Here is a 54,615-nt window from a genome sequence, read left to right as displayed (position 1 = left end):
ACAAACCCATCATTTTCATCATCACTATCAGGCTATAGAAAAAATAAAAAGGGAACCATGCTAAGAAAGGAATTAATTAAGTAAAATCTTCAAAAAGTGTGTGAGAAATAAATACAGACCTGAGCTCTGGGGCAGAAGTTTGATGTATCATTGGGGTTGTTATAATCATATTCTCCGATTCTTTCATCTTGGTCTGGACAAATATTTTCTTTCAAAATCCGCTTTAGCTGTAAACAATTTTAGTGGAATATTTCAGTGATCAAAGTAAGGGAAGCCAACAATCAAAACCAAGAACCCTCAGTCCAACTTTGAAAATGATGCCTGCATCAAACACTCCTGGGCCAAATATCACAAATAAATGGAGAATACAGAGCCCTTTACCAGAATTATTTTACACATTAATATTTTAGAGAGGTTTACTGTCCATCATTTAACCCCATTTCTAATGTATTCAGCAAATTCAGTCTATAGGGAAAGGATAAGTTAGCGGCACCTTCCTCATACTTCAAGTAACACAACTCTGACAAACCACCTGCCAAACTGGTGCACTAAGAGCTGTTCTACAGTGGTGAGGGGGCGGTAGGATTAATCTCTGTTAAAGGCATGCTTTATCTAAACTGCAAGCACTTGATGGAATAGTATAGTGGGAGCTTTACATGGGGGTGAATGCTATCTGAGACAGACATTCTCATTTAAGTCATTTTCCTCCATTTTGATTTTTGTTTGGTCACAATTCTCATCATCAAGATAGACAACTAGCCTCTTTCTGCCACCCATAGGCAAAGAGCATTCATTTTCTCAGTTTCCACTTCTATAAGGAAGCAGTTGGCTTCTCCAGAGTGAAATAGCTAATAATGGAAAATCATCACATGGAGAATTATGAAACTGAGCCCACCTCATAAAACTCTTGTGTTTTTGGACTCCTTTTAGGTGCCTTAACTTATGAATACTCAACACTGATATAGTGAAATGTGACAGAATGTTTTGATATTGTTCATGTTCCATTATTTTAATTTATTGGAAAAAGTACTTCATTTACCGTGACAGAAGGTTTAAGGAACAAATGGGTAATGTTGTCTGGATCATAATGGAAATCGGTAGGCAGTGTAGTCAGCTTTCTACTGCGTCGGTCTAATGCAGCTTTTGAGATTGTTGTGGCAGCCTAGAGGAAATATCACAACAGTAACAGTTCATACATCGAACCTCTTGTACTTCCAAAACGTCAAAAAAGTCACACCCGATATAAAGACACTCCCCCATGCAGGGATCGTCACCTCTTCTGAGAGACAAACCTCAACCCATACATGTTTATACAATGTGGTGATCTAGTGGGATGGAAGCACAAATGTAGACAGTCCCTCTTGGATGTACCACTGCCAATCCCTCTCACGTCCCTTCACTGAGCGTGGCCCATTTGTTCCACCGCACAATCCCTTTATGTTGTGCGCATGTCTACGCAACGATCTTAAAGGGACTGCTGCTTGTGCACGGCCTGTTAGCTTGTGCGCTGGGCATTCCAAATTGCTGTCTGGGAACTTGGAGGGAATATTAACTACATCTCACATACAGAGTACAAACCCACTGCTTATGTCACAAGACAGCATCTCTGTCACTTATTGCTTTAATTCCTCTCGAACTTGCTTCAATCATTTCTCCATTCCCCTTTTCAACTCCACCCACCAATTTATAGTCATAGAGCCATCACAGCACAGCAAGAGGTCATTCAGGCCAATATGTCCATGCCAGCTCTCTATTGAGCAATCCAATCAGCCCATTCCCCCACTCTATCTCCATAGCCCTGCTTGTCTGTTATTCTTCCCTACTTAGTCACAACTTTGGAATTTCTCAACTCCACCCTTCCCCTTAAACCTTTTGAAAATCAAGTTTAACTACTGTATTCGTGAATTATCTGGTCATCTTTCCATTTCAACCGTAGATGTTCCTTGTACTATGGGTCTTCGGCCTTTATCTGAGTCTGTTAATTTAAATAATAAAATATAACCCCTGTGATAGATGCTCCAATGTTGTTATACCAACCCTGGTTTCTCTGAACTGAGTCTCAAAATTGATATTCTCATCGAAGTTAATTTCAAATATTTTCTTGGCTTGTTTTTTCCTATTTTTATCAGTGATGGCCTCTGTTGAAGAGAAAAAAAATCAATTATCGAAGGTGCATTGAATCGCTAACATTCATTCAACAAGGCACAGATCCTATTTTTGTACCATTTCTGTCCCACTCACTGTCTTCAGTTACATTTTCTGCAGTTATGTGCTTCAACATACTCATATGGAATTCAGAGTATTTGGCTGACATATAATTATCAAGCTTTATTAAAATCAGTGGACATATAGCGCACCATCCAATTAAATTTTCCTTGTGAAAATTCAGGTCCCTCACCCATACAAACATACTAATTAGGAAGAGTACGCCATTTGGCCCCTCAAGTCTGCTCTGCTATTTGATAAGATTATGGCTGGCCTCACTGTGATACAATTGGAAAAAAATATAATCAACTTTTGGAGAACCAATTTCTAAGGATGATTTTATCACAGTGAAACAAACATGTTGACACTTCAGCACCTGTGGCCCAGGACTCACAGTCATCTATCTCTGCTGTTACTCTCACCTTTCTGCCGAGGTTTGAAACGCCAGTGATTAGGGCCTGCCCACATCTTCATTATTCTGGGGCTGAAGTAGGAATATTCCCCTGGCTGGTTTGAAAGTTGGACACAAAGGCTGTTGAAATCCACATCTGAGAGAGGAATCATTTCTTTACTATGAAAGAGATGAAAGATGTTAATCAAATACTTTCCAGTTTAGAAATGTTCAGGTGAACAGATTTTTAAGCTCAAGTGGTACTGTTCCAACTCAGGTGTCTAAATAATACTGACTGGCAATTTCAGTAACTCCCTTACTTTTACTTAAAATGCTGACTTAGTTTAAATGAAATAGGTTTTGACATGCACTCCTGGAGCACCAGTAATTGCTGTGACCAGTCAGTATTTTGGAGCTTGTGAAACACCCCTCTTACCAGCCTTGACCATTTGCCATCATCGATGATTCCTGCTGGTTATCAAAATCCTGGCCCATCAGGTCTCCAGCATCATCACAAAGATCACCATCAAAGTCGTCCACCACAGTGGCATTGCCTCCCAGCTGACTATCTGCAAATTCTGGTTCTGCATTCATATCGAATAAGTGGTTGCTTTTCTTGAATTTCTCCATCATTGAAGAAACAGCCTGAAGAGGAGAAATTGGATGATTGTGGCTGTGTGCTTAATCACAAGAATCTCGACAGGGCTCAAAATAGTGGATTATAAATCAACCTGAATGAGTTGGAGTTAGAATTATATTGGAAGGATTACCAACACATTTTAAACACACAAAAAGCAAAAGTCCCATTAAAATTAAAATTTAAAGTCTCTCAAAACAACACTAAATAGATGAGCACAGTCCATTCAGTGAAATACCTTCCACAAAGCAGAAATAAATTCTCCCTCCCAAACACTCATCAGTCTTGTGTTTATCTATATCGAGAATAACAGTAAGCCATAAACTACATGCAGTATTAAACATGAATAACCAGTGAGGCAATACACTCAGACACACACACACACACACACACACATATTCAGTTCAGCCATTTTTTTTAAGAAAACACTTATGATACCTGGACTGTTTATTCTACAAATAAACATGTAGAAGTATGAGGAGGCTTATCCTAGGAAGATATTATAAATGAGACAGACTGTTTGCTTTACCTGATTGTGGGCCTCACTGTCCCAATTTGTAAACTGAAAATCTTCAAATGAAGGACAGATTGTCTTGTCTTTCAGAGACTGCTGAAGGTCTGTCAGAAGTTAAATGGAAACAAAACTTAAATAGGAGGCAGTTTACAGACTAACACATGGAATAAAATATTGTTCCAAGGAAAAGTCTGGACACAATGGTGAAGCCAGCACCTAAAGTCAATTTGAAGGTTGGCATAATAGTGCAAGCATCACAACTTGGTCCTGATCTGATTATACAAACGACATAGTCCTAAATTTGTTCTAATTGGAATTGTTTACGTGCCACCTCTCAATTCATGACTTATAGTGTCTCCTGTAAAATTAGAAAAAAATCACCTGAACCAATGCTGTGGGAAATGGGTGATTGAAGCTAGAGAGAAAAAACCAAAATCAGCCAAGGTTCTCAGTGCAAATTATTCCAACTGCAACATTAGCATTGATGGTAATGAGGAGCAAGGCAACTGTTAATTTTCATACCCTCTTTGAATTAATAACCTGTTGACATTTCTTGTCTGGGATCACTTAGGGAGGATGGCCAATTGGAATGATTATCAGAACTCTACTTTCAAATATGGGCTCAAAAACTATATGCTGGAAAAACTCATCAGCAGAAAGAGATATACAATCACTGCCCGATAGGACAGCCACACCAGGGGACTGGAGCTTGCCAGCTGGTTCAATGTGCCACCACCACCTTCCAGGGTTGCCTAATCTGGCAACAAATTATGAACTGACACATTGCTGGACAGGAGCCATCCCCTCTCCCCAGATACTGTCCATCACATTGAGATCTGGCTGTTAAATGCACACTGAAGAAACAACTCTGGGCCAACTCAGTGTTTTAGCAGTCACCCAAACTGTCTCCTGCCAGTCACATTGACATTTACGATTCCAGTGATTTAAAAACCTTTACTGGAAAGATTCAGGAAGAACACAAACAAAAGAGGCTATATTACTTGTAACCAGTGTGTGATTACTGCCCAAGTGACTGGAAGCATGAAACCGCAAACAGTGGATTAGCATAGATTATCCTTCGCTACAAGAGGAGAAGCTGATAAAGTAGCAACCACCAGTGATACAAGACTTGTAGAAGTACTTCTGCAGTAACAGAAATTTTGCCATTTAACAGCTTAAAAAAAACTTGCCTTCAAAGTCAGATATCTCTACATGGCCAATGGGTGGCAATTCTGGTGCAGGACCAGTTTCAATGAGTTTGGCGTCTGAATCAAACAGCAGCTGAGCAGAGTGTCCATACGTCTGTAGATTAACCATGAAAACCCCAACTGTGCTGCATTCATCAAACAACGAGGCAGCCTTCTGGAACATTGGGTCAATCTACAAAATACAAGGTATCCTTTAAACTTTACTGGAATTATGTCCTGAACCAGTATTCTTTGTTTTGCTTCTTAAAACAAAGATATGTCAATATTCCATTCCTCATTTATATTTTAGTAAAATATTAGAAAATGTAAGTTGCTATCATTCTTCATTTCATCAGGTCATTAAGAATGGCGTTAAAATTGTTTACTTAGAATGAGATCTATATTCCATGGACTTTAACTACATAACTAAATGGTCAAACACAATGAAGATTCTAAAATTTATGAAAGGAAATGAGAACCTTCCCCAGTGTAAAAATAAGGAAGTAATGTTCCTGTGCCTGATTGATATTCAGATGATTTCTGCTAGAAGTTTCAATGTGTAGTGTCAAGAAGGACCGCCGGATTTAGCACAGCCATGATTCCATCTATGGTTGAGCAGCCTATCGACCGTTATTATCTAGAATAATTACCTGATTAATCACAGAGAGATTTTTGGCATCAATTGAATCATATGACCACTTTCAAAGGAAAAATAATCTCACCTCGCACTTCATGTCATTCGCTCCGTATGTGATGCTGCTCAAGTTCTGCTCAATGGTTTTGTACGAGTGCTTCCTCCTGTTTTGTTTCTGAGCACCTTTTGTGTTCTGACCTTCAGAAGACTCAGGATTTACCTCTATACACATAAAACAGTCACTGTATGTTAAAATACACAGGGGGATAGTAAAATTTATAAAAAGCAAACAAGAGCCTTTCCCAAATCATAATTAATATCACAATTCTAAATTTATATTTTTATACAAGGGGACAGGAGGAAAGAAATCTAATATTCCACATTAAGATAGGACTTTTCTCTCACCTTGCAATTGCTGCACTTGATGCAACTAGGTGTTGAGCAATAATAAAACTAAGCTTTCGTTTTAATTGAGGAGAAAAAAAGATGTATATTTGCAGTTGCTCACCAGCACCTGGCTCTTCAGTGTTCTTTCCCAGGCCCCCCAGGATCCTGAACACGTCTAAATGAACTGCATCCACTCTCACAGCATAGATCTTAGTACTAGCATCCAACGTGCCAGCTGCCATCTGAAATCAGTTATAAAGTCCCAGCTTAACAAATTGGTGCGATAATGCAAGTCAGTTCTGTGAGCTATTTGCAAAATAGATTAAACTGCTAGTACACTATTTTCTGTTCAGTCTGATCTCCTGTACCATTGGGAAGATGCAGCATAGACTGGGTGACGGCTTTCAGAGCACCTCTGTTTGGTCCACAAGCATGGCCGCCGAGCTTCATCGAAACATAGGAAATAGGAACCGAAACATTCGACGCCTTGTGCCTGGTCCGACATTCAACTAGATCATGGCTGATCTTCTGCCTCAACGCCATTTCCCCACACGATCCCCATATGCCTTGATATCTTTAATATCTAGAAATCTATTTCTTGAATATAGCCAAAAACAGCCTCCACAGCCCTCTGGAGTAGAGAATTCCAAAGATTCACCACCTTCTGAGTGAATAAATTCCTCCTCATCTCAGTCCTCAATGGCCTACCTCTTATTACCTCTTCATGTCACATGTCATTTTAATTCTCCATTCTTCTCCCACTCTGACCTTTCTGTCCATGCCATGCCAGCGTTCCAATGATGATCAATGCAAGCTCATCGAACAGTGCTTAGTCTTTCATCTAGGCCTTCTACAGCCCTCAAGACTCAACATTAAGTTCAACAGCTTTAGATCAGAACCTCTGCCTCCATCTTTTTCTATGTTTTTATTTTATTCATTCATGGGAGGTAGGTGTCACTGACAAGACCAGCATTTATTGCCCATCTCTAATTGCCCATGAGAAGGTGGTGGTGAGCTGCCTTCTTGAACCACTGCAGTCCACATGGTGTCAGTACACCCACAGTGCTGTTAGGGAGGGAGTCCCAAGATTTTGACCCAGGAACTGTGAAGGAGTGGCGATATATTTCCAAGCCAGGATGGAGAGTGGCTTGGAGGGGAGCTTGCAGTCCTTCCAGATGGTAGTGGGCGTGGGTTTGGAAAGTGCTGTCTAAAGAGGCTTGGTTTGTTCCTGCAGTTCATTTTGTAGATGGTACACACTGCTGCCAATTTGCATTGGTGGTGGAAGGAGTGAATACTTGTGGATGGAATGCCAATCAATGGGCTGCTTTGTCCTGGATGATGTCAAGTTTCTTGAATGCTGTTGGAGCTGCACTCATCTAGGCAAGTCGAGAGTATTCCATCACACTCCTGATGGACAGGCTTTGGGGAGTCAGGAGCTGAGTTACTCGCTGCAGGATTCCTAGCCTCTGACATGCTCTTGTGGCCACAGTATTTATATGTGTAGACCAATTCTGGTCGATGGTAAACCCCAGGGAATTCAGTGATGGCAGTATCATTGAATATCAAGGGGCAATGGTTAGATTCTGTCCTGTTGGAGGTGGTCATTGCCTGGCACTTGTGTGGTGCGAATGTTACTTGCCACTTGTTCGCCCAGGCCTAGATACATTTGGGCATGGACTGCTTCATCAACAAATATACCCACTTCTGACTTTATGATGAAAGGAAGATCACTGTTATAGCAGCTGAATATGGTTGGGCCTAGCACACGACCCTGATAATTTTTCTGTACGGCTCATTTCTTTCTTTATCCCTTGATGTTGCATTTAAATAGCTGTTATATAGCTATTGACACCTCACCTCGTCAACTATCTTTACTGTACCTATTACCATTGCCTTTGGCTTTTGCACCATTAAATATTGATTATTTAATGTCTCCTGCCCACCACCCTATCTCGGACCTTCCCTTTTATTCTTCCTGCCCCCTCCCCGGTCCTACTGACTTAAAAACTCTGATACTTCTATCCTCCATCTGTTCTGATAAAAGTTCATAGACCTCAAGTGCTAACTCTGTTTCTCTTCACAGATGCTGCTTGACCTGCTGAGTACTTCATCTAGCTCTTTCTTAACTGGAGTTCTTGTACTTTTGTGCTTCAAAAGTGGACCAGACGTGCAATGAACTTGATAGAGCTTAAGCAAATAACTTGCTCATTGTGTCTCAACTGAAACTGTGAAGCCAAGGTGCAGACTGAATCTGGCAGATAAAAATTCTTGCTTTAGGTCACAGGAGGCCCAAGTAGAGAGGTCACCAGAACAGAAAAGGCAGGGAAAATTAAAAATATATTATAACTCATACAAAACTTGCATGCTGTTGCAACGAAAGCCTTCTCCTTTCATTAGATTAAAACAGCAGATTCAAACTCTGCTCTCTGAAGCATTTGCAATAGCTAACATCACAGCACACAACTCAAGCGCTTACCCTTCAAATTGGTAACAGAAGCCGATTAATGAGATGCATTCCAAACTAGAGAACTAGAGTTAATAGAGATCATTCACAGTCAAAGTGAAGATGAAGTTGCAGAGGTCTAAAAGTATGTTCTGGCCCTCAAGCAATCACAGGAGAGATGTTATTAGAACAACTGAATAAAATCTGATGTATTGTATGCCTTTCTAACCTTGAAATTGGTGAGTTCAGATTCCTTCTCTTTAAGGAGGTCAGCCATGTAATCAATCAAGTGAAGACCAAATGCATTCTTTGTGGTGATTTTCTATGAGAGTCACAGAATAAATAATGCAATTAGACTGTATTGCTGCAAATTCAAGTCTGTTGCAGAATCCTTTTCATGTTCAATGTTGTCAGTCACTTCCTTAAGTGGCCTGGGTGCCTAATTTTTAAATAAAACTTCACTCCCACTGCCTTATACCTGTGCAGTGGCAGGACCCAGGAATGTAACAATCAAACTCCATTGAGATCTGAACTGGATCTCCATGCCATGGGCACTTCTTCAACCTCTCCAAATGATAGCTTGAGTTAACTTTCATTGGAGCCAGCTGCTGCTTGACTGACACAATAACTTTAATAGCGTTTTTCCAAACCCAGAGCAAGTTCTTCAACACCAAGGTAGTAGCTATCTTTCTGAATGACCAGTTTTGTCAGCATATTGGCCATAGTTTTGGAAAGAAGCAACACCTCATCTCAGAAATCAATTACAGTTTATTTGTCTCAAAATCCACAATTTACCACTGAGTTATCTTGAAAAGCTTAGGAAAGCTTCTATTAAAGAAAACACATTTTAACATTGCACATGTAAAAGTCCTTCCTGTGGAACAATAGACAAAAAAATCCAAAACTGTAACAAGAATTTTGTCACATCAGTGTTTGACAGGATGAATTACAGTGATTGCTGCTGTGTATGCAAAACAACCACAATGCTACACCAGCATTACTCTGCAAAAAAGGCTAGAAATAAACAGCAGGACTCCGGGTTTAAAACTGAAACCTTAATCTGTCTTCTTTCAGACGCCGACAGACCTGCTGGGTATTCCCAACATTTTCAGTTTCACAGAATCACAGTGCAGAAGAGGCCCTTCGGCCCATCGAGTCTGCACCAACACGTGAGAAACACCTGACCTACCTACCTAATCCCATTTACCAGCCTTGTTTATTTCATGTTTTTAAGATAAATGACTAGTTAAGCTGAAGGATGAATGTTGGGCAGGACAGATGGAGAGCGCTCGGTTTTTTGCATCACTTTTATCACCTGAATGAGTAAATGTCTTGAGCCTCACTTCTGAGAAAGCAGCAACACTTGATTAGAATTCCAATCAAGTGGCAGCCTAGATTATGCACAAAGGATGATCCTTTCAAAGTGATTCGACAAGCTCTCGGTTATTCTAGGTACAAGACCCAAACGTGTAATAAGCCCATTTTCTCTTCTAAATCGGAATCATTTTAACATTGCAAAGGAAAAACCAGTTCAATTCTGAAATGAGAACAAAGGTCAGCGCTACTTACATTTTCAGAGCATAGTTTGATGCAGGTAGAATAGTGTTCAGATATCTGATTATTTGATAGCTTGGCTTCAAAGGATTGTGGGGTCCCCCTGTAACAATGAGTGACAGTTAGAATGAGTTAGTTCAATGTACAGGAGCTGCTCATCCACAGCTCAGCTTTCAGCCAAACCTAGGCAGAAGAATCATGATTTTTTTTATTCATTCACGCGATGTGGGCTTCGCTGGCTGGGCCAGCATTTGATTGCCCATCCCAAGTTGCCCTTGAGAAGGCGGTGGTGATCTGCCTTCTTGAACCACTGCTGTCCATTGGTGAAGGTGACCCACAGTGCTTTGGGGGGGGGCAGTTCCAGGCTTTGACCCAGCAACAGTGAAGGAACGGAGATATATTTCCAAGCCAGGATGGTGAGTGACTTGAAAGGGAACTTTCAGGTGATGGTGTTCCCATCAATCTGCTGCACTTGTCGTTCCAGATGGTAGTGGCTGTGGGTTTGGAAGGTGCTGTCTAAGGAGACTTGGTGAATTCCTGCAGTGCATCTTGTAGATGGTACACACTGCTGCTCCTGTGCAGCATGGTGGAAGAAGTGAATGTTTGTGGATATGGTGTCAATCAAGCAGGCTGCTTTGTTCTGGACAGTGTTAAGCTTCTTGACTCTTGTGGGAGCTGCACTCATCCAGGCAAGTAGAGAGTATTCCATCACACTCCTGACTTGTACCTCGTAGACTGCAGACAAGCTTTGGGGAGTCAGGAGGTGAGTTACTCACTGCAGGATTCCTAGCCTCTGACCTGCTCTGGTATCCACAGTATTTCTATGGCTAGTCCAGTACTGTTTCTGATCAATGGTAACCCTCAGGATGTTGATATTGGCAGATTCAGCAATGGTAATGCCATTGAATGTCAAGGGGAGATGGTTGGAGTCTCTTGTTGGAGATGGTCATTGCCTGGCACTTGTGTGGCACAAATGTTACTTGCCACTTGTCAGCCCAAGCCTGGATATTGTCCAGGTCTTGCTGCATTTGGATATGGACTGCTTCAGCATCTTAGGAGTCAAAAATGGTGCTGAATATTGTGCAATCATCAGTGAACATCCCCACTTCTAATCTTACGATGGAAGGAAGGTCATAGATGAAGCAGCTGAAGATGGTTAGGCCGAGGACACTACCCTGAGAGAACTCCTGCAGTGATGACCTGTGCTGAGATGACTGATCTCCAACAACCACAACCAACTTCCTTTGTGCTAGGTGTGACTCCAACCAGTGGAGAGTTTCCCCCTGATTCCCATTGACTCCAGTTTTGCTAAGGATCCTTGACGTCAAATGCAGCTTTGATGTCAAGGGCAGTCAATCTCACTTCACCTCAGGAGTTCAGCTCTTTTGTCCACATTTGAACAAGGCTGTAATGAGGTCAGGAGCTGAGTGGCTCTGGCGGAACCCCAACTGGGCATCAGTGAGCAGGTTATTCCTGAGTAAGTGCCGCTTGATAGCACTGATAATGACCCCTTCCATTAATTACTCTACTGATGATGGGACTTTTTGTGTACAAGACATACCTAGGCAATTTTCCACATAGCTGGGTAGATGCCAATGTTGTAGCTGTACTGGAACAGCTTGGCTAGGGGCGTGGCAAGTTCTGGAGCATAATTCTTCAGTACTATTGCCGGAATATTGTCTGGACCCATAGCCTTTGCACTATCCAGTGCCTTCAACGGTTTCTTGATATCACGTGGAGTGAAATTAATTGGCTGAAGACTGGCATCAGTGATGCTGGGTACCTCTGGAGGCGGCCAAGATGGATGATCCACTTGGCACTTCTGGCCAAAGCTTGTAACAAATGCTTCAGCCTTATATTTTGCACTTACGTGCTGGCCCCCCACCCTGAGCTATTTGTGGAGCCTCCTCATCCAGTGAGTTGACTGGATGTGGCAGGACTGCAGAGCTTAGGTCTGATCCTTTGGTTGTGGAATCACTTAGCTCTGTCTATCACTTGCTTCTTTCACTGTTTGGCACGCAAGTAGTACTGTGTTGTAGTTTCACCAGGGTGACACCTCATTTTTAGCTATGCCCGGTGCTGCTCCTGCCATGCCCTCCTGCACTCTTCATTTAACCAGGGTTGATCCCCCGGTAGAGTGGAGGATATGCCGGGCCGTGAGGTTACAGACTGTTTTTGAGTACAATACTCCAGCAATGTCAGTTACCTATACTGTATAAACATGCTAAGGTAATTGGGAAGGACCCCAGAAGATTCCAGGGCTTAAGGAGGAGGAAAAAATAAATCAAAGTTATAGAGGAATGAGACCTACATGGCAGGAAGCAAAGGATTTCCACACCTGACTATCCAAGGGTCCTTCCTGAAAAGTGAACTTACATGCATGTTCAGTAAAGACAAAAATAAATTGGGCAATAAACCCTACCTTTGCACTGGGGATACCAGTGGGCTCTCTGTCCCACTTAACTGCAAGTCAGTCACCTTTGAGCGCCTCCTCTCCCTCCTTTCACGTTCATCGTCATTTGGCGCAACATCCATTTTTACAGAGGTCTTTAGGCTCTGAATTGCCTGTCGTCTTGTAGCCGGAGAAACAAAAACATGGTCAGCAGTGCCCACTCGGGACACTGATGTCGAAGTATCCATTTTGTCCTGTAAGAAACAAATACAAGATAAGAACATCAAGGCAAAGTAGTGTCAAAAACTGATGTAAAAATACAACATGCATGAAATACTCTCCACTGTCCCCTACACCTGCTTCCCTACTCAAGCAGGAAAGATCTGGCACTTCACTCCCAAAATCTCAGAGTATTTTCATAGATGTTTTAGTTGACAAAGGAAATTTATCATCAGTTCTAAGATAAAAGCAAAAAAATTGCGGATGCTGGAAATTGAAAACAAAAACAAAAATACCTGGAAAAATTCAGCAGCTCTGGCAGCATCTGTGGAAGGGAGCACAGTTAACGTTTCGAATCCGCATGACTCTTCAACATGTTGAAGAGTCATGCAGACTTGAAACGTTAACTGCTCCCTTTCACAAATGCTGCCAGACCTGCTGAGTTTTTCCAGGTATTTTTGTTTTTGTTATCATTAGTTCTATATGTATTGTACATTTGAATAAGATTTTCACAAACAAACCATGCCTGGTTATGGTCTGATTGTTGTTATGTTCAGTCTCCGTCCTTCAGCTTTTCAATTTTTCTTCCAAGTTCTTATCTTCCCATTACCCACTTCTATATTTTGGGTGTCTGGATGCTCTAAAATCAAGTTTCACTCTCTCCCATCATATGAATGCTTATTTAGCACATTGATGCCAAAACACAAAAGTTTTTGACATTCTTCCCACGGTAATACTTTTAATTTATCTATATTGCTTCTACACTTTCAGATATCTCTGTAAGTAGCAATGTATCATGAAGCTCAGACACCAACCAGTAATGCAATAAGACATGGGAACCGAAACAACTGAGATCCCTGTCAATTTAACTCAATTCTGCCTGGCCAATTCTCATTCATCTTTCATGGGCCTGGAGTTATGGGAACGGATTGTTGCAGCAGTGATCGAGAAATCACAGGTTGAAACAGGGAGGCATCTACAGTCGACACAAGGTACCTTAATTGTGGTTCAAAAGGTGAGACAGAAGATTTTGGCTGCAGGCTGGGTGCCTGGTCCACTCCAGCCTTGATTGACTGCTGACACGTGCCACCCGGTATTTGACAACAGGGTTGCCAACTGTGATTAAATGTATTCCTGGAGGTTTCATCACATGAACTTGCCCGCCCGCCGCCCGCCGCCGCCAAGCTCCAGCCATTAGTCGGCCAACGCATCCATCCTTGATCCACATTGCCTGCCTCCGCCAATTGGAAGGTTAAAAAGGACTCATAATCCAATTGGATCATCTTTGACTGTCAGCCAAACAGCCTTGGTTTTCCCATTTCAATATTTTTATCTCTGGCAAAGGGAAATGTTCGAAGAGAAAATTCAAAAATCTGTTTCTGTATCTCTCCGATTGTGTTTCTCTCCCGGGTTGCGCACACAAAAGTGACCTGGGGATTGATCTTCGATTCCTGAGGATCGCAGGGTCAATCCTGGAGGGTTGACAACCCTGCGACACACAAGGTCCTTTCAAATATTAAAAGGTGGTGTGTGTGTGTGTGTGTGTGTGAGAGAGAGAGTGAGTGACAGACAGAGACAGGCCTAGTTTTCTCCACCCGCCCGACTCCGACATGCGAACAAAAAAAAAGCCTCAGATCGCATGGGCCCCGCACTGACCTGGCACCCGAGGCGCTCTTGGGTAGATGGCCGGTGTCTCCGACGCCGTTTTACCCCCACCCGGCGGGGCTCGATCCCGAATTTTCCTCGGTTTTTCACTTTGCGGATATCCGTTACCTGAATCAAAATTCAAAATTTCGCGCGGCTCGACTATGCGCACGCGCGACTCTCGGGGGGGGGGGGGGGTGTCTGCGCACGCGCGGCTCTTTGTGTCTGCGCATCCGTGATTTTCCGAAGGCCGCGACGGTGTTTGCGCATGCGCAGCTCTGAAAGCGCCTGCAACCAGTGAGCGGACTGCACCCGACGGATGAGAGAAAAGTGTTTTACTGGGGTTAATTGGTGGTGAAATATGAAGGACTTTTTCCCCCCGTACCCCGCCGTCGTTCTTTTACAATGTTTGTCTGGTTAACATTAGAAACCCATTACCGAAAGATGGATAAGGAGGGCCATTGTGTTCATCCAAATCAACTCTCTCAGACCTTACATGCTTTCCTTTCATTACAACATCCAATTAAATAAACTGGGCCATCTGGGAATCCATTCCACTGTGTGAGAAAATTTTCCTGCCACTGGGCCTAAATTTCCTGACACCAATTTTAAAATGTGTCCCATAGTTCTACCCCACACAATTTAATCTATAGTAGTATTCAGGTTTAGTTATTATCCATTCCAGTTTTTAACCACTTCTCAGATGCCTCCTTTCAAAGCTGTGTCAAGAAGACAGTGGCTTCCAGAAGGCATTTAGTTGGTTCCACTCAACAGATAATGAGCAAATTCTTTGCGTGCATGGAATTGGAGGTAGCCTTTTAACTTTGCTTGGAAATCAGTTGGGAGGTAGGGGAGTGGAGATAAAGGATCTGACTAGTGGGATGTGACAATTGGTGTTTCACAGAGATCTGTTCTGGAGTATCAACTTTTCAACATATTTATTCATGAATGGGGTGAAGAGTTGTATATCAAAATTTACAGATAACACATTCCTCAGCTAATATCACCACCGTCAACATCCCTTTGTCCTTTTGTCTATGACATCTTTGGCAATCTCTTCTTTACCTCCACCTATCACTGGCCCTCTATCCAGCTCTCCCTGTCTCACTCCCCTCAACCAGCTTATATTTCACCTCATTTCTATATTTCTTAGTTCTGATTAAGAGTCACACGGACTCGAAACGTTAACTGTATTCCTCTCCGCAGATGCTATCAGACCTGCTGATCTTTTCCAGCTATTTTTGTTTTTGTTTCAAAGTTGACCTACTGTTTGTGCAGAAGTACAAAATATGGCACTCTAGCTCCTACCGGCAACGGTTGCAATGGTAGTCCGTGTGCCATTCATCTGGCTGGGAGGAATCGATTCTACTTCCCTGCTGCGGGGAGGTACTTCACCGTTTCCGAAGTTATGGAGGTGGTGGGTGGGCATCTCCTTATAGCAAATGTAATATGCAAAAACGCTCTGCTCTGGTTTGTTAACATGTACGCCCAAGCTCAAAACAGCAAGTGCCTGACCATCCTCCCACAGCTGCTAGCGCAGTCCTCGCTGGTCATTCTAGCCAGTGCATTATGGATATGGCTGGCTGATCTGATAGAGCTGTCAGCAAACTGGATGCTATGTCCACACTCCTGATGGAAATGATAAAAGATGCCAAGCTGCATACTGTTTCCATTAACCTGCAGATGGTGCAAATACACGTGACTGAGGCCACATGGTTCTACACGTTCCAGGATAGACTTCCTGTTTGTGTCCCCGCGTTCACGGTCAGATCTACTGACAACAAGCTGCTGCTCTTCTGACCGCTGCCTCCGACTGTCACCTTCAGGAAAACCAGGTGTTTGGCAGGGGCACATGGAAGCTGAATGTGAGTTTGCTGACCCCAGGAAGTAAGGAACTCAAAAAGGATTACAAAGGTTGGAGAACTGTGAAACCCTTTTTTTAGTTTCCAGTGCATCAGTGGGAGTATGCTTCTGGCCGGCAGCATAGTCATTATGTACAGGGAAAGGCATCATCACCATCATCTACGATCAGAAGGGGAGAGGAGGAGATCAGAAATTGGTGACCCATTTCACTGCTGAATGTAGAGTACAAAATTCTGTCCAAGGTCATTGCCAGTCTGTCCAAGTCTGCTCTGAAGTTGATGATCTATCCTGACCAGATTTGTGCTGTACCCAGGAGGAAGATCTCTGAGTGCCTTACACTACTCAGGGATATGATTGCCTATGTGCTGGACTTGGAGAGGGGAGTGCATGGTTTGAATACCTGCCTAATTAGTTTGGAACAGGAGAAGGCCTTTGACAAAATATTGCATACCTACATGACGGATATGGTCTCCAAAATGTGGTTTGGGGAGGGAATACATAAGAGGATACAACTACTCTACATAAACATAAGTAGCGCAGTTTCAATCAATGGCTGGGAATTTTAAAACTTTCCAATCAAATCTGGAGTCAGACAGGCCTGTCCTCCCTCCCTTATCTTGTTCTATGTTGTATTGAACCTTTCACCAAGTCCAGGAAGGATGGAGGTAAAGAGGGAGACCATGCTCGCCAGTGGGGTCACTCCAGTCAAAGCCTCTCTTTAGATAGATGACGTCACCGTTTTCTGCTCAGATCCACTACTAGTGTACCGATTGATGTACATCTGTGACCAGTTTGAACAGGCCTCAGGAGCAAAAGTAAACTGTGGCAAGAGTGAGGTTATATTCTTTTGGAACTGGACTGACCGATCATTTTCTCCTCTTTACCATCAGGTCAGATTATCTGAAGGTGCTTGGGATATGGTTCAGAGGGGCTTGAGTCATATATTGAAAACTGGAAGGAGCATGCATACAGATATGGTCAAACAAAAACTGGTCAAGAACCTGATCATTAGGTGCAAGGCGCTCTCAGTTACGCTGTGTGTGGCACAGGTCTGGCTGATTCCCCACTCCCGCGGTATGTTCCACTTTATCTGGAGGTCGAAAATGGACCATGTCTGCAGAGACACGATCAACAAACCTCTAAAGGGCAGTGGGGGCTGGGGGAGAAATGTACCAAATATCACCTCGTCCTGATGGCCACCTTTATACGCAGCTGCATCAAGCTGTGTGTAGGCACTTGGTACGTAAACACCAAGTGTCACCGCTTGCTGAGGTTTTACCTGTACCTGGTTTTGTGAAGGATGGGGCTAGTCTCCTTGTGCATGTGATGCAGGACTCTGCTGTATGGGCTGTTGCCAGGAACACACACCAAGGTAACCATCAACTGCAGTTTGAGGACCAGTGAAAGATGCTCTTTGAAATTTGCTGGTCTTCCAGTGCAAAGAGTCGCCCATTACCAAGTGTTGCAGACAGGCATCTTCCAAAGTCCAGGAATACCTGCTAAGAGACTCACTAAAGCTTGATGCAACCACCACAGAGATACAGTGGGGAAAGACCACCATATAAGGCCTTTCAGCCATTGTACACTGAGGAGCTGGAAACTGTATAACACTTTGGACTGTATGCCTTAAATTGAATGAATATTGTAAATATCAAGAGTATTGAAATTGTATTGAGGCACCTCATAGTGAAACATGCTGTATGGAGAAAAGTTAAATTCTAGTGCACTTCCTGCAATATTCAATTTGAAATGTTTTGTGAAGTACTTTTATAAATATTATGAATAAAGTATATTCTGGGGGAAAAAGAGGAACTAATAGAAGCAGAATACAAGAGAAGAAGCCGGTACACCTCAAACTGTGCCTCAGCTGCATTTGGAAGTAAAGACTTTGTGAACTCTGTCAACTGCCTGCTCATCAAATATAACCTTTGCAGAATAAATCTTCTATTTTTATTGTGAATAACTTTGATGTCTGTCAACTTTTGTCTGGTCCAAGAACATATATCCAAAACTGCCCCACTGCCTACCTCACAGAGACTCCATTACCACATCCAGAGTGATAAAAAGATAAATACGACACAAATGGAGCTCTCAGTGATTCAGTGGGCAATTGTACTGAGCCAGATTGACCAGGTAGGTTCTGGATTGCATTCTCCCATTAATAGTGAGTTACAGCAAACCTCTTCAAGTTAGAGTTAAAAATCAGGCAGCTGTTTCTGTTCCTGATCTCCATCCAATGGTTGTGAGGATCTGGTTCAGCTGCTCGAGCTGCATTGAGCCATTGTCCAGGCTTTCATGAAGACATCAACAACTAACGGGAACTATCTCCAGATATGAGTCACCATTTTCTGAAGAGGAGGGGTAAAGGGGAGTTAACTAGAGGAATATTTTATTGAAACAAGAGAAGCTAGCATATTAATTCTATATTGGTAGGAACTTCATAATCATCCCTTTCCAAACATCCACTAAGTGCAGAAGTTAGACGTGCATAAAGTCACCATCACACAGCACTAAGGATAGCTGTAAATTTCTTTGATTTGCTCTTTACTTGTAAATCTGCATTTAACAGGTTGCTATACTCAATTTGGCCAGGGGTTAGGAAAGAAGCAATCAGAAAGCACATTCCCACAGGACACTTGCCCATCTCCTTATGAACAGTTTGATGTTGACATGAGCAAAGGCCTAAAATCAAGTCACTTTTCAGATTCAAGAAGGGAGAAAAAGGCAATTTTTCAGTTGTCACACTCTGGAATGATCCTTGTATCTGTATAGTGCTTTATATGTAGAAAGTTGTCAAAGTGCTGAAAATAACTATTTTTGATGTGCAGCAGCTACTCTTTTTCACCAACCATTCTGCATTGACAATATCCGACAAGTTAATCTATGATTTTTTTTAATGACTTTTCCTGAAGGAGGAATGTTGGTCAGGACCCTGGAGAAGTCCTTACTCGACTTCGAGTAACATAATGGGAACTTAAACGTCCATCTGAATTACCAGAACAGGCAACTTGGTTAACATTGTATCCAACTGGTGCTTCGTACCACAGTGCAAAGTCAGTTTTGATACACTCCCATCAAAAAACTGCTCTTCATCATGTGATGAATATTCAGTCAGTGCCACTCTGACATTTCTACAACTATTCTTACAAATAGTTTATCTTTTCTGTTTCTTGTGCAGTAAGTTTGAATTGATATCGTCTTAACTATGGCTATTCCAAGTGAGCTGAAAACTAGAGATGAAAATATTCATAACTTCACAATAGAAAGTCTCATTATTTTTTCCTATTAGTGAATTTATATAGTTATTACTAAGTATTGTTCATGCTGGAAGTTGATCAGTTTCTACTTTGGTCATCTTTTATCAGCAACAGGTGCTACCAGCTTAGGTATAGCACAAGTTCATTGGAAAATGAAGCTTCATCCATGCTGGTCCAATAAGATCAAGCCCAAACTCAGAAAAGCACCTCTGTACTTGAAATGTAAATTTGACCATTTCATATAAGTAATAGCCTGTAAGAGTGAGATTGCTTGATTCAGTGCTGAATACAGACCGTTGTATGTTATGAAGCTACTACTGGGAAGAGCACTGTGGACTGTAGAGAGACTTTCATACATCAGTTTCAGTTCAGAGTTTCTGGAGGGAAAGGGTGCTAAAGCACTGAATCACCACATTCTCATTTTGTTTAATTTGAAATTATATTAAAAGCTACATAAAATTCCGTCCACCCCCTTGGATTTATTATGGAATGTCATCTGTCCTTAAAATAAATCCTTGGAGCTACAGGTTTATCATCCTGCCCCTGTTGCTGAAGTGTGGCAAGTGCTGCAGTGCACAAAATGCCAGTGTGGCCATCGTTTGCAGCAAGGAAGGACATGAAGAAAGCAGATTAAATAAGCTGCTTTAAAAAAATGATTGCTCATGCAAACACTGAAAGCGATATAATAACCGGTTTGAAAGATATTTATTTTTGTATACACGTAGGCTGAAACAAACACAGCCAAATATGACATCTCATGGAATGTGTTGCCACCTAAAATGGCATGAGCTGATTAGCTGCTAGCAGTGTTTCCTAATTTGTGTGACACTGCCAAAGTGTGACAAGATGGTCAGTAATTCCATACGTCGAATTTACATATACTCACACAGATGGAGTTCTTCAGGCATCAGTCACAGTATTTAAGATAATTTATGTTTTATAACAATGGAAATTTTATAAAATGGTTAGTTATTTCGTGCCATATTACATCCTCAGCACGATACAACCAAAGAATTACTTCGCTTGACCCTGTTATTTGGATAAATATGACACAATGTGTCCCACAAATGGTAAATGAGATGATAAACTTTGTTTTTGAATTGGACGGGTCATACCAAGCAATTCACAACATATTCTCTGCTGCAAAGATATAACTGTATCCCATTAAGATCAAGTCTAATTGCTGCTATGAAACTCTGGCTGAGTTTGTTCAGCTTAATTACTGTTCAGAATCCTCCATATTTTTGTCTTTTGGAGAGGAATTTGATATAATCCTTAAGATGTGTACTCAGCCCAGCCCACCATTCTTATTATGTTATTAGTGAATGCCCTGCAAAGCCGTCAACTAAATCAGAGAATGTGTTATTTTATACAGAGAGGGATAAAATACCATGTAAAACATAACGCATTATTCATAACATAACATTTGTCCCTTTTTTGTCACACATTTGATAACATTAACAGGATCTCCACAGACACTCAGGAGGCTCGACGGACTGGCAAAGGAGTTTAGCAGAAAAGACGGTTGATGAACAGCGGCAGCCGTTTTAGAAAATAATTCATGACTCACAACAAAGATATATCCTAGTGAGGAAGAAGGATTCTCAGAAGGGGATAAACCAATCATGGTTAACCAAGGAAGTTAGGAATAGTATCAGATTGAAAGAAAAAACATACAATGTGGCAAAGATTAGTGGTAAACCAGAGGATTGGGAAAGTTTTAAAAACCAACAAAAGATGACCAAAAAATAATAAAGAGCGAGAAGGCCTGTACAAAGCAGACAGGTTGCACCTGAACCAGAATGGGACCAACATCCTTGCTGGGAGGTTTGCTAGTGCTGTTGGGGAGGGTTTAAAATAATTTGGCAGGGGGATGGGATCCTGAGAGAAGGTTCAGCAGGGGGAGATGCACAGCCAAAATTATAAGAGAGAGCAAGTGAGCCTGGAAGACATAGAAATTATAGGGCAGTTAAGGGAGTTTGGCGAGGTTGGATGGTATTTATTTTAATGCAAGGAGTCTGACGAATAAGGCAGATGAGTTGAGGGCACAAATTAACTCATGGAAGTATGATGTCATTGCTGTCACCGAGACATGGTTGAGAGAGGGGCAGGATTGGCAGCTCAATATTCCAGGATATAGCGTCTTCAGGTGAGACAGGGAAAGAGGAGGGCATATCGCAATATTGATCAAGGAATCAATTACAGCAGGAAGGAGGTTTGACATCTTATAAGGCTCCTCAAATGAAGCCATATGGGTAGAATTTAAAAACAAAAAAGGAGTAATCGCATTGCTGGGAGTGTACTATCAGCCCCCAAGTCAGAGAGAAATAGAAGAGCAGATAGGTAGGCAAATTTCAGAGAAGTGTAAGAATAATAGGGTAGTAATAGTGGGGGATTTCAACTTCCCCAACATTAACTGGGTAAGTCATAGTGTGATAGGTTTAGAGGGAGCAGAATTCTTAAAATGCATCCAGGAGAGCCTTTTAAGCCAGTACGTAGAAGGCCCTACAAGAGAGGGGATGGTTCTGGTCTTAATTTTAGGGAATGAAGCCAGACCAGTGGCAGAGGTATCAGTGGGGGAGCATTTTGCACATAGTGATCATAATTCTGTTAGATTCAAGGTTGTTATGGAAAAGGACAAGGATGGGAAAGAAATCAGAGTTCTAAACTGGGGGAAGGCCGGTTTTAATAAGATCAGATTTGATTTGGTCAGAGTAGACTGGGAGCAGCTATTTTTAGGTAAATCTGCTTCAGAGTAGTGGGACTCATTCAAGGGGGAAATAGGGAGAGTACAGGACCAACATATTCCAGTAAAGATAAAGAGTGGGACCAAAAACTCCAGGTAACTCTGGATGGTGAGGGATATATAGGATTGGATAAAGAGAAAAAGGGAGGCTTATGGCAGATACCGAGGGCTCAAAACAGTGGAAGCCCTAAAGGAGTATAGAATGTGTAGGGGTGGAACTTAAAAAGGAAATTGGAGAGCAAAAAGGTGGCATGATAAAACATTGGCAGGTAAAATAAGGAAAATTCCAAAATTATTTTACAGGTACATTAAGAGTAAGAGGATAACGAGGGAAAGAGTAGGGCCCATTAAGGACCATAGTGATAATTTGTGTGTGGAGTCGGAAGATGTAGGTAGAGTTCTAAATGAATACTTTGTGTCGGTGTTCACAAGTGAGAGGGATGACATAGGTATGGAAATCGGGCAAAAGGACTGTGATATAATTAAAGAAATTAGCAAAGAAAGGGATGAAGTTCTAAGTAGTCTGGCAGGCTTAAAAGTAGATAAATCTCCAGGCCCAGATGAAATGTATCCCAGGCTGTTGAGTGAGGCAAGGGAGGAGATAGCAGGGGCGCTGGCAATAATTTTCAATACCTCTCTGGCCACAGGAGAGGTGCCAGAGGACTGGAGGATAGCTAATGTGGTACCATTATTCAAGAAGGGAGGAAGGGAGAAACCAGGGAACTACAGGCCAGTCAGTCTAACCTCAGTGGTGGGGAAACTATTGGAAGCAATTCTGAGGGACAGAATTAATCTACACTTGGAGAAGCCATGATTAATCAAGTCAGCATGGTTTTGTTAAGGGGAGGTCATGTCTGACCAATTTGATTGAACTTTTCAAAGAGGTGACCAAGTGTGTCGATGAGGGCAATGCATCTGACATAGTCTACTTCGACTTCAGCAAGGCTTTTGACAAGGTCCCGCATGGGAGACTGATAACGAAGGTAAGAGCCCATGGGATCCAAGGCAATTTGACAAATTGGATCTAGAATTGGCTGAGTGGCAGGGAGCAGAGAGTGATGGTCGAGGGGCGTTTTTGTGACTAGACGCCTGTGTCCAGTGGGGTTCCACAGGGATCGGTGTAGGGTCCCTTGCTGTTTGTAGTATATATCAATTCAGACTTGAATGTAAGAGGGTTGATCAGTAAGTTCGCGGATGACATGAAAATTGGTGGGGTGGTAAATAGCGAGGATAGCCTTAGATTACAGGAGGATATAGACGGGCTGGTCAGATGGGCTGATCAGTGGCAAATGGAATTTAATCCAGATAAGTGTGAGGTGATGCACTTGGACAGGACAAACAAGGCATGGGAATACACGATGAATGGTAGGACTCTGGGAAGTACCGAGGATCAGTGGGACCTTGGTATGCATGTCCACTGGTCCCTTAAGGTAGCAGGACAGATAGATAAAGTGGTTAAGGCGGCATATGGGATACTTGCCTTTATTAGTCGAGGCATAGAAAATAAGAGGGAGGTTATGCTGGAACTGTATAAAATGCTGGTTAGGCCACAGCTAGAGTATTGCATGCAGTTCTATAATCCACATTATAGAAAGGATATGATTGCACTAGAGAGAGTACAATTTACCAGGATGTTGCCTAGGTGGAAGAGTTTTAGTTATGAGAGATTGAATAGACTGGGGTTATTTTCCTTGGAGCACAGGAGATTGAGGGGGTACATGATTGAGGTATATAAAATTATGAAGGGCATAGTTAGGGTAGACAGGAAGGAACTTTCCCCCTTGGTAGAGGAATCAATAACCAAGGGGCATAGATTTAAGGTAGGAGGCAGGAGGTTTAGTGGGGATGTGAAGAAGAATTTTTTCACCCAGAGGGTGGTGAGAATCTGGAACTCACTGCCTTAAAGGGTGGTAGAGGCAGAAACCCTCATAACATTTAAGAAGTATTTGGATGTACATTTGCAATGCCATGGCATACAAAGCTATGGGCCTAGTGCTGGAAAATGGGATGAGAATAGTTAGGTTCTTGTTTGACTGGCACAGACTCGATGGGCCGAAGGGCCATTTTCTGTGCTGTAGACCTCTGTGACTCTAAGATAAACTTTGAGGGTAAACTAGCAAGTAATATAAAAACAGATAGTAAGAGCTTCTTTAAATATATAAAAAGGAAGCGAGAGGCGAAAGTGAACATAGGCCCCTTAGAGAACAAGGCTGGCGAAATAATAATGGGGAACTAGGAGATGGCAGAGGAGTTGAATAAACACTTTGCATCAGTCTTCACGGTGGAAGACACTAATAGCATTCCAAAAATACTAAATAATCAAGGGGCAAAAGGTGTTTGGGGGGGTGGGGCGGGGGGGGGGGGGGGGGGGGCGGTGGGTGGGTGCGGGCACGGGTGGAAATAAATACAATAACTATCACTTGAGAAAAAAGTACTCAGGAAACTAATGGGACAAAAGGCCAATAAGCTACCTGGACCTGATGGGTTGCATCCTCGGATATTAAAGGATGTAGCTACACAGATAGTGGATGCACTGGTAGTAATCCTTAATTCTGAAGAAGTCCCAGAGGATCGGAAAACTGCCAATGTAACACCATTATTCAAAAAGGGAGACAAAAAATTAGGTAACCATAGGCCAGTTAACTTAATATCCGTCATTGGGAACATATTAGAGTCTATTATAAAGGATGTAATAGCAGAGCATTTAGAAATGCATAAGATAATCAAGCAGAGTCAGCATGGCTTCATGAAGGGGAAATTATGCTTGACAAATTTATTAGAATTATTTGAGGTAACAAGCAGGATAGATAAAGGGAACCGTAGCTGTAATATATTTGGATTTCCATAAGGTACTGCACATAAGGCTATGGAATAAGATAAGAGCCCATGGTGTTAGGGGTAGTATATTAGCATGGTTAGAGGATTGGCTAACTGATAGAAGACGAAGAATTTGGATAAGGGGGGCACTTACAGGGTGACAACCTGTAACTAGTGCAGTGCCATATGGTTCATTGCTGGGGCCACATTTTTTTACAATCTACATTAATTGCTTAGATGAGGGAAGTCAATGTACTATTGCCACTTTTGCAGATGACACAAAAATAGGTGGGAAGGCAAGTGAAGAGGATGACAGAGTCTACAGAGGGATATAGACAGGTTAAGTGAGTGGGCAAAAACTTAGCAGATGGAATATAATGTGGGAAAATGTGAGGTTATGAATTTTGGCAGGAAGAATAGAGGAGCAGAATATTATTTACATGAAGACTGCAGAAAGCTACAGTGCAGAGGGATCTGTGTGTCCTTGTGCATGAATCCCAAAAAGATAACATATAAGTTCAGCAGGTAATAGAATGTTGGCCTTTATTTCAAAGGGAACGGAGCATAAAAATAGGGAAGTCTTGTTAAAACTATACAAGGCACTAGCTAGACAACACCTAGAATACTGTGAACAGTTTTGGTCCCCTGATCTAAGATACACTGGCATTGGAGGCAATCCAAAGAAGGTTCACTAGGTTGATCCCGGAGATGGAGGGATTTTCTTATGAGGAGAGGTTGAGTAGGTTGGGCCTGTACTCATTGGAGTTTAGAAGAATGAGAGACGACCTTATTGAAACATATAAGATTCTTAGGGGGCTTGACAGGGTAGCTGCTGAGAAGTTGCTTTCCCTTGTGGGAGAATCTAGGACCAGAGGGCATAATCTCAGAGTAAGGGATCACCCATTTAAAACACAGGTGAGGAGGAATTTCTTCTCTCAGAGGGTAGCAAATCTGTGAAATTCTTTACCACAGAGAGTTGTAGAGGCTGGGTTGTTAAATATATTCAAGACTGAGATAGACATTTTTTGATCAGCAAGGGAATCAAGGGTTATGGGGGAAAAAGCAGGAAAGTGGAGTTGAGAATCTGATCAGCCATGATCTCATTGAATGGCAGAGCAGAATCGATGGGCCAAATGGCCTACTTCTGCTCCTATGTCTCATGGTCTTAGGACATTTCAAACCAGCGTCCGGAACATTTGAATGTCAGTGGGCAATCATCTGGGGATCTTAACTATACAACAAAGCCAAGCTAACACTATGCACCAGAATAGGAATGTACGTGTTACCCAGCCTGCAGTACAGGGTGAGGCAACTCCTTCCATTTTGAGGTGGTTCAGTGAGTAGGTTGAGAAAACAAACTCACAAAGTTTAGCCAATTTTCAGAGAAAATTAGATAGTGAGGTAAAGATTGGAGTACATAGCTCTGATATTATGCTAGCTTTGGCAGGAACACAGCAGAACTAATGGCCTCCTCTGCTCAAACCTTTATGATTATATAAATTATTTGTTACATATCAAACACGATCAATTGCGCAATTCTATATGCCAACCATAACTGCAGTGAGGTTTCCTTAAAAGGTGCTGAAGAGGACCGGTTACTATTTCATATTCATCGCTCCCAAATTCATTGCTCCTGTCTTCTGCTTATGTACCTTGAACGTAGTTTGGAATACATCAATTCCCACAATATGCTAAGACTGAATTTGTGAACTCTGTTTGAAAATATATGTTTATTCATTGTAAAACAAGAATGTACAATAGAATAGAAAACACCCTATTATACATATTACACTCAAACACTGCATGTTTTAAAAATGACCATGGATGAATGCCCAAGGCCACTAACACAAAGTATCAAGTTGAAAAGAGTAACAAAAATGGTAATGAATTTATTTCCAAAATTGTTAAATTGTAAAAAGAATAGAAAAGTGAAAAGAAATCCAGTTTTTTAAGATTTTAGAAAATTCCGAGTTAGCCTGACAGATTGGGATGAATTTTCATTTCAATGTGGTGAGGAAACAAGGAATAGGGTGTTGTAGTTAGAACAAAAGCACATTCAGAAGGAGTGTCGACTGATTATGTAAACAAAATGGGGAGAAGAAAGATGACAGCAGGCTGGAGGTAAGAGGGATCAGTGGTGAACAGTACAACTTTTTAAAATTTGTTCAGGAATGAGAGGTTGGGAAATATAGAATATAGGAAATATGCCTGAAATATGGAGAATTGTTCTATCCCTGGGTGGTCTTAGGTTTCAAGTTTAGGCCTGCCCACCTCCATTCCTACAAATGAGTAGCAGTGCATCTCCAAGAGCTCAACTCACCAGCATCCAACAGGATGCACATCCACTGGATCCTCAAGAAGGGAAAAACATCCAGTTGAAGAGCACATTTTAAAATCCTCACTGTGTTCTTGCCCACATGTCACTGTTATTACAGATTGCACCCTATCCCTGTGATTTAGAAATACCAGCAGAAATGTAGAAATCCAGTGAGAAAAAAGTCAAGCTCTACAAATATCAGCAGCTTCCTTAAGTCTTCCCCATTGGGAATATAAAGATCAGTTTCTAGTTCAAATCTTTGCAGTGATGTTTCATGACTTGTGTATAAATTATGAGAATGACAACCCAGCATCCCAAAGGACTTGATCTATTTAATCGTGGGAGGATCAGCCTTTTTCTTAAAAACAGTACATTCCTGATGAACTCTTAATCACTGCATCAGTATCTCTGCATGGCAGTGAGTAAGTCTGGATTGTTATTTTTGCTCAGCTTGGTTTGGTTTAAATTTTGGCAATATCCACCTTTGCACCAAGGCACTGCAACAAAATAACTGGGACTGACTAGATTTACCCCTTGGCAAATTATTTAGGAATGACTGGACTGCTCACTGCCTGCTCATCCCATTTGGAACAATGAGGTCAGTTCAGGTGTCCACCATTACATTTTGAACCGGGAGGGTGACTCACAAGCGGACATCTGAGCAATTGTGGAAATCCTCAGTGTACAGCGACTTTTAACAGCTTTGCAACTTCAAGATGTTCAAATAGGTATTCTGAATGCATTGTGAGGGCAGAAGGTGAAAGTGAAGACTCAATCTATCAAGAAACACAAACCCATGTTTCCGTGAGGAAAATGTGTGACAATAAAATAGCATCAAAAATATGACCATGTATTAAAGAAGAGAAACAAATAGCATGTAAAAACACATCTAAAATGTACTATTAATGAAACTGTAAATATTACATATCTGTTAAATAATTCTGCTCCCAACCTAGGAGCAACTGCTCTGTTTTCAGTCAGCTGACTGTACTATCTTTAATGCATTCCATCATTAAAGGACCCATGTCTCTTAATATTTTCTGATATTCCATAAGTGCCTGACCGTAAGAGTCACGCTGTGTTACAAAGGACCGGAAGAGGTTTATGGGCTCTGCGTACAGAAGCATTTCTGGAATTCCCATTTGCTTTGGAAAAGTCTGATTTCCAATCATAAATCGGTAAAGCCGTTTCTCATCCAAGCATTTTCCAAGATACTTCAAAATGTCTCTGAGCCTATGTTCCAGGTGACACTCATGCCAGTTTGAATATGGCTGACTTAACAACAGATGCATAAGGACAGTCTTAAAAAAGTAGGACCCAAGAATGTTCCGCTGGTCTGGAGAGCTATGGAGCTTTTCAGTTAGAAAGGTCAATATTTGAAGGCACTTGAGGTGACAACTGTTTTTGGGAACGCTTTTTGCCATGATTTTCAGAAATCTGTACTCGCAGACAGCACAGGATATGTGCCAGTAGGTGGTGGACGGCACTGTATTCTTGGTGTAATCAGGAAAGCTGGATACGAGATAGACGTCTGAATCCTTCAGCCTCACAGCAGGGAAGGCTTTAATGTAGATGTTTCGTCCCGACTGATACTGGACTTTTAAACCACAGCAACCAGTAATATTGTGGAAGGAAAGATCAAAATCATACTTATGACAAACTTTGTTCCAGGATTTTGCTAGTGCAACCCGGAACCATTTCAGTACTTTCTTGTAGTCCAAATACCACTCAGAACACACGATGGAAGCCAGGCAATTGGCACGAACATCAGCTTCAAACCTTTTACTGTGAATAAGACAAAGAACATCTCCTTCAAGTTCAGTACTTTTACATAGGCAGCCCAAGTCAGCACTGCCTGGTGTTACCATAACAATCCGGCCGTAACTTTGCTTATCAGGTGGGAGATCACAACAGCAGATCTCTGGTTTAAAGGAATATCCATCTTGAAGAAAAATTGGAACCAAAATATCATACACTGAGGGCGTCTTACAGCCCCATTTCTCAAACTGACTACCAATGCCTACACAGTCTTCAAGGATCAGCTCAGAATCCCATTGGCAAATATTCCTACAGGCTTCCAAGAGGTTGTCCACAAAACTTTCTACAAATTCACACGTCTGCATTGGCTCTTGACTTACATTCTGAATACATGTATTATAAAATTGATCCAGTACAGATTTGTCAGGAATATTCAAAATGTTGCTATAAATTCTTTGAGGAAATTCGTTTTCCTTCTCCCCTTCCTCCTCTTCCTCACTGTGAGAGTCCTGTGGTGTATGTGGCCACGTGTCCTGTCTCCACAGTTCCAAGAACAGAATTGTGACCATCAGGAGAATATTCCAGGTGTTCCAATCTATCTGTGTTGAGTTTTCTGCTTTTGCAAATGTTTTGACTTTCATTTCCTGCTCAGGATTATTCTTCTCATCCACTTCTTTCTGGAGCCGTTCCATCTCCAGCTTATACTTGTCCTCCTGCTCCTTCATCCTTGACTGGACCTCTTCACTCTCAACTTCATCACTCAGGAGGCGGGGATGGTACAAACTTCCCGTGATCACCAGGAGGCACACGCTGAAAAGCCCTATTACTGCTGGCATCCTATAAACAATAAGCAGAGAACAGATGTTCAGAAGATGTGTAATTCACAGGGGGAACAGCATTAGTACATCTTTCCGAGTCTGAGCCCCTACTGAGAGACATTGCAAGTGTTTCAATAATTCATCCTCCTTCACTGTTTTGTCATACACACGGCTTCCTTTCCTGTCCTATACAGCCTCAAGCTGTCTCATAGGATTAGATGAGTGGGCAGCAATTATTGAACCCTGGGCATTGATGGCGTCACTTGCACCACAAGTTGAGGGCCTCGCCCACCAGCCATACATAGTTAGAAATAGTAGAACACAAATTAAAAAATGAATTGCTGAAAAATCATAGCTGGCACAAACAATTTCCTGATCTGCACTGGAATGGCAAATGTAGGAAAATCATTCCTAAGAGGTCAGGGACTGCAAAAGTATAACTATATCACAACACCAAGTATGCAAATACTCTCTCTTCTAGGAAACACAGGAAGAATCCCATTTGTACAGGTTTGGTTTATATTATAATATTTTGGCCAGTTTGCTCTGGACTGTGATTGAGGAATCTAATAATTGAAGTGCAGGGCACCTCTATTGTAAAGAGTAGAAAAGGTCACAACTCGCGATGAGGTAATGCCAAACTTACACTTAAAACACCTGTAATTTACATGAGGAAGGAAACACAGTAAGGAGCTCCACAATTGTTAATTCTTGAGAACAAATGAGTTAGAGTAGAAACACTACATGAATCTTGATTTTAAAACCCTGAGGATGTCGGGAGGAGGAAGCTAGTACAAGGCAGGATAGCTAGGAACAAGGCAGGAAAGGGAAGAGACCTGACCAGCGAACTATAAATAAAATATAAACAAGATAGACTGCAGTGGAGATGGGGAGGGAGGTAGGAAGGTGTTGTGGGTGGGGGGTGGGGGGTGTGTGTGTGTGTGGGGTGGTGGGGTGTGTGGTGGTACGGGACCAGACAAGAAGGATCATTAGTCAGACATATGAACTACGGTCCATCCAGCCTGTCCCAAACAACTGCAATGAGTTCTCATAATATATATGCTCCCCACCCAAAAGCCATATAAACTCTTGCCAAATGTAGAATAAAAACAAAAACTAAGGCTAATTATGGAGAATGTGCAAAATTCCTCCATTCATTTCTGACAACTCTCTGCCTATAGACAATCACAACTAATCTAGAAGAGCACTCTTACCCTGATTAATTTTACACAGGGCCTACCTTTTGTATGAGATGAACTCCGCCCTAGCCAGAAAGAGAATTAGCTCTCGCTGTTCTCTAGGAGAAGAGTTGCCTAAATGTCGATCAGAGTTCTGGCTTTATGTTACTTCATATTATAACTCCTTGTCCTCCCTAACTTATTTAGTTGAAATAAGCTGTGTATACAAACACAATGTATTCTCTTCATCATATTATAAACCTCGGTAAAAATCACCTCTTAGTACAGAGAATTGTGTTGATACATTTTGGTAGGGAGCGTGAGGGAGGCAATATATATAATTTTAAAAGGGATGCAGGAACAGTGTGACCTGAGGGTACCTGTACACAAATCTCTTAAAATGGCAGAACAAGTTGAAAAGCAAGGTTTAAAAGCGTGTGGGATCTTTGATTTCATTGACTTTATACTGGTTAGGCCTCAGCTGAAAGATTTTGCTCAGTTCTGGACACCAAACTTTAGGAAGGGTGTCAAGGGCTTGGAGAGGGTGCAGATGAGATTTTCCAGAATAGTACCAGGCATCGGAGACTTGTGTGCAGCCACAAGAGAAGCTGGAATTGTTCTCCTTGTAGCAGAGAAGATGAAGAAGTGATTCGATAAAGATGTTCAAGATCATAATTGGCTTTGATAGAGTAAATAACTTTTCAATAGCAAAAGGGTCAGTAACCAGCAGGTACAGATTCAAGGCGACTGGCAAAAGAATCAGAGGCAACCTGAGGAAACTTTTTTTTGCACCAGTAATGGTGATCATGAATGTACCACCTGGGAAATGGTGAGAGCAGATTCAATAGCAACTTTCAAAGGTGATAAATACTTGAAGGGGAAAACAGTTACATAACTATGGGGAAAAAGCAGGAGAGTGGGATTAATTGGACAGCTCTACTCAAGAGCTGCACAAGCATGATTGGCCAGATGGACCCCCTCTATGGCATATGTTAGTCAAATCTTCTGTAAAACACATGCTACCATCTCACTGTCACATCAGTGTTGGTCATGAACCTTTAGAGATCTATGCACTAGAACAGCCGCTCGACTTCTTCACCAGCTTCTGTACTTTTCCCTGAAGGGTATATATGCATGTTCATCGTTCACCCAGCCCACATGCAAAACTGTACCTTTCAAAGGTAAACATTATTTACCAATCACTCGCTCAATCTAGCACATCCAGATCTACCTTAGTAGGACTAACTCCTGCTCATACTTTACTATCAAATTTACAGATCGTCTCCTCAACACCTAGATCTGGATCATGAATAATGGTGAATTGCTGTCCCAACACAATTCCATGGAACAGCACCAAAGCCTGGACTCCAGGCAGATACAAATTCATGTACAACCAATTTCTTCCTATGACTTTCAGCCAGTTCTCAATCCAGTGCAGTAAATTGACACTCATCCCCAAGGCTTTCATCTTGTAATATGTCCTGTGTGTCAAAATGTTTTTGGAAATCTAGGCAGTTAATATCTGCTAGGCTTGCCTCATCTATTTCCTTGGTGATTTGTCAAAATATATAACTGACTTTATAAAATAGGACCTTCCATTTTTGAAGCTGTGTCAGGTGTCCCTAATGCTTCCCTCTCTATCCAAATAATCATATGTTGATTCTCTCCAGCATCTTCCCTATTGCTGACATAAAACTAGTGGGCCAATAGTTAGCTGGAACCAGCTTATTGTTTTAAATCTTGGGACTAAATGAATCTCCTTCCAGTCAAAGGAAACAGTCCCAGGCTCCGACCTATTGAACATCCTGGAAGAGGCTTCCAATCTTCCCAAGAAACCTCAGGTGGATATCATCTGGATGTGCTGCCCTATATATGTTCAGAGTTTCGAATTCTATCTAAAATAATATGTTCATCTATGTTAATATTACATTTTATTATTGAATGCTGTCAGTCAAGCTTTATCTTAAAGAGTGAAGACCAATGCAATTTCCTCATTTCGTATGTCCGCCATGCCCAACGAATCCTTACGAACCTGTCCTGAAATATTTTTCAATGGCCCCAAATAGTTTTCTGACTCTTGACGTAACTGACAAAAGCTTTTCCATTATTTTCACAATTGACTACCATCCTCTTTCCCATGAGCTGATCTAATAAAGGACTTAGTTTTCTCTAACTGTCCCCTAATCTGTTTTGTTTGGTTTGGTTTTCGGTGACTTTGATCCATATAAACTTTTATTTTACATTGTATTTGTCTGTGACCTGACCAGTCAGCCACCATGACTTGTCTTTAAAACCATACTTCCTTCTTTTGACTTTAGGCACATATTTGTCTGCCACATTTCCAAAACTTTGCTTTGAAAAACTTAACCATTTATATTCTATACCAGTTTCATCACCACTTAGACTTTCATGCCTTTGCGAGCAAAGTGAGAGAGATATTACCAGAAGTTAGGTATTCCCAAACACGGGAGCAGCATTCAACAGCACTTTTACATTTTAATGACAGCATCTCTGATCAGCTGTTTCTTTGTACTCAGCTGGACGTGAAGCCCATTACAAGACTCGTAGTCATTCTGCTGTCACAAAAAAGATGGTGTAAAATGTAGAATAAGCTCTTCCAAAGTCAGTATTCTAAAAAGAATGGACATGAATATTTTGTTTTAAGAAACTTTGGAGAAACAGCCACTGAGTAAGGGAGGCCTACTTAATCTAGTCTTGAAAATAGATATAAAAATTACAAAGAAGCATGGCATGAGGAGCAAGTAGCTCACTCCTCAAAAAGTTGAGGAAAAGTCAACTCCTGGAGAGACTGAAATGACATGAGTGGGAAATTCTGCCAACATCATAACCTTTTATGTTCCTTGATTATATTCTCAGCAAAACTAAATAAAAAAATGCATTGTCCTCCAGGGTAGGGAGAAAACACGACTATTGTCCAATAGAAATTCTTAACTAGTCTCAAGTGTGGGCTATAGCAACATCATTTTAGCCACATGCATTGCAATTTGAGAAAAAAATCCTGACTTATAATCAGGGATACAGGTACAGGCACATCAGTAACCTTGAAAGAAGCATTCACAAGCAAAAACTACTTGTGCTCTGCTTTGTCTCTGACCATTTTACTAATACAGATTAAAGTAGAAATGCTATACTAATAAGAATGGCGATTGCATGCCCTAGGATCGTGTCCATTATTCGTTTTTTAAAATAAAGTGTACTAATCAGAAATGATGAGTTACATCTGGATTCCCAGTTGAATGGACAACACTGGAATGAATACACCCTGGAATGAATACACAATGAAAAGTGCTGCTTCGTCTCCTAGACTATAAGGAAATTGGGGACGTATAAATCGCAGTTCAGGAGTTATGCTGAGGGTGGAAGGGGTGGAACCCCCCCCACCCACCACAACCAACCAACCAACTTACCCCCCCCGCCCCCAGGTTCCCTTTGGTGCAGTATTGGGTTGCGGGAGGGGAGGTCCAGCAGTTGTTCAATGGGTGTTGTGTCTGGAATGCGAGCACAGGATGCCTCTGGGGAAGAAAGTAAAAGTAAAGTTTCAGGCTTCCCTCTCTGCAAGGAAGAGCTGGGATAATTCTGGGAAAGGGGAACATCCTCAGTTTGGTCCGACGCAGTTGCATGGGGCTCTGTATTGAAGCTGAGGAAGCCGCACTCCTGGTGGAAGCCACCCCCTCAGCCCTTACCTGTTCACTTCTGGCCCCTTAGCCCTCTTCACATGGTGCTGGGGCCTCGCTGCACTGGCGGCGCTGCTTAGTTTAGGCTGCCATGTCTAGGAAGCGCCTCCTCTCCCTGTGCTCATACCGCTGAGGCAGGACAATACCTTCCCCTGTGACGCCACTCGCCAGGCCAGGTTGGCTCCCCAAGCAGCTCAGGGATGCCGGCTTAACCTCCCCCAGCACCAACAGCGAGGGCCAGGCAGCGCAGCTGGGGTCTCCCTCCTTACACCGGTAGTCCGCAGTGGAATGTGAGTGGCCGCCGTCTTCCGGGTTTCACATTTACCCCCCCACCCCCCCGGCTGGAAATCTCCCGCCCAGTCAGTAACATCATCATGGCTCAGACTGTGCTGTTGTTGGTGCTGCTCCTGTTCGGCTGCAGCTCTTTCCCCAGGCTTCACACTCTGAAAATCAACCAGAGACCCATTATCGGTGAGTCTTGCCCTGTCAGCGTCCCTCGACTTATATAATTTTTTTTTCGGCGGCGAACTTCCTCTTCTCTCCTTGTGATACAGATCTCTTTCACCCCCCCCCCCCCCGCAATTCTCAACCCAAGTGCCCTGAAAGAGGCAGTCAGCCGCATTTTCCCTCCTGAACATCTCGGCAGCCGGAGCAAACTCATTGCCGTGGACCATCTTAGCTGAATTTAATGTGTCAACAAGACAGCAAAAATCAGCTCTTTAGCTGCCCCTTCACTCAGGAGGAAGTATCGCTGAAAACATTAATGGTCCAATTAAACCAAAAGATGTTCTCAACAAAACGGCCCTTAATTCCCTTTTTCGTGTTTGTGATACAGTTAATCTGCTGTGCCCATCGGCGCAGAAGCCCTCAAATTTTGGTTGGCTGCTTAATGGGATAGAAAAATGAGAGTGACAGGGCAATGCAACAGATCGCCTTCCCAAACCGTCAAAGACACGGGCCATAGGACAACGAAGCATCCAGCCTTCACAACTCTAATTACTGATCTCAAAACAGTTGATGTGCTTTAGTCGGCCTCAGCACCCCTGGTTTCTTCATCCTCCTCCACTTCCTGTTTTTCATTGGTACTGTCCTTCCCTGATAGCACTGTGCATAAGGAATCTGAGCCAGAGTATTTCTGACAATGGTTTATCTTCCCACCCTTGTATTCTCAGCTCTGGAGTTCCCTGAGGGTCCATCCTTGGCCCCCTTCTCTTCATCTACGTACTGTGCTTTGGTGATCCTATCTGCAGACATAGGGTCAGCTTTCATACATGCAGAGTTGATACCTCTTCACCCATGTTGCTGTATTGTCAGACTGCGGTGAAGCCGTCGACTTTAACTTCAATTTGTTGTTGGATTTGTCAAGGACAAGTCGTGTTCAACACATTAAATGCCAGAGATGTAGGCTTTTTAACAAGTGTTAAGTAAGTTGGAAACAGGGAGCTTGTTAGGCTGGAGCCATGTTTTTCTAGATTTATAAAATGTATGATTTTAACATGGGCGTGAGCAACATAACATTAAAACTTGAAGATAAGAAACGTAGGGGTTGGGAAACTGAGGAGAAATCCAAAACCTAAGGAGGCATTGAACTGGAAAGTGCTGCCACCTTTTAATGACGTGCACACTGCTGCTCTATTTCAAATCTTGCATTTCCTTTCCCTATTCTTAGTTCATTAGTTAACAATTTTGAACACTGTGGTAGATCTGCTACCTATCTGCCCATCCTACCAGCCTTTCTATATCCTCCTGGAGTACTGTGCAGTTTTTCTCTCCACATTTAAGGAAGGATATACTTGCATTGGAGACGGTACACCAGCGGGTCACTGGGCTGAGAGATTTGTCCTATGATGAAAGGCTGAGTAAATTGGGCCGATATTCTCTGGAGTTTAGAAGACTGAGAGGTGATCTCATTGAAACAGACAAGATTCTGAAGGAGCTTGACAGGGTAGTTTGTTTCTGCTGGCTGGGAAATCTAAAACATGGGTGGCACAGGCTCGGGATAAGGTATCGATCATTTAGGACTGAGATGAGAAAGTTCTTCACTCAAGGAGGACTGAATCTTTGTAATTCTCGACTTCAGAGGTTTGTGCATTCTTCATTGCTGAATATATTTAGGCATGAGATAGACAGAGTTTTGATCACTCAGGTAATCAAGGAATAATGGGGAGCAGGCAGGAAAGTGGAGGTAAGGCAGAAGATCAGCTGTGAATGTATTAAACGACAGAGCAGGCTCGAGGACCCTGTTCTGTTGAAGGGTCAAGAGGACTCGAAACGTCAACTCTTTTCTTCTCCGCCGATGCTGCCAGACCTGCTGAGTTTTTCCAGGTAATTCTGTTTTTGTCGAGGACCCATATGGTCTACTCCAGCTCCTATTCCTTCTGATCTTATGCTCTCTGAATAATAATTTTTTTCAGTGTGGGGAATTTCTTTTACTCGAATCTATTTTGGGTAGGATGCTGCCTATACAACTGTAACATGAAGTATTTGAATCTTTGAGGTAAAAAGGGAAAATCTGAAAAATAAAATGAACAACCCTGCATCCCAGTGCACTGCTACGTTTATTCTCCCTTAAATGTGATCTATGTTTTGTCCCCCACAGGGATATTGGCCCAGGAAACATTTGATGCAGGTCTTCTTCGGTATGGGAAGACGTACATTGCTGCACCCTATGTCAAGTATCTGGAGTCGGCTGGCTGCAGAGTGGTACCAGTCAGGTATTCCTTCAATTCATTCATAGCTCTAGCGGCAGCTATAATAAGCAAACGGGATAGAATTGGTTGAGCCACAGACCAGTGACGCTCTGGTTGGCTCGGACTCACCCACAGGAACATATCAGTTTTCTTTGGCACACTATGGTCAATGTAATTTTCAATATGTGAGTGTGGTAGAACTGAAGATGACATTATTTTGCTTACATATACATCTTTTCTTAATCAATAGTAAGGCTACCACAGTGCCCTTAAACCAACTCGGTGGAAATCAGTCAGCATTCCTTGTGTTATAGCAATGACTACAGTTTAACAAGTATTTCATTAGTCGTGGAGCATTTTAGGGAGCCTTGAGATTGTGAATGGCAAGATGTAAGTGCAATTAATTAGCTTGCTTTCATTCTTTTCTCAAAAACCACGAGGACAATGTATTGAAGGCTGCCTAACATTTTTCTGAATTCATTCACAGGATGTGGGTATTGCAAGTGAGGCTAGTATTTGTTGACCATCCCAAATTGCCCTTGAGAAGATGCTTGAGAGCCACCTTTTTGAGTACAACAGAATGGCTTGTTAGGCTGTTTCAGAAGTAGTTAACAGTCAACCACGTTGTTGTAGCCCTGGAGTCACATATAGATCTTCCCTAAAGGACCATACGGGTTTTTAAGACAATCCTGTAGTTTCATGATCACTATTCCTGACACTGATTCTAGATTTATAAAGTTAATTGAATTTAAATTTCTCAGTTGCCATGGTGGAATTAGAACATGTGTCTCCAGGTCATTTGTTTGGCCTCTGGATTACTAATCCAGGAACTAGCACTGTTCTACTGTAACTCCATGTGTACCTGTGAAACTATATGCCAGCAAGAGCTCATGGCTTCATAAAGGAGATAAAGTTGTTGGAGGAAAAAGAAAAACAATCTAGTAATTGTAAAATTTTGGAGATTTTTACTACAGGAAGCCAAAGACATAGGCTGCTGTCGTTGTAATAAAGGAAAAGATGTGAAGTACATCAGATGTCTTTGCTGTGCCAGCTTTAAAAACTTTAATCTGAAATATATTTTCTTTTCTTTTGGACACAGGTTGAATCTGACAAATGACGAATATGAAAAGATTTTCTATTCAATCAATGGGTAAGTAAATAACAATTTAACCCCCTTGTAAGTGGTGAGGCTGTCAGACTCTAGCTGCCGGATTTCAAGTGCAGAGAGAACCTGCCGCTATGTGAATGAGTTAATACCTAAACCATCATCAAAGCCTATTGGAATCTTAGTCCACGTTTTGACATTAACAATTATTCCTGCTGTGTTGGTACAAGAATGTAGTCCATTAAAACCCTGAGCCTATTTTCTATGTTGTTCCCTCCATTGAATGGATACACATCATTGTAGTAAGATCATTGAATACACAGAACAGAAATTCTTTGCTGATCACCCTCAGCATTAGGGTGCTTCATGTGGCATCAGCGGCCAAGGTTAGAGAAAGAAAAATCAGCTCATGTTCCTACTCTTGATTGCTTACGGAACTTTGTTAGTCACAGAATGAGGGCATGATCCAGCTCCTACAAACAGAGATACTCTAATAGTCACTGTTAAGACTTAGAATTACAAAGAATATGCAGCACAGAAATAGGCCAATTGACCCAAGAAGCTGGTGCTGCTTCATGCAAATCTCCTTCCATTCCGAACATTGCACTTTAGCTATTCAGGATATCTTTCTCTTCCCTTTTCTCTCATGCACTCAACTAGTTCTTTTCTGAAAGGGTCAAAGATATAAGGCAGTGAACCACTGCATGTGGTAGCAAGTCCACATTCTAATGACTCTCTCTGTAAATATATTTCTCCTTATTTCCCCACTGGATTTATTAGCAACTGTTTTGTTTTTATGGCCCCTGGTTTTGGATTCTTCCAATATTGATTGTGGGATAAATATTGGGCAGGACACTTGGAGACACCTGCTTTTCTTCAAAGTAGAGCCTTGGGATCTTTTATGCGGAGAGATGGGACTTTGGTTTAATGTCTCATCAATGCATTACTCCCTCAGCTCTGCACTGGGGTGTCGGCCTGGAATATGTGCTCATGTCTCTGAAGTGGATCTTGAACCCACAAGCTTCTGACTCCAGAGACAAGAAGCATTCCATCAGACAAGCCACAGCTGGCACTTCATTATATGAATAATTTTGTGAATACATACAATTAATGTTATGACTCCTAATATTTTGAGGAGTAAGAACTGCCACCCTCTAACACATCAAAGAAATTATAACCCCTGTAAAGGGGCTATTGGGAGGAAGGAAAAAGGAAAATGCTGCACAACATGTTCCACCACCCATCTCCCTTTCCTTTCCCAGTATTATATTCCCTGGTGGATCATCTGATTTGAAGACATCAGCTTTTGCCAAGGCTGCAAAGAAATTTTATGAGCTTGCATTGAAGGTAGGTCTGAACAACATGTCCTTGTACTGAATTTCCCCTTCACCAAATAAACAAGACTTGTCTGCCACCCCAACCCTTCTGCATGTTAAATTATATCATGTTTCTCCCCTCTTCCCCCATACTCTTCCCCTGGATGTTGCTAATAAAGTCTAGCATGAGAAGCTTGTCACAGGAATTGATTTGGTTTGGTGTGGCAAGATGCAACAAGTCGCTTTATGTTAATCTGGCAATTTTCTTTCCTGGAACAGAAGTTGTTATCATTGCAGCCCGATGCTGTCATCAGAACAACAGCAACAACTTATACTTATATGGTGTTGTTAACATAATAAAAACATCTCAGGTGCTTCACAGGGGCATTATAGAACAAAGTAATGTCAGCAAGCCACATAAAGAAATATTAGGGCAGAGGTAGATTTTAAGGAGTTTCTTAAAGGAGGAAAGGGAGGTAGAAAGCTGAGAGATTCAGGGAGCCAATTCAGAGCTTGGGGCTGAAGCAGCGTGGCCACCAATGATGGAGCAGTTAAAACTGAGACGCTCAAGAGGCCAGAATTGGAACAGTGCAGATATCTCGGTTGGGGGGGGGGGTGGTGTGAAGTGTTGTGGTGCCTGTCACATTCTGGTTAGGGACCGTTAACATTTAAAAATAAATCCGAACATCTTGTTTTAACCAAAACTACGCCACAAGACCTCACTTTTTTGTAACAAAAACAAGCTTTCTTGAATATAAAAGAAGTAAACAAAACAAACACTATTAATTCAATGGTATGGTTTTCACTACTGATGTGTGCTTTCATCTTTAAGCCTTACTTCTTCTGGAGAATTTTCTTAGAAGACACATCAATCTTACAGTTATTTACTTCTGTACGGAACCTCCCCCACACCCTTCCCCCACCATAAGTCTTCTGGAGAATTCTCTTCAGCTCCAGCTATTCTCAGAGGTAAAACTTTCATTTACCATTTCTTGACTGCGGATGCCTCGGGCCTCTGTCCTGGTTACTTTTCAGTATTTCCAAGCTAACTCAGCTGATTATTTCGCAATAAGACACTGTGAGGCCCACTGCAGATTCTTCCACTAGCTTCAAACTAGGCACTCTTCCAGCTTCTGTTTCCTCAAAAGGTTCAAACTGAGGTTAAGCCTTAACTGCATTCCACACAGTTAATGATGACATTATTTCTTTTCTCTGCTTACATTGCAGGTTTATCTAACTGTCATTTACTTGGGCTAACTTCTCTCAGTGAGCTACAAACTGCATCAGGTCCAAGTTTCAACTAACTCTCTCAGCAACCACCCAGATAAACTGAAACCAAAGAAACTTCCTAAGCCTGCTTCAGGCTGTCCTCAAACCAACCTTTAAGTTAATTATCCTAATTTACAATTTATGCTTTGATTTGTTGAAGGAAATGGGTTTTACAACCTTTCAGGGTTTACTGAATGCTTTTAAATTAATTTAACTGCTAACTCCCTAAATTAAAACATCTCTCTTGCAAGCATTGTAAACATCATGTCTCCAGCTCTTTAGCTAAGTAAGCCCATCTGCTGTTTTATCTCTTCTGTTCTGACTTTATTAAACAAACATGGGTCACCTTTTGAACTGCCATTTCCTGAGATTTTCCTGGCAATCTCTAAAGCCGGAATTGTAATTACCTTGCCTTTCCATCTGTTAACATCTTAAGGCAACATGGCCCCAACCTTTTAAATGGAATAGGTTCCAAGCTTGCTTTAACTGCACTTATCCCATTTTTCACAGTTAAATTTTTTTTTAGGAATTAAAGTTTATATTCCAAAATGCAGATGATCTGAAATATGCAACAGGCTGGAGGAGATTACAAAGATAGGGAGGGGCGAGGCAGTTGGAATTTGGTAAAAAGGGATGAAAATTTTCAAATGGCTTTGTTTATCTGGGAGCCAGTATAACTAAGCGAGCACACGGACGATGGATGAACAGGACTTGGTGCAAGTTAGGACATGAGCAGTAGATGACCTCCAGTTTACAGAAGTTGAACATGGCAGGCCACAAGCAACGTGTTTGAATAGCCAAGTTTGGAGATAACAGGTGTGGATGATCATGTTTTTTATACTTTGTTTCATGCTGTTTCTATGTTATTACTGCAGGCATTTGATGCTGGTGATTATTTTCCAATATGGGGAACCTGTCTGGGACTTCAGTTACTGTCTGTGCTTACTGCTGGGAAGAACCTGCTCACAAATACTGACTCGGAAAACATTGCTCTCGCACTAAATCTGACTAATGGTAGGAGTACTTTGTGACAGAGTATTATGACTTGGGGATTACAACGTAAAGAGGATTTGGTAGTAATGTGTTGCATTACAAATTTAAGCAGGTTTATATCAGATGTACAACACTGGTACAGCACAGTTTTATGTCTTGTGTACATGCGAAGCAAGTTGTATGGTTAGAATAAGTCTGCATCAGCTTGGGTCAGTTGGTAAGACTCATAGGGCGGATGATTATCATTTGAGTGTATTATCTCAGTTGACTTGTGTTTATAATTAAGCGGAAGTGTTGTATTGTGAGAGGTGCCATCTTTCAGATGAGAGGTGAATGAGTCCTGCCCACCAGGATGTTAAATACACTATCTGTAGAACAAAAACATTCCCTCTTCAACTTGTGTCATGAAATAGCAAGTTATCTCATTCCTGTTGGTGGGTTATTGCTGGCGCTAAGTGGCAGCATTTAGCTGCATAACAATGGTCAATGAATTCTGAAAATGATTTCACGATGCGATGTGCTTTGAGATATTTCTATGTGATAAGGTATCACATAAGTACAAACACTGTCATAGTAATAAAAACAAAAGTACCTGAAAAAACTCAGCAGGTCTAACAGCATCTGCGGAGAGGGATACAGTTGATGTTTTGAGTCCGTATGACCCTTCATCAGAACTAAGACATATAGAAATAAGATGAAATATAAGCTAGTCGAAGGGGGTGGGACAGGAGACTCGATAGGGGGCCAGTGATAGGTGAAGGCCAAGAAGAGACTGCCAAAGATGTCATAGACAAAAGGACAAAGGGGTGTTAACGGTGGTGATATTATCTAAAAGATGTGCTATTGGGGACATTAAGGGAAGCAAGCTAATAGATGGCCTGAGTGCAGGTGGGGTGGGGGGAAGGGATCGAAATGGACTAAAAGGTGGAGATGAAACAATAGATCGAAATAAATTTTAAAATAGGAGGGAAGAGAAAAAAATAGTTGTAAAAAAATAATAATTATAAATTATTGGGCAAAGGAGGGTCGGAAAGGGGGCAGGGATGGAGGAGAGAGTTCATGATCTGAAATTGTTGAACTCAGTATTAAGTCCGGAAGGCTGTAGAGTGCCTAGTTGGAAGATGAGGTGCTGTTCCTCCAGTTTGCGATGAGCTTCACGGAACATTGCAGCAGGCCAAGGATGGACATGTGTGTATGAGAGCAGGGTGGTGTGTTGAAATAGCAAGCGACAGGGAGGTCTGGGTCTTGCTTGCGGACAGACCGAAGGTGTTCCATAAAGTGGTCACCCAGTCTGTGTTTGGTCTCTCCAATGTAGAGGAGACCCCATTGGGAGCAGCAAATGCAGTAGACTAAATTGAGGGAAGTGCAAGTTAAGTGCTGCTTCACTTGAAAGGAGTATTTGAGTCCTTGAACGGTGAGGAGGGGGGAATTAAAGGGGCAGGTGTTGCACCTTCTGCGGTTGCATGGGAAGGTGCCATGGGAGGGGGTTGAGGTGTAGGGGGAGATGGAGGAGTGGACCAGGGTGTCCCAGAGGGAATGATCCATGCGCAAAGCCGCCAGGAGGGGTGAAGGGAAGATGTGTTTGGTAGTGGCATCATGCTGGAGTTGGCGGAAATGGCGGAGGATGATCCTTTGAATGTGGAGGCTGGTGGGGTGATAAGTGAGGACAAGGGGGACCCTATCGGGGTTCTGGGAGTGAGAGGAAGGTGTGAGGGCAGATGCACGGGAGATGGGCCGGACACGGTTGAGGGCCCTGTCAACCACTGTGGGTGGAAAACCTCGGTTAAGGAAGTAGGAAGACATGTCAGAGGAACTGCCTTGGAAAGTGGCATCATCAGAACAGATGTGACGGAGGTGAAGGAACTGAGAGAATGGGATGGAGTCCTTACAGGAAGCGGGGTGTGAGGAGCTGTAGTCGAGGTAGCTGTGGGAGTCAGTAGGCTTGTAATGAATATTGAACAGTCTATCACCAGAAATTGAGACTGAGAGGTCAAGGAAGGGAAGGGAAGTGTCAGTGATGGACCACGTGAAAATGATGGAGGGGTGGAAATTGGAAACAAAATTAATAAATTTTTCCAGATCCAGACGAGAGTATGTAGTGGCACCTAAGCAGACATCGATGTTCTGGAGGAAGACTTGTGGGAGGGGTCCTGAGTAGGACTGGAACAAGGAATGTTCCATATACCCCATAAAGAGACAGCCATAACTGGAGCCCATGTGGGTACCCATAGCCACACCTTTTATTTGGAGGAAGTGAGACGAGTTTAAGGAGAAATTGTTCAGCAAGAGAACATGTTCAGCTAGACGGAGGAGAGTGGTGGTGGATGGGGATTGTTCGGGCCTCTGTTCGAGGAAGAAGCGGAGAGCCCTCAGACCATCCTGGTGGGGGATGGAGGTGTCGAGGGATTGGACATCCATGGTGAAGTGGAGGCAGTTGGGGCCAGGGAACTGGAAATTGTTGATATGATGTAGGGCATGAGAGGAATCGCGGATATAGGTGGGCAGAGACTGGACAAGGGGAGAGAGAATGGAGTCAAGATAGCAAGAAATGAGTTCCATGGGGCAGGAACAGGCTGATATGATCTGTCTGCCGGGACAGTCCTGTTTGTGGAATTTGGGTAGGAGGTAGAAGCAGGCCGTCTGAGGTTGGGAGATTGTGAGGTTGGAAGCTGTGGAGGGAAGATCTCCAGAGGAGATGAGGTCAGTGACAATCTTGGAAACAATGGCTTGATGTTCAGTGGTGGGGTCATGGTCAAGAGGGAGATAGGAGGAAGTGTCGGCTAGTTGACGCTCAGCCTCTGTGAGTACAGGTCAGTGCGCCAGACAACAATAGCACCACCCTTGTCAGCATCTTTGATGACAAAGTCAGGGTTGGACCTGAGAGAACGGAGTGCGGCAATTTCAGAAAGAGACAGGTTAGAATGGCTGAGAAGAGCAGAGAAATCGAGACTGCTGATGTCACGCCGACAGTTCTCAATGAAAAGACCACGTCAACTGTATCCCTCCACAGCTGCTGTCAGACTTGCTGAGTTTTTCCAGGTATTTTTGTTTTTGTTCTAGGTTTCCGGCATCCACAGTATTTTGCTTTTATCTTACTGTTGTACTAATGTTCATTAAAATAGAGTGAGAGAAATGTTGGTTCATTCTGCACTAAGTTGCTTATGTGAGTCATGCCAATGAGATTCAAGAAGTCCCCTCTGCAGGGATGATGTAAATACCAAGTACTTTCTGCCGGTACAAACTGCGGGGAAAATTGATGCCAGACTGGGTCTAAGCTACAGTTCAAGGCAGCAATGCTGGACTTTCTCTTCTGTTTTCCTAAGAAGCCATCAGTGTAAGTCTTTGCTTGAATATCATGGGATCTTTCCCAAGGCCAACTCGTGGCTGAGATCAGCAAATTTGTCTCTTTGGACAATCTGGACTTCTGTTTAAAGGGCCAATGGGTTAGTGCTATCAATTTAAAAAGTTGCAAATGTGGGTCTATTTGTCTATTATTATTCAAACCAAGCAAATAAAATATTTTCTTTTCACCAAAACATTCTCTCTCATGAGAGATTGATTTCTGATCATTTGAATTTAATTTTAACTCCATTTCTCTCTCTCCCCTGCAGCTGCTGCCTCTAGTAAAATGTTTCAGAAATTTCCTCCAGATGTGTACCAAGCTTTATGCAATGAACCACTCACTGGGAACTTCCATAGCTTTTCTATTTCTGTGAAGGTAGTATTTTTCATGTTGTTCAGTGTGTCATTGTGTGCATTGCAATCAGCAGAGAGGATGTGAAATTGCCTGAGAATGAGGTTCAATAAAGGTTGACTAGATTAATTCCAGGGATGAGAGGGTTGGCCTATGAGGAGAGATTGAGCATAAAGAGCTGATAGTCTCTTGCATTTAGAAGAGTGAGAGTGGATTTTGATAGGGTGGATAACCATTCTCTTTGGGAAAATATTCATTTGACAAAGGGTGTCATTGAGAAAAGGTTGAGGATTGACCTTGCTAGCATAGAGGAAATGTTAGGAAGAAGAGAGATTCCAAAATAAATTGGGTGGATGCAAGTCACCAATTGTCAGACTTTTTTTTTTTACAAAGATAGGTGCTCGCTCTAAGATATTGGATGTACTGGAAGAGGGACGCCTTGTGTTATAATGCGAAAATGGAAGACCAATATTTTCTTTGATTGCTTGTAATTACTTATCTATGGTAAAGAAGAAAATAAGTTTTGTTTAAAGAAAGGGGTATATGGGATCTATTAATGGTTGGTTGTATTATATAATGTGCGACCATACAGCTATTGAGTCATTATGGCACAGGAAGAGGTCATTTAGCCCATAGAGTCCAAGCCAGCTTTCTATAGAGCAGTCAAATCAGTCACATTCTCCTATTCTATCCCATAGTTTATTTCCAGCAAGGGGCCATCCCGTTTTGTTTTGAAATTATTGATCATCGCCACATCCACAACCCTTGAAGTCAGAGAGCTCCAGGTCATTACCACTAGGTGCGCAAAAGAGTTCCTCCTCACATCTCCTCTACCTGCCTTGTCCAAACCCTGAAATCTGTGCCTCCTAGTTATTGTGCCATCAGCTAATGGGAACAGCTTATCTTTGTCTACCTTAACTTTCATAAACTTATATGTCTGTCAAATGTCCCCTCACTCTCCTTTACTCCAGAGACAATAACTCCAACTCCTCCAGTGTAGCTAAAATCCCTCATCCCTGGAAACATTCTGGTAAATCTCGTCTCCACCATCTCAAGCCCTTTGCATCCTTACTAAAGTGTGGTGACCAGAACTGGACACACTATTCTAATCGTGGCTTAACCAGAATGTTATAAAGGTTCATTTTTCTCTAATAGATAATGAAAGAAAAATATATAACTTTGTTTGTTTTTGATTAGTTTGAAAGAATGTTCTTGTGTTTTCAAAACTTGTAATTTAAAGAAAAGAAGGGAATCTGTCAATGCCTTATTAATTACATTGTTAAGAAAAACAGATCATGGGTATTTGAACACAACAATTAATTAGGGATAGCTGGGACACTGGGGTATGTAATGAGTGTTGACACTGAACAAAGTCAGTAAACTCAGCAAGGAAAGGCTCTGTGTCTTAGTTTTGACTTCACCAACTGGCATGGATCCTATTAACAGATGCCGAGAGTCTGTTTCCCCTAGCTGGAGAGTCTAGGTAGCTTAATCTGAGAACAAGAAGTCGACCATTAAATCTCTTCGTTCATTTCTTCACTTTCAAGGTTGTGAAGCTTGGAATTTTTTTAAGTTCATTCATAGGATGTAGATGTCGCTTGCTCAGCCGTGCTGAGCTGCCTCCTTGAACCCCTGCAATCCATGTGGTATAGGTACACTCACAGTGCTATTAGGGAGGCAGTTTGACCCAGCGACAGTGAAGGAACAGTGATATACTTCCAAGTCAGGATGGTGAGTGGCATGGAGGGGAACTTGCAGGTGATGGTGTTCCCATATATCTGCTGCCCTTGTCCTTCTAGAAGGTAGTGGCTGTGGGTTTGGAAGGTGCTGTCTAAGGAAGCTTGGTGAGTTCCTGAAGTGCATCTTGTAGATGGTTGCCACTGTGCGTCAGTGGTGGAGGGAGGGAATGTTTGTGGACGAATCAAGTGAGCTGCTTTGTTCTGGATGGTGTCAAGCGTCTTGAGTGTTGTTGGAGCTGCATTCATCCAGGCAAATGGAGATTATTCCATCACACTCATGACTTGTGCCTTGTAGATGGTGGACAGGCTTTGTCAGGAGGTGAGTTACTCGCCGCAGCATTCCTAGCCTCTGACCTGCTCTTGTAGCATTATTTATGTGGCTAGTCCAGTTCACCTTCTGGTCAATGATAACCCCTAGGATGTTGATAGTGGAGGGCTCAAGACTGTGTACTCTAGAGGGCTGTTGAAATCAGTCAGTGAGCATGTTCTAGGTGAGATCTACAGATTTTTAAGGAACCGAGCAATAAGGAGATAATACGAAAAAGTGGAGTTGTGATTGAAGATTAGCCATTCTCCTGCTCCAATTTCTTAGGCTCTTTTGCATTCGGAAATGAGACAGGACATGTAATTATACCAGCCCATGATATGTATTTGTGTACAACTCATTGCTTTACTTACAGGGGAGTTAGATTTTGTAGAACAAAAGTATTATTCACGCACCCCAGCATCACTGAGGACAGAAGGGGGAAAAAACTGTGTAGGTTGAAAATAGAAGATTGCAAACATGTCCTGCATCAGTCAGTGAATGACTAGATAGAACAGGTTATTTTTCCAATTCTGAGTTAGTGGTGAGGAAGACCATTTAGCCCATTTAAATTTATCCATCTAGAAAGAACATAAAGCCCCTCCACCGCTGCAATTTCTTCCCTTTATTTACATTGTAATTTGATTGTCCTTTTATTTGACAGGCGTTTCTGGAAGATGAGAAACTGAGTAAATTCTATTCAATCCTGTCCACCAATAATGACAGAAAGGGTGTGGAGTTTGTATCTACTATGGAAGGTAGGTTGAACAGTGTGACTGCTATTGTACAATTAATATAACTGTGGCAAGAGCTGTATCGTGTACAAAAGAGCACTTTTTATCATTTGTTTAACCTCCATTTCCAGATGAAGAGGCCATCTCCAAATAAGGCATCCTCAAGGACACTGTTTAGCTAGTGGTTAAGTCATGTGTTTTCCTCTCATTGCTCTGTATAAATATCAAGCTCGTTTTAGAATCATGTTTCAGTTCTTTCAACTTGCTCTGTATAAATATCAAGCTCATTTTAGAATCATGTTTCAGTTCTTTCAACTTGTTACATTTCTTGTCACTTGGTTTAGTTAAACTTTACACATTCGTTCACATCCTCTTTTTATAGCCTTTTGCAAATGTTTGGCAAAATGTAACCATCAAAGATTGTTCCTTTTATGCCATTTTTTAAGAAAAATCATTGTCCTTAGCCTCTAATTGTGGAACATTTGTTTCTTGTGTTTATTTAAAAATGTTGTCACTTTGCTGAGTGACATCATTGATTGGGGTCAAGGTAACATGAAGTTTCAAGTTTTACATTTTCATTCCCAGTAACCTAGAACTGTAAAATTATTTGTGTTACTAGCTGGCGCCCCCCCTCCCTGTCCACCTTCCCGAATTGCGTGCCTTCACTAAAGTCAGCAGTAGGGCTGATCATGGGTATTAAATTTACTGAAAACCAATCAAGTGCCATGATTCTTGGCACAAAGAAACAAGTTCCAGCTCATCTTTCCAGTGCAAAAGTTAGGGGCCATTCCCACAAATGGATAGAACCTTCCAAATCTGCAACCTCTATGACCTAGGAGGACAAGGCAGATTCATGGGAACACCACCGCCTCCAAGTTCCCCTCCAAGCCACACACTATCCTGACTTGGAACCATTCCTTCCCTGTCACGGGGTCAAAACCCTGGAATTCACTTCTTTACAGCACTAACGGTGTTCCTACAACACATGGACTGCAACGGTTCAAGAAGGCAGCACCCATCACCTTCTCAAGGGCAATTAGGGATGCACAATAAATGCTGGCCCAGCCAGCGTCGTCCACATCCCGTGAAAGAATTAAAAAAAATGATGTGTTCTGGATTGGCTATGAAGTTTTGAATGAATACTTGTGTCATGAAAATATAATAATTTTCATAATATTATTGTGATTTATTGTTAAGGTGGGTTAATAGTGGGGTTTGGATTAGTTTCTTTATGTGGGTGGGTATGTGTGTGTGTGGGGGATTTAATTGAATTGGAGACAGCTGGTTGGAGCTTTTGAGGTATCAAAAGGAAAACTAGGTTTGAAATGCTAAATACATAAACATGGCTCAAGTTTTAGAATGTGAAGTGTAAAGAAAATTTGCATTTTTAGATAAATTAGGTTAGTTTGAATTTCAAAGAGATGGTAAGATGTTACACCTAGCCAAAAGAAGCTAAGCCAAGTAGTGTGTTTATTTTTCCCAATAATATGAGTACTATGAAAGATTTACATTATAAGAAAAGTAAAGTTGCAAAGGACATTGTGGAACAATGGAATTTGCATTAAAAAGGGAGAAACATGTATAAAGGAGATGAGGTGATGTGTAAGGGTGAAGGAATTCTAAGATCTAACACAAGTGTGAAAAGCCTCCAGTCTCTGCGCATCAGGTTGCTGTGTGCAGGAACTGAAGCTAACAAAACTCACTTTGAATACCACTGTCCAGGGTATTGTGTTGCTTTGCCTGGGTCTATTGAAATTTATTTGCTACCTTAATGGAAGTGTAACTGGGAGCCAGATTAATTAGGGGAGTTAGGAGTTAGTATTGTGGTAATTTGCAGTCCGATATGGGCTTAAAATCTTTTCTTTTATTAATAAATGTTTAATTTAGTTTTGTAAAAAAACCTCTAAGACTCGGTGGACTTAATACTACTGAATTCAAGGCACGCATCTCAAAATAAAATACAAATTGCAAAACCGCTGTGGCAGCTGTTTCAAGTTTCCCTCTGGGATTTGAGCAGCTCGGCATTTACCATCCACTGTGCCATAACAATTTGTTTTAATCTTCCCAAGTTCAAACTTTAAGACTGATGGTTACATAGCCCTGATTCCAATCAGCAGCAGAGCAAATGAAGGTGGCAAAGCATTGTTGATGTCAACTCTCTCAGTAGGTGGCTTGATGAGCATTTACCCATTTTTTTTGAGATTGTATTGGAGGTCCTCTTCATCCCAGTAACTGTGGATTCTCAGTTGTGATCTGCATTGAAACAAAACCCAGAAAGTCATAATTAAAAATCAGTGCAGTATGAACACCAGAATAAAGAATACTAGTATGCCTAGGGAAAGCTGACAGAATTGTAATCGATCAGATCAGGTTTAACCAGGAAAGATTGTTTACTTCTATATAAAGTGGTTTAAGGTAGAGATATTTCCATGGGCATCGGTAAAGTCATTTAGTCACCGGGATGAATTCAACACGTGGAGGAATTTTTAGCCACAGAGATCAGTGGCAGGCCCTATGTTGATTCCAAGTAACAGGTCAGCCCATTCTATCAGAGTGATGCCAGGGATGGCAGCCTTGGTTATTCTAGCCATTCTTCAATGATGAGTTCAGCCTCCCACTCAATATGTTCTTAGTGCAAGATCCAATGCATCTTGGTGGTATTAACAAGTGGGAACTTAACAGAATTTCAGCAGAAATTGTGGGAGTGGGGAAGGATTGTACCATACCTCTACCATTTATAACAGTTAAAAATTATATTAATTTATCTTTCTTCATTTTTATGCAATGGAGACCAATGTTCCCTCTAAGCTGTTCACGTTGGCGGCTATGCATCAGTCCGGAAGTTACGACACAGACCACTCACAAGTCATCCCCTTGACAGTGGAAAAAAGATATAAAGCTGCTGTACACTGAAACCACAACCCAAAAAAATAGAAGGGATGTTGATGGAGATCAATATTTCACAACCACTTCCACCCTAAGCTCCCATGATACAATGTGAGGATTGCCAATGTACATGTCAGTATAGCGTCATTCACAAATGGAAGGTAACGTTTCAGAGCAGGTTGGGATAGATCTGGTACGTTTAAGAAAAACAGAATATTAGGAGGGTGACTGTAAGACCTGTATAATATTTCTGCACAGGACACCCTTGCACTACACATAATTGAACCAGCAGAGGATAGATGAAGCAGGATGCTGTAAGGCAACAATCTTTTATATTAGGTATTGTGAATTTTGCTCAGTAACTACTGGCTCTTAGCAACTCTTATGATATGACTTCACATTGTCTCATGAAATGCTGTTTTATGAAGGACATGCACCATGTAACTGTTAGTCAAGTGCAGCTGTGTGTTATTGGCCTACTCTTTAAGACTTTTATTTAATCTAGTCAACCAGAGGCCAACTCCTCTTCAGCACTTCCTAAGGTTAACCTGAGAGTGATTTTTTTCTCTGAAGATTAGCAACTGCTTATGAACTGCTGGCTCATCCCAGGGTCAGAGAATCCTGCAGAAAATCACAGACTTTTTCCTTGTATTTTTAAAATAACTTTTCATTTGTAACATCTGAGCGGACCCATCACCAACAATTAACAATCTGTAATAAAGATGTATGGAATGGGGGAAATGAATAGCACCATGTGTCTGGTTATACATGTATAGTTGTACAGATTCTTAATGAGGATCTTTCATTTGTCAATCATTGCAGGCATCCTATATCCTTTCTATGGGGTCCAGTGGCATCCAGAAGTCAATCGCTTTCAGTGGCAGCGGAATTTAGCTTTCCCACACTCTCCGAATGCTGTAAAAGTCTCCTATTTCCTGTCCGATTTTTTTGTAAATGAAGGTACTTCTTTGTGGTTATGGAATGGTTGCAGCTCAGAAGAAAGCGGCATAAAAAAAATTTCTTCATGTTGCTTTTCATTCTTTTGCCAATCACCTTAAATCTATGTCCTCTGGTTCTTGACCCATCCGCCAATGGGTACAATTTTTTGGGGGGTGATACATGTAAAGTCATGATGTTTGAAAAATAAGATGTAACCTTTTGTGCAATGACTGATCATTTTGAGGTAGACGTGAAAAGTATTAACATTTTGTTACTGTCCCTCGGCCTGGACAGAGAATCCTCCCTTCCAACTCATTGCGGAGTCTGCCTTGCATTATATTCTGCATTCTTTGGTGAAAATTTGTATAACTAATCTCACTGAGTGACACTTGAATTTTGTCAATGTTCGCAATAGCTTATTTGTTCTATAGTGTTTAGGTTTACCATATGGACCAGGAAGACCCTAGATTTACTTCCTCATCTGTGTTAATTAGCTAATCTTCATCAGGTCAGGAGTAGGGATGATGCAGTTTTGAGGCAGCACCCCTTGGTTAAGGAGGGAAAGTGAACAAACATTTTGCTCCTGATCGCTGTCCACTGACTGTGCTGGAAAGTACTTGGATGTTGACATTGGATGAAAATAGGATCATACTCAACTCTAATTGTTCTGTGGTCAAAAAGCCTGCTGCCCCTCACTTTCATGCCTCAGACATGAAGATCATTTGGGGTTTGAGATGTTAGAGTGCAAATATACAGCACCCACAGTCACCTCCTAAGATTTCCACACATGTTCTTGAGTTAGTTGCTCTCCTCAAGACACTATTTACTTTGTGTTTTTAAGCCAGAGTTCAGAGAGAGAGAGGAAGTACTAGCTCTGTGCTTCCTGAGAATGGATCACAAGATGACAGAACTGATGATAATGCCAAGTGAATGTGTTATTGTTGCTGTCAGTCCCTGCAGCGAGAGTGGTAATCCTGCCGGCCATTTGTTCCAAGTGCCATTGCTTCCGTTTCTGATGTGAACCAGCTCCCAGGATGACAGTCTGTAGTTTTGATATGCTGCACTCTCAGCCTCCTTGTCAGTGATTATTTTTTGTGTTTGTTCACAGCCCGGAAGAACTTCCATCATTTCAAAAGCTTAGCGGAAGAGGAGGCAACTCTGATCTATAACTACAGTCCCCGCTATGTGCCTACATCCAGCTATATCCAGGTCTATTTTTTCTAAAGAAGTGCCAACAGGGAATTATTCGGTGCAGTAACTTAGGTGCAGTAAATTTAAGTAAATTCTGGCAGAAAACAGTATTTTCAACCCACAACCACACTGATCTGCTTGGAGATAAGGAAGCAGTCTGGCCATCAGCAAGACCAGAAGCAGAGTGTGAACTTAAGACTGCATTTCCCTCATACTGGGGGAAAAGTAAGTTTTAGCATCTAGCAAACAACTAGTTTGTCAACTTATGAAGATTACTTGCAAAATTTGAAGATATTTAACGTTCTTCCTCTGGGTGAGGGAATCCACCTTATTGTTTTATCTCCTACTACATTACAGCATTGAATACACTGAATTGTAAAGCAATTTGAGATGTCCAGTGGTTGTGAAAAGCCCTATTAAAAAAAGCAAGTCTTTCTTATACATCATACATTTATTTTATACATACAATTATGCATCATTTCTACAATATCTGACAAAATTGTTTCAATAAATAGTCTTTCCACAAGTTGGGCTCTTATGGCTTTTAATGCGCTGGTTTTGAAAGCCCAGGGAGTTGCACATGCAATTACAGGAAATAGTTCAGTGTGACATAGGTTAGTATGAGTAAAACCATGAATTGATCAAGATCTGTGAGTAAACTGAAGTCGAAATGTTCTTTTTTTTCACAAAGATTCCAAAATTCCAGTTCTATCAAAATAACACAGGCAAAAATGACTCGTGGCAGGTGAAGAGAGGGAAAAACATAATAAAAAATATCAGACAAACAAACTAACCTGAGGGACAAGCACAGAACAAAATGAAGGGAGGCAGGAAGAAAGGCCTGGTCAGATCTTGTGATGGCAGACTCAAAGCAGCACTGCTAATGTCTGTCAAGACACAGATTTCTGTTAATCCCAAATGAATGAGCAAGTGGAGTAGCTGGGAAGAGAATGGTAAACTTCAAACACACAGTAGGTATAAATATTAAGAAATTTTCATCCAAGGTTACAAATTTTGTTGGCCCACAGTTTTTTCCTCAAGTATTGCTATGTTCGAACTTAAGGATGTGGAAATCTGAGCTGCTCAACAATTGCATGAT

At 41.8% G+C, this 54,615-nt stretch overlaps 3 protein-coding genes across 7 annotated transcripts in view; 1 reads left to right on the top strand and 2 right to left on the bottom strand.

Annotated features, from left to right (window-relative positions):
• Positions 1-14,365, bottom strand: part of ncaph (non-SMC condensin I complex, subunit H) — an 18,240-nt gene extending 3,875 nt beyond the window's left edge. The window contains exons 1-14 of the mRNA XM_041209755.1: positions 14,220-14,365; positions 12,375-12,598; positions 9,968-10,055; positions 8,628-8,720; positions 6,077-6,197; positions 5,657-5,790; positions 4,938-5,127; positions 3,763-3,851; positions 3,033-3,241; positions 2,628-2,776; positions 2,038-2,138; positions 1,040-1,162; positions 120-227; positions 1-32 (exon numbers count right to left, since the gene is read on the bottom strand). The exon at positions 1-32 is cut by the window's left edge and continues 121 nt beyond it. Of these exons, the coding sequence (XP_041065689.1) occupies positions 1-32; positions 120-227; positions 1,040-1,162; positions 2,038-2,138; positions 2,628-2,776; positions 3,033-3,241; positions 3,763-3,851; positions 4,938-5,127; positions 5,657-5,790; positions 6,077-6,197; positions 8,628-8,720; positions 9,968-10,055; positions 12,375-12,592 (1,655 nt within the window). The 5' untranslated portion in view covers positions 12,593-12,598; positions 14,220-14,365. The remainder of the gene's footprint in view (positions 33-119; positions 228-1,039; positions 1,163-2,037; positions 2,139-2,627; positions 2,777-3,032; positions 3,242-3,762; positions 3,852-4,937; positions 5,128-5,656; positions 5,791-6,076; positions 6,198-8,627; positions 8,721-9,967; positions 10,056-12,374; positions 12,599-14,219) is intronic.
• A 12,236-nt stretch (positions 14,366-26,601) lies between these two features.
• LOC121289754 (inositol 1,4,5-trisphosphate receptor-interacting protein-like) lies at positions 26,602-34,971 on the bottom strand. Of its 3 annotated transcripts, none has more exons than XM_041209472.1 (2): positions 34,666-34,971; positions 26,602-29,802 (listed from the first exon to the last, which is right to left on the bottom strand). In XM_041209472.1, exon 2 carries the CDS (start codon positions 29,799-29,801, stop codon positions 28,185-28,187), a length of 1,617 nt encoding a protein of 538 aa, XP_041065406.1. In that variant the 5' UTR covers position 29,802; positions 34,666-34,971; the 3' UTR covers positions 26,602-28,184. The 3 variants fall into 3 exon arrangements, with proteins under 3 accessions (XP_041065406.1, XP_041065407.1, XP_041065408.1); XM_041209473.1 differs by having other exon boundaries at positions 34,803-34,971; XM_041209474.1 differs by lacking the exon at positions 34,666-34,971 and adding an exon at positions 34,390-34,472.
• LOC121289755 (gamma-glutamyl hydrolase) lies at positions 34,972-54,042 on the top strand. 3 transcript variants are annotated; one of them, XM_041209476.1, is made up of 9 exons: positions 34,972-35,127; positions 37,256-37,370; positions 38,446-38,496; positions 39,714-39,798; positions 41,912-42,050; positions 45,641-45,747; positions 48,431-48,524; positions 52,209-52,346; positions 53,434-54,042. In XM_041209476.1, exons 1-9 carry the CDS (start codon positions 35,031-35,033, stop codon positions 53,547-53,549), a joined length of 942 nt encoding a protein of 313 aa, XP_041065410.1. In that variant the 5' UTR covers positions 34,972-35,030; the 3' UTR covers positions 53,550-54,042. The 3 variants fall into 3 exon arrangements, with proteins under 3 accessions (XP_041065410.1, XP_041065411.1, XP_041065412.1); XM_041209477.1 differs by having other exon boundaries at positions 52,209-52,303; positions 53,434-53,605; XM_041209478.1 differs by lacking the exon at positions 52,209-52,346.
• The last annotated feature ends 573 nt before the right edge of the window (positions 54,043-54,615 follow it).

This window comes from Carcharodon carcharias, chromosome 17 (assembly GCF_017639515.1).
Source record: "Carcharodon carcharias isolate sCarCar2 chromosome 17, sCarCar2.pri, whole genome shotgun sequence".
Lineage (NCBI taxonomy): Eukaryota > Metazoa > Chordata > Chondrichthyes > Lamniformes > Lamnidae > Carcharodon > Carcharodon carcharias.
The sequence above is the reverse complement of the archived record's forward strand: the minus strand, read 5'-3'. Positions and strand labels throughout refer to the sequence as shown.

Bases quoted from the DNA above. Each gene is read 5' to 3' on its own strand.
- LOC121289754 (XM_041209472.1), bottom strand. From the start codon at position 29,801: ATGCCAGCAGTAATAGGGCTTTTCAGCGTGTGCCTCCTGGTGATCACG.
- LOC121289755 (XM_041209476.1), top strand. From the start codon at position 35,031: ATGGCTCAGACTGTGCTGTTGTTGGTGCTGCTCCTGTTCGGCTGCAGC. The intron at 37,371-38,445 runs GTATTCCTTCAA...TTTTGGACACAG, and splicing joins TGCAGAGTGGTACCAGTCAG to GTTGAATCTGACAAATGACG. The intron at 48,525-52,208 runs GTAGGTTGAACA...CAATCATTGCAG, and splicing joins GTTTGTATCTACTATGGAAG to GCATCCTATATCCTTTCTAT.